The sequence below is a fragment of the Halichoerus grypus genome, chromosome 2 (genome assembly GCF_964656455.1).
Source record: "Halichoerus grypus chromosome 2, mHalGry1.hap1.1, whole genome shotgun sequence".
Lineage (NCBI taxonomy): Eukaryota > Metazoa > Chordata > Mammalia > Carnivora > Phocidae > Halichoerus > Halichoerus grypus.
In genome coordinates, this window is record NC_135713.1 from 47,827,918 (window position 1) to 47,883,608 (window position 55,691).

The 55,691-nt window shown below is 36.7% G+C and overlaps 1 protein-coding gene across 2 annotated transcripts; it reads right to left on the bottom strand.

The window, feature by feature from the left end:
• Nucleotides 1–4,740: 4,740 nt before the first annotated feature.
• Nucleotides 4,741–32,764, bottom strand: SOX30 (SRY-box transcription factor 30). 2 transcript variants are annotated; one of them, XM_036096200.2, is made up of 5 exons: nucleotides 31,753–32,764; nucleotides 29,724–29,963; nucleotides 28,306–28,485; nucleotides 23,294–23,786; nucleotides 4,741–5,218 (listed from the first exon to the last, which is right to left on the bottom strand). In XM_036096200.2, the coding sequence occupies exons 1-5, from the start codon at nucleotides 32,762–32,764 to the stop codon at nucleotides 4,837–4,839; spliced, it is 2,307 nt and encodes a 768-aa protein (XP_035952093.1). In that variant the 3' UTR covers nucleotides 4,741–4,836. The 2 variants fall into 2 exon arrangements, with proteins under 2 accessions (XP_035952093.1, XP_035952094.1); XM_036096201.2 differs by lacking the exon at nucleotides 23,294–23,786 and having other exon boundaries at nucleotides 5,100–5,218.
• Between the last annotated feature and the right edge of the window lie 22,927 nt (nucleotides 32,765–55,691).

Sequence of the window (55,691 nt, forward strand, 5' to 3'; positions counted from 1 at the left end):
TGAAATAAGTCTCACAAACTTTACTTGCTGTCAAAGGTAGGTGTGCTTAAGAATTACCCAAGGAGCTTATTAAAAGTGCAGATTTCTGGGTTCTAGCCAGAGAGACTGTGATTCTATAGGTCTGGGAATGACTGCATTCTTAACAAGCATCCCAGATCATTTTGTGGGAAGTGGTGCACTGTCCACATTTGAAAAACTCTGTCCTAGCTAGTGTTTCAGAGACACCTAAAAAAGTATAGAGTTGAGACATTATCTGTGCCAAAGTAGCTCAGCTTTGTGTTGGGCTAAAGACTATGCCCAATAGGTATGCCTGGGTGACTCAGTCAGTTAAGTGTCTGCCTTCAGCTCAGGTCATGATCCCAGGGTCCTGGGATGAGCCCCGCATCAGGCTCCCTGCTGAGTGGAGCCTGCTTCTCCCTCTCCCTCTGCCTGCTGCTCCCCCTGCTTGTGCTCTGACAAATAAATAAAATCTTAAAAAAAAAAAAAAAAAAGACTATGGCCAATATTCCTCTACCTTTGTTGGGGAAAACAGTGAGAAAATTTAAAACAAAGACTCTGTATTAACAAAAATTCTTTCTCTATCTGGATTATAAAATGAAATATTGCTAAAAGGTACAGCTTTGATTATTTTTCTTTTAGTCTTCCAAGTAAACGTGGAGCTGTCTGATTAAAGCACCACAGGTATTAATAGTTACATATCTCCAGTTCTCTCACAGACCCTACACATCCTGTAACTTACCCCCACCTCACGCCTTTCTATTAAACCTGACACAAGTTCGACTGTACTCTGCTTTTGTGAGAGAAGCGATATGATTTCAAACTCTACATTTGGATAGTACGGTCTGCATAAGCCAGCCCTCTGGATGATTCTATATTCATTTTAGTCAATTGGGTGACTAGCTTATCTCAGTTTGCCAAGGACTTTCCCGGTTTTAGCATCGGAAGTCCCGTGTTCCGGGACTCCCTACCGCACAGTACTGGGCAAACTGGGATTGTTGGCCACTTTACACCTTTCCATTGTCTATGACCTACATACTTAGCAATAGCTGAAAAGACATTTTCCAGGAGGGGTTTGTCAGTCTCCACAGACAGTGTCTCAGGGAACACAGGCAAATGCTTAGCTTTTTGAAAATATTCCCTTGAAAAAGAATACATGTAAGATGCTGTTCATTATTTTTAGAAATCAAACATTTCCCTGGTTTCAGAAAAGGAGCCAGAGATATAAGGGTCTAGCAAGCAGAACCTCCAACTTCTCTACAAGCATTCATCACTTACTGAAAAGATTTGTTTATGTCAAAATCATCAGAAAGGAGACAGGTAAGGTTGCGTCAAGTAGTTAGAATGCAGAATGTAGAGACAAAGGGTACATATCTGTCTAGAGGATGTGGAATTTTTTATCAAGAAGAATTAGAATGTAACTCCTTATACACTTGTTTTTAGAAAGCTGATTTTATTATGAAGCCTTTGGAATTTCTCTAAAATTCAAAAAGTTTAAATGATTCAGAAAGCTAAAAATATGATGTGCTTCAGCAGTCTGTTCCAAAATGTAGGCCAGAAGTTTTTCAGAATTACCCTGCCCACATCAAAATTATACTACTTTAAAATATTGTAAGTAGTTCATAGAATCCCCAGAATTTCAACTTCTAACCTAACTACAACTTTCAAATGTAGCTTAGACTTTTGGCTCAGGAATAATCCTACTGACAGCTGGTTTACACTGTGGAAAATATACTTGTGTGGGAATTTAGCACATTTGCCCACTTGAATTCTTGGACGCAATATCAACTTCCATTAAAGAGCCAGTTTAGTAGAAAAAGGCAACTTACAACTATAAGTTTCAGTTCTTCACCCTTTTAAGATCATCAAATACTTAGCGCAAAAAAAACCAAAACAAAACCCAGTTTATTTAGCCACTGCCTTCTTTCAATAAAGGATTTAAGGTGATCAATGCAGGAAACCATATGTGAAGTCAACAACTGAAAACCAAAGCCACCAGCTATAAATGTATTAACATTTTCCAAAGTGGATTCTCTGAGATGTTAGCAGACATTGTTAAAACAAAAAAGGGAGTCTCAAGCCAGTAAGTTTGGGTAGCATTGAGATAAACTGTTAAACATGATTCTTCACTGCAAGACTTTTGAGAATCTTTACAATGATAATGGGCATTCACACTCCCCAAGGTGGGGAATAGCATGTGTTTCCCAAACTTAAATATTGTCAGAATCTCTAAAAGGCTTGGGTTCCAACTAACATATTTAGAGAAACACTGCTCTAAATTGGGATTATATTTATTTTTGTTTTATTTTCACTGAGAGCAGTTTTCTTAATTTGCAACTAGCCAGAGCAGCTTTGTCCAAAGCATAGAAAAGTTTGACATTTTAAACCTATTGACATTTCAATACACTTTAAAGAAGGCTATTCTTGGGGCACCTGGGTGGCTCAGTTGTTAAGCACCTGCCTTCGGCTCAGGTCATGGTCCCAGGGTCCTGGGATCGAGCCCCTCATCGGATTCCCTGCTCCGCGGGAAGCCTGCTTCTCCCTCTCCCACTCCCCCCTGCTTGTGTTCCCTCTCTTGCTGTGTCTCCCTCTGTCAAATAAATAAATCAAATCTTAAAAAAAAATAAAATAAAATAAAATAAGATAAAGAAGGCTATTCTTATCACAAATATTACCTCTGATTTGTAATAAGGACAAACAAGGCAATGAAACCTATTAGAAAGTGCTTGTGGCTCTAAGCTTAGAGAATTTCACTCTGATGACTTGGAGAGGCAGATGAATTAGTGCCAATAGGGCAGGGCTTTGTTTAGTCTGTAGATCTCTAGTCAGAGCCAACTGTGATTTAAAGAGGTAGAAATGAGCAGATATGGGCATTTGTAGCTAGGCATGCTTATTTGCAATTGGGTTGCTTTTCTACATAAAAGCTACCCATATTTTTCAGCTCAAATTATATTGTGGATCTTTATGGAATCTAAACTCCTGACTTCTGATTCCAGCACTGTTGCCCATCCTCAACAGTCATTAAGGAGAAGAAAGGAAGGAATTGGTGGTGCAGGGCTAGCCCGAGGACAGATAGTTAGGAAACACTAAACTATGCCCTATAACATTCAATTTGTCTATAAGAATAAGGTCTGTCATCAAAACCCAGTTTAGTCACTACGGTGTTATTAAAATGAGATGTGATAAAATGGGTCAAACTGTCACACACATTTTTCCTTCATGTGTATAAACATCAATTGTAAAGACAACCATGTGTTGCTTTAGTTCCAACATGAGGTTACACGTTTGCTCTCTCCATCAAGATATTCAAGTTTTGCTCTTTAACCACATTGAAGTGACATTGCACAGAGTAATAAAGAATATAAAATATGAAAATGAAATTTTTATTGGGAAGAGAAAATCTTACATACAATTAAGTATAGGGCTGATGAAATGTATTAACAACCTTTCCTTAAGGAACAAATACAGACTTAGTACAGGAAGAAGTTGGAAGCTTAGAACAGGTTTCCATACAAAATTTCCAAGTAGTTTTAAGTAACAAAAATCTCAATTTGCATAAATTATACAGATCATTGAGGGAAAAGTGTATTGGTTTGTGGTTATTTCCGATCCTCAGTTCAGGTGCCTTGTAGATTTCTTCTACCATGATCCCAATTCTGTTGGTCCTGATCCTGTTCTAAATAGGTTCTCTCCATCCATAGTGGACACATGGACACATCACAAGGACACATCACAAGAATGATTTTTATTGCTCACTGTGAATTAAACAAATTCCATGTGCTCTTACATGAACTCCATGGTTTTAGAGACAGCTGCTTGCACCAAATCTGGAGGAGCTCTTCCATTTGGGGGGGGGTGCTTAAGTCACATGTACAACATGTGTAAAAAGTTTGAAAATGGCATCAGAGTATGTGCACAACATCTTTGTTGATACAGTTTCAAGTCTCATGTAAGCTAATAGGATCTGTGCAATTCTGGAGACTATTAAGTAAAAATAAATATCTGCACGTGGAATGGAAACCATCCTCATTTGAACAGTACTCGTTTTGCTTATTTCTATCCCCCAAACAGAAAACATCCAACAAGAACAATTTTATCTATGTTTATTTAATTATAACAAAAGTAGAACAATGCATACCAAATGGAAAAAGAAATCCAAAAAAGATGATGAAAATGTTTAGGAACAGAAATGACTAATTTAGCTGAAGGAATTACTCAAGTGCCATGAAAACACATTTGCAACTTATAATTGGTTATTAACATAAATTAAATTTAGTAACTGAGTCTCAATTCACTACTAAAAATTATCAAAATATTTTCAAACTGTTACATAAAAACAGACAATAAACACACTTTAAAGAAGGCTATTCTTGGGGCGCCTGGGTGGCTCAGTTGTTAAGCATCTGTATGCTTATGTATATCCATAAGTATTACATAAACACCAAGCAAAAAAGTCATATGAGAAAAATAAATAAATGTATCCTGAGATAAAATACAAATCACACTTGTCATGCCAGATATATACTCCCTATCCCCTCAATATAATTGTGAGGATTCAGTATTTTGCACATTCCAAGACAAAGTAATGATAATATATGTTGATACAAATTTCAGCCACAAAAATAAACTACTTCATATCTTAAATATTCCTACGATGAAACATCAGGACTCCAGTTTCACTAATCAAAACTTTATGAAGGTATAAATTACGTTTGATCTGACTCCTCAAATCATGGCTGAAAACTCTCGGCAAAGCATTCTAGGCTTTTTTTTCTCATACCAACTGACCCAGAATATATTTTAAGAAATGTTTATTTTCTGTGCATATTTGTTTTAAAATTATAAATTCCTGAGCACTTTTTCTTCTTCCTCCTCATCACTGTCAGTGACATTGACTTGCTGGATGCTAGAGGGAGTTGATGTTGGGGCTGTGAAGACGTTCTCCAAGGCTCCAATGTCCAGCTGAGGCATGGGGTTTAAGTATTCTTCCCCACTGTGGCTATGACTGTTATAGTAAGAGGTCCCATCCATGCTCTCACAACTCCGAGAATCTTCACTGTGCGTACGTTCATCTGGGTAGTCTCTAAAAGGATAGTCTCTATTTAAAGCTGAAAACATAGCCTCATGTTTTTGGTACCTGTCTTCATAATAACCAAGGCATTCTGGCATTGAACTTGGAAAATTTCCATAGCCAAAGGGAGGCCGACTATAAGGGCACGTGCTGTAGCAGAAAGACAAAAATGGAATTAGATCATACCTTGTCCCCATGCTGCCTTGCATACAGACTAATTGAGGAAGTTTAACTGCATCCTCTCTGGGGCCTGGAAAGTTCCCAAGATAACTTTCTGCGACCACTTCATGTATTCATCTGCTCTTTTACTACTACCAAGTCCCAACATAAAATAAATGGCAAAGTAAGCTTGTGACTCACCAGAGCTATTATCTAGTATCAGTGTTGGCTTCTTACCTTTGACAACCTTGATAAAGAAAAATTGCTAATCTGGGCTTTTCTGCATGACACCATTTAAGGTTTTGGAAATGCAGGCGTGTGTTATATTGTGTTAAAAATCAATGCTTAGTAAGGAGTGCAACAATTGTTTTTACTAGTATTTGAAACAAAACTTACCAGGGGAGGGATATATAGTTGGGTTGGAATTAATAGCTACTCATCAACTGTATTTTTCACAAAACTAGAATAAGTAATTCCTAAAATTTGTGTGGAATCATGAAAGACCCTGAAAAGCTAACACAATCTTGAGAAGAAGAAAAAAAAAAAAAAGCTGGAGGTATCACAATTTCATGTTTCAAGATATACTACAAAGCTATAGTAATCAAAACAGTATGGCATTCATGCAAAAATAGACATATAGATCAATAGAACAGAATAGAAAGCCCAGAAATGAATCCATGATTATATGGTCAATTAATTTATGACAAAAGAGGCAAGAATATACAATGGGGAAAAGACTGTCTTCAATAAATGGTGCTAGGAAAACTGAACAGCTACATGTAGAGAATGAAACTGGGCCACCTTTGAACACCCTACAAAAAATAAACTGAAAATGGATTAAAGACCTAAATGTGAGACCTGAAAGCATAAAAATCCTAGAAGAGAACACAATCAGTAATTTCTTTGACATCGGTCATAACAATATTTTTCTAGATATGTCTCCTAAGGCAAGAGAAACAAAAGCAAAAATAAATGATTGATACTATATCAAAATAAAAAGCTTCTGCACAGCAAAGGAAATAATCAACAAAACTAAAAGACAGCCTACTAAATGGGAGAAGATATTTGCAAATGACATATCCAATAGTATCCAAAATATAAAAAGAACTTCTACAACTCAACACCAAAAAACAAACAATCTGATTAAAAAATGGGCAGAGGACCTGAATAGGTATTTTTCCAAAGAAGATATACAGATGGCCAACAGACCATCTACGAAAAGATGCTCAACATCACTCATAATCAGGGAAATGCGAATCAAAACCACAATGAGATATCATCTTACACCTGCGAGAATGGTTAAAGTAAAAAAGACAAAAAAATAACAAGTGTTGACAGGGATGTGGAGAAAAAGGAACCTCATATACTGTTGGTGGGAAGGTAAATTAATACAGCCACCATGGAAAACAGCATGGAGGTGCCTCAAAAAATTAAAAAGAGAAATACCATATGATCCAATAATTCCACTATGGGGTATTTACCCAAAGAAAATGAAGACACCTATTTAAAAAGATATACACACCCCTTTGTTTATTGTAGTGTTATTTATAATAGCTAAGAAATGGAAACAACCTAAGTGTCCATCAATAGATGAATGGATAAAGAAGATGTGTTTTATCATGAATGAAAGAGGAGAGATCACAACCAACACTGGCGAAATACAAACAATTATAAGAACATATTGTAAACAACTATATGCCAACAAATTAGGCAATCTGGAAGAAATGGAAGCATTCCTAGAAACATATAAACTACCAAAACTGAAACAGGAAGAAACAGAAAACCTGAACAGACACATAACAAGCAAGGATACTGAAGCGGTAATCAAAAATCTCCCAACAAACAAGGGCCCAGGGCCAGATGGCTTCTCCGGGGAATTCTACCAAACATTTAAAGAAGAATTAATACCTATTCTTCCGAAGCTGTTTCGAAAAATAGAAATGGAAGGAAAACTTCCAAACTCTTTCTATAAGGCTAGTATTACCTTGCTCCCAAAGCCAGACAAAGACCCCACCAAAAAAAAGAATTAAAGACCAATATCCCTAACAAACATGGAAGCAAAAATTCTCACCAAGATACTAGCCAATAGGATCCAACAGTACATTAAAAGGATTATTCACCATGACCAAATGGGATTTATTCCTGGGCTGCAAGGGTGGTTCAACATCTGTAAATCAAATAATGTGATACACTACATAAATAAAAGAAAGGACCAGAACCATATGATTCTCTCAATAGATGCAGAAAAAGCATTTCACAAAGTACAACAACCTTTCTTGATTAAAACTCTTCACAGTGTAGGGATAGAGGGAACATACCTCAATATCATAAAAGCCACATATGAAAAGCCCACAGCAAATGTCATTCTCAATGGGGAAAAACTGAAAGCTTTTCCCCTAAGGTCAGAAACACAACAGGGATGTCCACAGCAACTTCTTGCTAGACACGTCTCCAAAGGCAAGGGAAACAAAGGCAAAAATGAACTATTGGGATTTCATCAAGATAAAAAACTTTTGCACAGCAAAGGACACAGTCAACAAAACCAAAAGACAACTGACAGAATGGGAAAAGATATACTATTATATATAAATAAAGGGCTATATATAAATAAAGGGCTAGTATCCAAAATCTATAAAGAACTTATCAAACTCAACACCCAAAGAACAAAGAATCCAATCAAGAAACGGGCAGAAGACACGAACAGACATTTCTGCAAAGAAGACATCCAAATGGCCAGCAGACACATGAAAAAATGCTCAACATCACTCAGCACCAGGGACATACAAATCAAAATCACAATGAGATACCACCTCACACCAGTCAGAATGGCTAAAATTAACAAGTCAGGAAATGACAGATGTTGGCAAGGATGCAGAGAAAGAGGAACCCTCCTACACTGTTGGCAGGAATGCAAGCTTGTGCAGCCACTCTGGAAAACAGTATGGAGGTTCCTCAAAAAGTTGAAAATAGAGCTACCCTATGACCCAGCAATTGCACTACTGGGTATTTACCCCAAAGACACAAATGTAGTGATCCAAAGGGGCAACTGCACCCCAATGTTTATAGCAGCAATGTCCACAATAGCCAAACTATGGAAAGAGCCTAGATGTCCATGGATAAATGGATGAATGGATAAAGAAGATGTGGTGTATATATATAATGGAACATTACTCAACCATCAAAAATGAAATCTTGCCATTTGCAATGATCTGAATGGAACTAGAGGGTATTATGCTAAGCAAAATAAGTCAATCAGAGAAAGACAATTATATGATCTCACTGATATGTGGAATTTAAGAAACAAAACAGAGGATCATAGGGGAAGGGAGGGAAAAATAAAATAAGACGAAACCAGAGAGGGAGACAAACTATAAGACACTCTTAATCGTAGCAAACAAACTAAGGGTTGCTGGAGGGGAGGAGGGTGGAGGGATGGGGTAACTGGGTGATGGACATTAAGGAGGGCATGTGTTGTAATGAGCACTGGTTACTATAAAAGACTGATGAATCACAGACCTGTACCTCTGAAACCAATAATACATTATATGTTAATTAAAAAAAGAAGATGTGTTTTATACACACACACACACACACACACACACACACACACACACACAGAGGAAATTTATGCAGTCATAAAAAAGGATGAGATCCTGCCATTTGTGACAACATAAATAGACCTAGAGGGCATCATGCTAAGTGAAATAAGTCAGACTGAGAAAGACAAATACTATATGATTTTACTTGTAAGTGGAATCTAAAAAAATAAAGAAAAAGCAGAATCAGAACTATAAATACAGAGAACAAACTGATGTTTGCCAGAAGAGACAGGGGTGGGAGTTTGGGCAAAATGAGTGAAGGGGAGTGGGAGACACAGTCTTCTAGTTATAAAGTAAATAAGTCACAGGAACAAAAGGTATAGCATAAGGAATATAGTCAATGATATTGTAATAGCAATGTATGGGGACAGATGGTAGCTATACTTACGATGAACATAGCATAATGTATAAACTTATCAAATCACTATGTTGTACATCTGAAACTAATATAACATTGTGTGTCAACTATACTTAAAAAAAAAAAAAAAAAAAGAAGAGTTCCTGGGCAGGGGGGCTGTGGCACTGGAACAGAGGATAACAACTTAACTTTTTAATTGACTCTCCATAATAAGTTAAATTAAAAACTTTCTTCCTTTCAGAAAGATTTAGAATGGATATTAAACTGTGGTTTTAAAGATCTTTTCCAAATAAAGTTTTGGCAATGTGAACAATTGAAAAGATTATTTTGCTGTTTAACAAACTGCTTTTTTAAAGCAAATCTAAAAATTCTGCCATCCAAGCCCATTTGTTAATTTTTTTTTAGAGTATTCTCCCTTTCAAAGGCACAGAATGGGAATCACAGGAAGGGGTACACAAAAGTCCAAGCAAGAGTTCCCTGGGCTCATGGACTCCATCTAGTGACAGATAACATAAATATAATAACCACATTCAGCAAAACCTACAAGTTGAGGGTTTCACTTCATGCTCCCACATTTTTTTTTTAAAAAAAGGTCAACTTTGTTATCTTCCCTTTAAAAACATAAGTACGATTGACATACTAGACTATTATCTCAAACTCTTTTAAAATATGGGGTATCTCAAGTGGTTTGGCATCCCATCCCCAAATCTCCCAAGTGCTGGGGACCTTGCGCATGTTAAATATCACAATAATGAGGCTAAATTTCCAAAATGTCTCAGGTTTCCTTTCCTATTGCCATATCTTCCTTGAGGCATTTTTAATATAACACATACATCCGGAACACATTATCCTTCTAGCTAGTATGACTTTTCTCCTGTGGCTCTTTTACCCTCAGGTCCTCCACCCACTGAGTTACACAGATAGCTCTCCTGCACAAAGTCCTCACTTCAGCTAGAAACACTGGACCCACTATCTGTTTTCAGGACTCAATGTAGGCAAGATACTACACAGACTTGGTGGAGAATTTAATTTTAGAAAAAGATCTAGAATCTAGGTATATACTAGACATGTGCTAAAGTCTATAATGTAAACTGCAAACATTTCATGGCTATATAGGTATGGTAAAAACATGTTATATTCAGAAAACAGATCAGTTAAGATCAGAGTAATCCTAGAGGATTGCATGGATGAAAATGAATACGTTTAGAAGCACTGTGGTGTAATGGCAAAAGCATCAATTAGAATTATTAGAATGATAATATTAGCCAACATGTAATAAGCATTTACTATATTCTCTAGGCATTAGGAGTTTATGTGTTATCTCAATTATTCTTTAGAACAACCATATGAGACAGATACTATATCTCCATTTTACAGATGAGGGAAGAGAATCTTAAAGAGATTGAGTAACTTGCCCAAAGTCATATAATTAGCAAGTAGTGAAATAGAATGAGGCAAGCTAACTCTAGAACTTGTTCTCCTAATTACCATGCCACACTACCTGTGTACTAGTTCTAGCTCTGCCACTTAAAAACCTGGTAACCTTAAATAAACCTAAATTTTTCTGAGCTTTGGGCTCCTTCTATAAAAAAACAGAGATAATATCACCTGTTCTGCCTGTTCTTAAAAGATCTGTCAGGAGGAGCTTGAGAGAGGATATCTGTGAGTACTTTAGAAACTAGAAACACTTTTAATGTATTATTATTTAGTCTTACAAGAAGTTATATGTAATAATATATTCATAAACACACACATAAATATGTTTTACATTGATTTTCAAAAAGAAAGAATGCAAAGATAGAACAAAATCTAACTGAAATGGTGGCATGTAGGAGGCAAGATGGAAGAGGGGAAGAGACAAGCAAAGAAGCTAGACTTCTCAGAATGGACTTTGTATTATGGTTTTGACTTTGAAACCATGTAATTACATGATTTTAAAACAAATGTAGTATTTTAAAAAGTGATCCCTAAAAATTAAAAGCAAATGAAAACAAGTGAACCCCAGTTATATCAAGTTGTAGTTGCCTTAACTACACAGAGAAACATTATTTCAAGGTAATCTAAATCTGATACTTTTATTGTGCCTCCCTGGTAAGATACACCCTAAAGGAAGAATTACAAACAAATCTTAAACTGCATTTGGTAATTTTATTGTTTGTGATATTGTTGCTTTGAAACTATTGATATAATTGTTTTGAAGCTATTCTCTATATATGCACACACACACACATATATCAGGAAAAAAACATGTTTAGTAGTATAAAGCAAATATGTTATTATCATTAGGAAACAAGATTTTTAGGGGGAAAAGATACTAACACATAAAATCAAAGAACTTCATTTGAAACTACAATATTAAATTTATTTTGGAGATATCAATATATATTCATGAATTATTTTTTCTCATTCAAAAAAATACATGCATATTTTCCACTGAAAATCCCTAGATACTTTATTAGTTCAGTAGCAATAAGCATCCCTATTGCTCAAAATGTGATTTCAGTAAAAGGAACCTGGATTTCTGGGTAAAATGGCTGATTCCCGGTCTGGTATGTACAAAATGTACAAGATAAGCCTAGGACATATTGTGCCAGAGAACAAAAAGCTATCAAAGATTAAGGACACAGGACCCAACCTGTAGCCAACTAGACAAATAAAAGACAAATAAAAGGATAATTTGAGCATCAAAAGATATAATAATGACTGCAATGTATCAAAACATAGCAAATACACAAAAATCTACTTGTTCATGATGGTATTCCTAAAACAAAACAAGACTCAGTGATATGAGGGGAAAAATCAAGAATTTATACTACCCTTCTGTATTTCAGAGTAACCAATTGATGAGGGTAAGTTTTTCTTCAAAAAAGCATTCTAGTTAATGAGTGAAGGAATACTGAATCAGAAAATCACCATTTTGCAATCCCATGGTTCTAGGCAACAATCCCCATAGCTACTAAAATCATTACACTGGTATTTCTTAACCTTAGTTGACCATTACAATCACCAGGAGAAACTTTTAAAGAATACTGCTGCCCAGGTCCTACATCCACAACAATTCTAATTTATCTGGTCTGAACTCTTCAAATGATGCTACTGTACAGCCAATAATTGAGAAGTATCACGGTGATAATACGTGAACCTACAGATCATTCTTAACATCACTATTAGAGAAAAACAGACTTTGTGTACTTCTTGATGTAATACAATACAAATTACACAGCACCACCCATGAGGTATCATTGCCGAAAAAAGAGAGAAAAGAAAAAGAAAGAGTGGGGGGGGGGGAAGTAAAAGAAAAAAATTTGAAACTGAATCTAATCAAGTTGCAAGATCTATCATTTTACAGGGAAAAAAAGGGTAATAAGGTAACACGTAAATAAAATCCAAGGATAAAATAAGCAAAATCCAGGATGAGGATAATGTGTTTCTTCAATGAATACATGGCATTAAAAAACAATAAAAGAGGATAGAGTACTATTTTAGCATGAAAGAGGCTTAAACATAATCACATTCAATGTGTATATCTTGCTTAGATCCTGTTTTATGCAAACCGATTGTGAAAAGACAGTTTGAGACAAGGGAGGAAAATTCAACAAGCCAGTTAGTGGTTAGATAATAATAAGGAATTATTAATTTTTCAGGTATGAAAATGGTTGGTCATTTTTTCAAGTCCCTAACTAGTAAATACACATACTGATGTATGTATGAAATTATATGCAATTATATATGCATCTGTGATTCACATTAAAATACTTAAAATACTTCTCCCAAAAAAGTAAAAGAAATAAATGAACTAAGAATAGCTAAACTGCTGATAATTGTTGAGTGATGGGTACATGGAGATTCAATATGCTATTCTGCTTTGCATATAAAAATTTTTGTAACAAGATGGTAGTAACTAAGGCAAAACTATAATGCTATTCATTGCTTCTCTCACTTAGTAGTATGCATGTAAGTCTCCTCCATGTCTTTTCATGGCTTGATAGTTCATTACTTTTCAATATATATTAATTTTAATTATATTATATTAATATAATGATATTCCACTGTTCATACGTACCACAGTTTATCTATTCACCTACTGAAGGACATCTTGATTGCTTCTGTTTTGGCAACTATGAATAAAACTGCTATAAGCATCTGTGTGCAGGTTTTTGTGTAAACACAAGTTTTCTTTTTTTGTGTGTGTGGTAAATACCAAGGTGTATGATTGCTGGATCATATGGTAAGAGTATTTTTAGTTTTATAAGGAATTGCCAAACTGTCTTCCAAAGTGACTGTACCATTATGCATTCCCACTAGGAATGAATTAGAATTTCCTTTGCTCCACATCCTGACTAGTATTTGGTGGTGTCCATATTTTGGATTTTGGCAATTCTGATAGGTTTGTAGTGGTATCCCATTTAAATTTGTAATTCCCTAAAGATATATAATGTGAAGCATCTTTTCACGTGCTTAAATGCCATCTGTATATGTTCTTTGGTGAGGTGTCTGTTCAGGTATTTCGTCCATTTTTAATAGGTTGTTTTCTTATTGTTGAGTTTTAAGAATTCAATATCTTGCACATTTTGTATAATAGTCCTTAATCAGATACATCTTTTGCAAATATTTTCTCCCAGTCTGTGACTTGTCTTTCATTCTCTTGATACCACATTGTTTGATATAGTAGCTTTGTAGTAAGTTTGAAGTCAGGAATTGTGAGTCCTCAAATTTGTTCCCCTTTCTCAAGACTGTTTTAAAACTATTCTGGGTCACTTATAATTCCATATAAACTTTAGGGTCAGCTTTTACATTTCTGTGAAAAAAAGCCATTGGGATTTTTGAGAGGGATTGTATTGATTCTGCAAATCACTTTAGGAAGTATTGTCTTCTTAACAATATTAAGTCTTCTAATGCATGAACATAAATACATTTGCATTTATTTAGGTCTTTAATTTCTTTCAGTAATGATTTGTAGTTTTCAGTTTATAAGTCTTGTACCTCTCCTTGGTTAGATTTATTCCTAGGTATTTTACTCTTTTTTAAAATTTTTTTATTAACATATAATGTATTAATTTGTTTCAGGGGTACAGGTCTGTGATTCATCAGTCTTACACAATTCATAGTGCTTACCATAGCACAATACCCTTCCCAATGTCCATCACCCAGCCACCCCATCCCTCCCATCCCCCTCTACTCCAACAATCCTCAGTTTGGTTCCTGAGATTAAGAGTCTCTTATGGTTTGTCTCCCTCTCTGGTTTTGTCTTGTTTCATTTATTCCTCTCTTCTGCTATGATCCAATAGAACTGTTTTCTTAATTTCCTTTTTGGATTGCTCATTGCTAGTGTATAGAAAATTCAAGTGACTTCTGTATATTTATCTTATACCCTGCAACTTATCATTAGCTCTAATAAACTTCTGCGGATTTTTTAGGATTTTCTATGTATAGGATTTTCCATACATAGGATCATGTACAAAAAGAGATAATTCTATTTCTTTTGTTTCGGACGTCTTTTTTTTCTTGCTTAATTTCTCTGGCTAGAACTTCTAGTACAATGTTGAATAGCAATTGTGAAAGCAGACGTCCTTTTCTGGTTCCCAATCTCAGGGGGAAAGCTTTTTGTCCTTCATCAATGAAGATGATATTAACTGTGGGTTTTGTTCAGAGATGCCCTTTATCATGTTGAGGAAGTTCTCTTCTATTCCTAGTTTGACAATTCAGTTTTGAAATCAGGAATTGTTTTTTATAATAAAAAAGGTGTTGGATTTTATCAAAAGCTTTTTTTTCTGCATCAATTGAGATGATCAGGTGGTTTTGTTCCTTCAGTCTATTTATAAGGTGTATTACACTCATTGATTTTCAGATGTTGAACCACATGTACATTCCTGGGGTAAATCTCACTTGGTCTTGGTATATAATCCTCTTAATATGCTGCTGGATTCAGTTTGCTAGTATTTTATTGAGCATATTTTACAACTATATTCATATGATATATTGGTCTGTAATATTCTTTCTTGTGATATCTTTGTCTGGCTTTGGTAGCAGAGTAATGCTGGTTCTAGAAGTGTTCCTTCATATTTTTTGGAAGAATTTGAGAATTGGTATTAATTCCTCTTTAAATATTTGGTAAAATTCCCAATGAAGCTATCTAGCTCAGGGCTTTTCTTTGTTGGAAGGTTTTTGATTACTGATTCAATCTCTTAATATAGGTCTGTTCAGATTTGCTATTTCTACTTGACTCAGTTTTGGTAATTCACTTATTTGTTCACTTTATTGAGGTATCTAACTGGTTGGTGTACAATTATTCACTATATTCTCCGTAATCATTTTTATTTCTGTAAAGTTGGTAGCAATGTACCCAATTTCACATCTCATTTTAATAATTTATGTCTTCTCTTTTTTTTCTTAGTCTAGCTAAAGTTTCATCAATTCAATTGATCTTTTTAAAAAGCTAACTTTTGTTGATTTTCTTTTATTTCATTAAATGCTCTTTTGTTTTTCTATTCTTTACTTACCTCTAATCATTTCCTTCTGCAGGTTTTAGGCTTTGTTTGCTCTTCTTTTTCTAGTTCCTTAAAGTGTAAAGTTGTTGTCGATTTGAGATCTTCCTTTTTGAATGTAGGTCATTGCAGCTATAATTTTTCTGTTATTCTATCATGGTTGGAGAAGAAATTTTGTATGATTTAAATATTTTTAAGCACTTTTGAGACTTGCTTTGTGATCTAACATATGGTCTCTCCTATGTGCAATTGTGAAGAATCTATATTCCGTCATTGGGTGAAGCATTATATATGCCTGTTATGTAGTTGGTTTACAGTGCTGTACAGTCTTCTATTTCCTTATAATCTTCCTTCATTTTGGAGGAATGATCTATCTATTATTTAAAGTATTCACAGCTAACATCATACTCAATGGTGAAAAGCTGAAAGCTTTTTCTCTAAGATCAAGAGTAAGAGGGGCACCTGGGGGGCTCAGTCAGTTAAGCAACCAACTCTTGATTTCTGCTCAGGTCATGATCTCAGGGTTGTGGGGTTGAGCCCTACATCAGGCTCCATGCTGAGCAAGGAGCCTTCTTAAGATTCTTTCTCTACCTCTCCTTCTGGCCCTCTCCCCCGCACGCTCTCTCTCTGAATGAATAAGATCTTTAAAAAAAAGAAAGAGTAAGACAAGGATGCTCACACTTGCCACTTCTATTCAACATAGTATTGGAACCCCAAGCCAGAGCTATCAGGCAAGAAAAAGAAATAAAAGGCATCCAAACTGGAAAAGAAGAAGTAAAACTATCTCTATTGGACTGACATGATATTATACATAGAAAACCCTAAAGATTCCATTGAAAAAAATGTTGGAACTAATCAACAAATTCAGTAAAGTTCCAGGATACAAAATCATTATACAAAAATCATTTGCATTTCTATACACTAACAATAAATTATTATAAAAAGGAATTAAGAAAACAATTCCATGTACAACTGCTTCAAAAAGAATAAAATACCTAAAAATAAATTTAACCAGAAAGGTGAAAGACTTGTATGCTGAAAAATATAAGATGTTGATAAAAGAAATTGAAGAAAACATAAATAAATGGAAAGATATTCTGTGCTCATGGATCAAAAGAAGTATTGTTAAAATGTTATACTACCCAAAGCAATCTATAGATTCAATGCAACCTCTATGAAAATTCCAATGGCATTTTTCACAGAAATAGAACAAACAATCCTAAAATTTGTACAGAACCACAAAAGACCCCAAATAATTGACAAGGCAAGAAACAACAAATGTTGGAGAGATTGTGGAGAAAGGGGAACCCTCTTACACTGTTGGTGGGAATGCAAGTTGGTACAGCCACTTTGGAAAATAGAGCTACCCTATGACCCAGCAATTGCATTCCTGGGTATTTACCCCAAAGACACAGATGTAGTGAAAAGAAGGGCTATATGCACCCCAATGTTCATAGCAGCAATGTCCACACTAGCCAAACTGTGGAAAGAGCTGAGATAACCTTCAACAGACGAATGGTTAAAGAAGATGTGGTCTATATATACAATGGAATATTACTCAGCCATCAGAAAGGATGACTACCCAACTTTTGCATCAACATGGATGGGACTGGAGGAGATTATGCTAAGTGAAATAAGCAAGCAGAGAAAGTCAATCATCATATGGTTTCACTTATTTGTGGAACATAAGGAATAGCATGGAGGATATTAGGAGAAGGAAGGAAAAAATGAACGGGGAGGAATCGGAAGGGGAGACAAACCATGAGAGACTATGGACTCCAAGAAACAAAGTGAGGGTTTTAGAGGGGTGGGGGGTGGGGGAATGGGTTAGCCCAGTGATGGGTATTAAGGAGGGCACATATTGCATGGAGCACTGGGTATTATAAGCAAACAATGAATCATGGAACATTACATGATGTACTGTATGGTGACTAACATAACATTAAAAAAAAAAAAAAAAAGACCCCATATAGTCAAAGCAATCTTGAGAAAGAACAAAGCTAGGGGCATTACACTCCCTGATTTCAAACTATATTATAAAGCTATAATAAAACAATATGGTATTGGCATAAAAGCAGACATATAGATCAATGGAAAAGAATAGAGACCAGAAATAAACCCACATATACATGGTCAATTAATTTACAAAGGAGTCAAGAATATACAATCAGGAAAGGATAGTCTCTTCAATAAATGGTGTTAAGAAAACTGAACAGCCACATGGAGGGGCGCCTGGGTGGCTCAGTCAGTTAAGCATCTGCCTTCAGCTCAGGTCATGATCCCGGGGTCCTGGGATCGAGTCCCACATCGGGCTCCCTGCTCAGCGGGGAGCCTGCTTCTCCCTCTCCCTCTGCCTGCCGCTCTGCCTACTTGTGCTCTCTCTTTCTCTATCTCTCTGTCTAATAAATAAATAAAATCTTAAAAAAGAAAACTGAACAGCCACATGGAAATAATGAAACCCCTATCTTACACCATACATAAAAATCAACCCAAAATTAAAAAGTAAAGACTTGAACATAAGACCCCAAATCATAAAATTCCTAGAAGAAAATATAGGCAGTAAGCTCCTTGACATTGGTCTTGCTGATGATATTTTGGGCTTGACATCAAAAGGCAATAAAAGTGAAAATAAACAAGTGGGACCACATCAAAATAAAAAGCTTCTGCACAGCAAAGGAAACCAGCAACAAAATGAAACAGCAAGCTACCAAATGGGAGAAAATATTTGCATCTCATATATCTGATAAGGCATTAATATCCAAAATATATAAACAACTCATACAAGTCAATAGCAACAACAACAGTCCAGTTAAAAAATGGGCACAGGATCTGAATAGACATTTTTCCAAAGAAGACATAGAGATGGCCAACAGGTACATGATAAGGTACTCAACATCACTAATTATCAGGGAAATGCACATAAAAAGCACAATGAGACATCACCTCACACCTGTTAAAATGGTTTTATCAGAAAGACAAGAAATAACAAGTGTTGGTGAGGATGTGGAGAAAAGGGAACCCTTGTGTACTGTTGGTGGGAAAGTAAATTGGTGTAGCCACTATGAGAAATAGTATGAACAGTCCTCAAAAAATTGAAAATAGACCTGCCATATGATCCAGCAATTCCACTTCTGGGTATTTATTTGAAGGAAATGAAAACACTAACTTGAAAAAAATAAATAAATAAATAAATAATAAATAAAATAAAATAAATAAATAAATAAATAAAATAAAAATAAATAAATAAAAATAAATAAATAAATATTCCCATGTTCACTGCAGAAGAAGTTCCATACACACAATGGAATATTATTCAGCTGTAGAAAAAGGAAGAAATCCTGTAACAATATGGATGAACCTTGAGGACATTATGCTAAATAAAATAAGTCACAGAAAGACAAATTTGGTATGATCTCACTTACATGTGGAACTTAAAAAAAATGAACTCATAGATATAGAGAACAGATTGGTGGTTGCCAGAAGGGGCGTGGGGTGGGAAATAGGCAAAAATGGGCGAAGGTGGTCAAAAACTACAAACTTCCAGTGATAAGATAAATAAGTCCTGGAGATATAATGTACAACATTGTGACTATAGTTAATACCATGTTGTATATTTGAAAGTTGCTGAGAGAGTAAATCTTAAAAGTTCTCATCACAAGCAAAAAAAAAAATGTATGTTGTACACATGAAACTAATATAATGTTATATGTCGGTTATATCTCAAAAAAATACTTAAGTCTTCAACTATTATTGTAAATTTATCTATTTCTCCATTTAATTCTGCAATTTTGGCTTCATATGTTTTGGGGCCCTTTGTTGCATACATATATGATTATAATCACTTTATCTTCTTAATATATTAACTCTTATCAATATGTAATATCCTTCTTTGTCTACTGTTAACAATTTTTTTTTTTTTTTTTTTTTTTTTAAAGATTTTATTTATTTATTTGACAGAGAGAGACACAACGAGAGAGGGAACACAAGCAGGGGGAGTGGGAGAGGGAGAAGCAGGCTTCCCGCCGAGCAGGGAGCCCGATGCGGGGCTCGATCCCAGGACCCTGGGATCATGACCTGAGCCGAAGGCAGACGCTTAACGACTGAGCCACCCAGGCGCCCCTACTGTTAACAATTTTTGACATAAAGTCTATTTTGCTTATATTATTCTAGGCACCCCATCTCTCTTTGGTTACTATTTGCATGGAATATCTTCTTTTATTTTTTCCTCTTTTTCAACCTATTTGTGTCTTTGGATCTAAAGTGAGTCTTTTGCAGGCAGGATATATTTTGATCCTATTTTTAATACATTCTGCCAATTTCTGCTTTTAATTAGATAGTTTAATCCACTTACATTTAAATTGATTACTGATAAGGAAGGACTTATTTTGCCATTTTGCTATTTGCTTTCTATATGTCATTCTTTTATTGTTCCTTAGTTTTTCCATTAAGGTCTTCTTTTATGTTTAATGGATTTTTCTAGTGTTCTATTTTGTTTCCCTATTTCCTTTTTGCATATTTTTAAAGTTATTTTCTTAAATGGTTACCTTGGGGATTACAGTTAAAATCCTAAATTTATAACAATCTAATTTAAATTGATATTTACCTTCATTGGCATATGAAAACTCTCTATAAAACACCATCCCCACTTTATGTTGTCATAAATTATATACTTATGCATTTTGTATCCATTGACATAGATTTATAATAATTGCTTTATGTATTTTCCTTTTAAATAATACAGGGGAAAAAAAGAGAAGTTACTAACCAAAAAATACAATAATGCTGGGTTTTATATCTGCCTATATAGTAAACTTTACCAGAGTTCTTTATTTCTTTGTTTGGCTTTGAGTTACTGTCTAATGTCTTTTCATTTCAGTCTGAAGTAGTCCCTTTAGCATTTCTTGTAGGACATATCTACTAGTTACGAACTTCCTCAACTTTTGTTATCTGAGAAGGTTTTTATTTCTCATTTTTGAAGGATACTTTGTCAATTATAGAATTCCTGATTGATGGGTTTTTTTTTTTTTCCAGCACTATGTATCCCATTGCCTTCTGTCCTCCATGGTTTCTGATGCAAAATTGGCTGTTAGTCTTACTGAGAATGTCCTGTACAAGATAAGTCACTTTCCTCTTGCTGCACTCAAGATTCTTTCTTCATCTTTGGTATTTAACAGTTTGATTATAATGTATCTTAGTGTGGATCTCTTTGAATTTATCCTAGTTAGTATTCATTGAACTTCTTGGATTCACATCTTCTTTCAAATCTGGATCATTTTTGGCCACTATTTCTTTAAATATTCTTTCTGCCCTTTCCTTTCTCACCTCTTCTCCAGGATCTCTGATGATTATGTTGGTACATCTGATGGTGTCCCACAGGTCCCTTAGATTCTGTTCACTTTTCTTAACTATTTTTCTTCTGCTTCTCAGATTGGATGATTTCAATTGACTTATCTTCATATTCACTAATTCTTCTGCCTGCTCAAATATGCTGCTGGATCTCCATAGTGATTTTTCATTTCAGTTACTGTAATTTTAAGTTCCAGGATTTCTATTTGGTTCCTTTTTATAATTTCTGTATTTTTATTGATGTTCTTCTCTATTTGGTGGTACTCTGTTCTCCTGGTTTCATTTAGTTCTCTGTCCATGGTTTCCTTTATCTCCCTTTAGCTCAAGACAGTTGATTTAAAGTCTTTGTCTAGTAAATCCAATGTCTGGGCTTCCTCAGGGATAGTTTCTGTTAATTTTTTTCTTGTAAATACCATATCTTCTTGTTTCCTTACATGCTTAGTAATTTTTTGTTGAAAACTGGATATTTTGAGTATTATAATGTAGTATTTCTAAAAATCAGATTTCTGCCCCTCCCCAGGGTATGATACGGTTGCTTTTTTTGAGTTGTACTTGTGTGTTTCATTGGTGACTTTTCTAAATTATTTTTGTAAAGACTTCATTCTTTGCCTTTTGTGATTATTTAAGTCTCTGTTCCATTAATTTAGTGATTTGGCAGAGCTTTCCTTAAAACAAAACAAACGAGAGCAAAAAACACCCTCCCAGTCTTTGCAGATTGGTTCTGAGTTGGGGCACTCCTTCAGTGCTTAGCCAGGATGTTTACAGTTCTTTCTTAGACTTGGTTTCCTATTTACACAGAGCCTAAAGATCAGTCAGAGGTGAAAGCTTACAGTCTTCTCAGGTGTTTGCTGAATATGTGTCTAGCCCTGGATATGTGCGTGCCATTCTGGATTTCCCAGTATACATTGGAGCTTTTCAAAGCCTTTATTCCCCCATGTACCTCCTTTCCCAGTCTCTTCTAGGCTTTTCAGTCTGCCTGCTGCTTGCCCCATCTTTTGTCCCTTACACCAGAAAACTGAGGGTAGTATATGCCTTTGAATATTTTTCACAAACACCACTTGAAAGACAACTCAAACCCTGAGAGTGTTTTGAGGTGAGTGAAACAAAGGTAAGCCCTTGAACCAATTCTTCAGGAAGCCACCAAATTCAGTCAAAATGCACAACCATAATGCTTTGAGGAAAAAAAGGTCTATAATGCCTCCTCCAACAGCAAAAAGTCACACCAGAACATGAGCCACCATCCCCTTGACCATCACTAAGCTATAAAATGGGGAATGGTTGTGGCAAACTGGGCTAAGGACTTTAAAACAAGTAATCCTATTATGAACTGAAGTAACATAATATATACCTGAAAAGTTCTTTGAGCTATTGGTATGCCTAAGTGAGAAGTAATTTTACTTTCCTAAATAAGTAACAATAGAAGATTGGTATTAGACATGTAACATTCCAATCTCAGTAGAAACTATCTCTGTTTATACACTTACCAGCAATTGAGAAGTAGAAGTTATACTCTATTAGAATGTTTGCAAGGAAGCTAAATTCTATCACTCCAAAATGAAAAGTTACAAATTTGTTTTCTCTAGATGCTTTCCTATAAAAATCAATTCTTTTACTGATAATTTATATGGGATTTTTTTTGTTGTTGTTAAAAAGACCACTGTGTAACTTTGAACAAGTCATTAAACCTCTCAGACCAAACACTCTCCTCTATACGATTGCTATTCAAAGTTTGGTCTACAAACCAACAGAACTGGCATCACTTGGGAACTTGTTAGAAATGCAGAATATCAGGCCTACTATACCCTGGTATAGGATACTGCTCTACCCCAGACCTACTGACTCAGACCCTGCATTGTAACAAGATCACATATGAATGATATACATATAAAAGTAAGTCTGAGAAACACAACTCTATACAATAAGATATTGATGGGGGGGTAACTAAATAATCTTAAAGACCCTTATAACTGATTTTTCTGAAAAATCAGATCTGATAACATTGGAGCCTGTATTATCTTGTGGCAACAATCAGCTACAGCTCAGTAGCAGCTACCCCATTAGATGGGGCATGAACTCTCTTTGGCCCTCCCAGTCCTCATCTAGCCTCCTTCATGTTTTTATGTTAACTGCTTGGCCCCTAATTCAGCCTCTAATTTAAATCAGATTCTAATCAGAATTGAGGAAGTCCCTTTTAAAATAAAAAAAAATGGGTACCTTCATAGGTAAAAATGCATTAGCTATATGTGTCTTTAGGTGAAAGAAAAAAATGTTCACTTACCTTGATGGGAAGTAGTGAGGTCCAGGTAGGAAGTAAGGGTGATGAAAAGAAAATCGTGGTGGTGTCCCAAACAACGTGGCTGGATGGCCAAGGGGAGGAGCCTGGTAGACATGTGAGTGTGAAATAGGAGGAGCCTGGGGGATTGGAGCACTTCTGGGACAAGTGGAAACGCTGGGATACTCCTTGGGAGGTTGGATGGTTGAGGTCACAAATCTGGCATGGGCAGTACTTGCACTAGTTGGAATCCTGTTGGTGTTCTCCAGAGAGACCGGAGTGGGTCTCTTCACAGAGTGACTGGCTCCGGAATGCAGCCGATGAGTGTCTGTTTGGGAGGGCCCAGCAAAGCGCTGGGGTGGGAGTGCCGGGCAGAGGGGCAGACTTGGAGCCTGGACGGCCACCTGGGCAGTACTGGAGACGCTGGGCTGGAAAAGTGAGATGGGGCTTGGGCGCTGGACTGCAGGTGTGGGCAGCTGGATGGCAGGTGGGGCATCACCTTTAGAAATAAAAATAGCATAGGTCTGACATTAATTGAGTTGCTCCATGTTTTTCTTTTTTCAGAATTTAATAAGCTGTACAACCAGAAGCCTTCACTAACCACCTCACCTACTAACATTACCACATCACACTACTCTATTTCCTTTATAGTATTTGAACAAATCAAAATCATTTTGTTTACCTATTTTACATTTTTTGTCTCTCTTTCCCATCTAGATTCTAAGTGACATGAGAAGAGAGACCTATTCTGTTTTGCTCTCTGCTGTATCTCCAGGGCTCAAAATTCTGTATGGCACAGAATAGGTCCTCAACAAATATTTCTTTTTTTTTTTAAGATTTTATTTATTTATTTGACAGAGACAGAGACAATGAGAGCAGGAACACAAGCAGGGGGAGTGAGAGAGGGAGAAGCAAGCTTCCCATAGAGCAGGGAGCCCAATGTGGAACTCGATCCCAGGACCCCGGGATCATGACCTGAGCCAAAGGCAGATGCTTAACGACTGAGCCACCCAGGCACCCAACAAATATTTCTGAATGGATAAATAAATGAATAAAATTGAGTGATTGAGTGAAAGATGAATACATACAGATGCTAATGCATATATATAAATGTTTCTTTAAAAAAAATAATATGAAACTACAGATAGTGGTTACTTTTAAGGAACAATCATCTGGGAGAAGAGACAGGGCAATGTGGCAAAAAGAAAAGCTAGACTTTTATTATACATCTATTGGTACTGTTAAACTTTCTGTTGTGTAAATATATTAACCTTACTTTGAATATTGAGGTTTCAGGGAAGTGTATGGGTCATTTTACTACTATCCCATATACTTCTCTATATTAATCTGACATTAATATGACATTTAATTTTTTGATTGAAAAAATAAACAATCAGTAAAATTATTTTGCTTTATTGCATTCAATGTCAATGTGATTACAGAAGGAAATTCCCAGGTGAGAAGAGGACTTGTCACAGGTCAACAATTTGTGACAGATAGGAAAGTAGTATTATTGCAGTGAGGCGTAACAAATATGGCAGAATTTTATAGGTAGGTGAAACAATCATGTTCTTGAACAAGAGAGGACTACTAATTGAGTCACCAAGTTATTCAAATGACACATTTAGCCTAAACTTAATTAAACTTTTCCAAAGAAATACAGAGAGAAGCCATGGCAAGAGAGTCATGATCTGGTTTATTCCAGTGCAGTTAGATCTCTGTTAATATAGAAGATGCAGTCCAAGAACAGACTCTATGATTAGAAATATGTCTCTGTGAGAGGCTGAAAGGAATGTGGATCTTCTCTTAGCCTTGCCCAGTGAAGGCCTTTCCTTCCTTCTTTCTCTCCAGATAAGGCATATAATACTCCTCTTAAATCTGCAGGTAGGTACTTATCTGTTACTAATTATCTGTTACTAATTATCTGGTAATTATCTGTTAATCTATCTGTTTCAAAGATGGCCCCTGAGCCAGTGAAGCACAGATAACACAGGGGCAGGGTGTAAGTGAAGCTGTCCTGGTGCTCGTAGTTGATAGGGTTACGTGCCCTCCCATCTGTGAGGCACAGGCCCTAGGCCTTTCCTGATTGATCAGGCATAAAGTAGTTTCCCTCTTCCATGTTCCCTCAGAACATGTAAATCTATAACTTACCATGAAATATTATAAACCTCTGTTACTTGCTTGTCTGCCACCCCTACCACAATCACAAAACCGGAAGCTTGAGAGCAGGAACACTTTCATTCATGTCTGCATCCCAGTTTTTGGCGCAGAACTTGGCTAATAATAGTTAAGAAAGCTATGACTAGATGGAAAAAAAAACCCTAACAAATAAATCTATATCTGATAGTACTTTTACCACTGATCTGGTATAAAGAAAACTCCCTTCTCTAAACAACTATGAAGCCAGGCTGATTTGTAATTGAATTATCACTGCACTCAAGACATCTGCTCCTAAAATCTTCCTCTGACACAGGTTTTGCTTCCCTATAGCTAGTTCCAGAAGCTCTTAGTCCTCAGTAAAGAAGTATGATCTTCCCAGGCAAAGTAAAGGAGCTATACAGACCAACTGACATTATTCCAGTTACTGAAGAAGGAAGGGACTCATCTTTTAGCTGACATGAAATGTTCTTTTTAACCAAAGATACTTCTATAAAAAAAAGCAGTATGAGGCATGAGATGATAAATCATGCATTCCTTTAATTCAGTATTCACCAAGTAACTAACATATGTCAGGCACTGTTTTGGTCTGAGGTTAAAAATAAAATGCATGCATAGAGAGTTATATAGAAGTATAAGGAAGATGTCCTAAATGTCGAAATTCTGGTTGCTAAGCAGGAAGTTAAAGTCTGCAACATCGAGTCATCTCCATAAACTGTCAGTGAAGAGAGAAGACTTGTGGGAAAGGCAGAGCTCTAATGTATCAAACTTTAGATAAGGTATGGAAAAGACTAGCCAGTCACCTGTTTTCTCTTCTTCTAGCACATAGCTAAATTACATTTCCCAGCCTCCCTTGCAGTCAGAGGAGTTGCCATGGGTCCAAGAGCTACCCAATGGAAGCTACAAGAGATGTGCATCACTTTGGCGACTGGCCTCTGAAAACCTTTCATGCATTATCTTCCAAGCTCTTTCCCCTTCTGCAAGTTCATGCACACTAGTCCAGTGGCCTTGGATGCCACATATTAAAGATGGCAGTGCCACAGGGTGGAAGAAGTCTGTGCCCATGAGTCACCCCTTCAAAGAGAGCCATACACTGACTAGAAATACCTATTTTAGACTTTAAATGGATAAAAATAAACCACAATTCTGTTTAAACCATTATGTTTAGGTGCTTGTAAAGCAGCTAGCATAATCTAATCATTACATGAGATAAAGAGCAGAATTCTAGATCTATAGTATAGTATGACAGGAACAAAAAAAGTTATTAATTTTCAATACCCTCCCACCACCTCTCCCAAAGGGAAAGAATTCACTGCCTGTGCTGACTGGACAGAGGGTGCACCGAGGCTTTTGTTGTGTGACTGGGATAAATAGCGAAGGAGTGAAGAATGGCAGAAACTGAGGACAGACCAAATTTCTCTACAAGAAAAAGCTATATGGAGACAGTAAGGAGAGAAGGACCAGCATGTGGCTGAACAAAGAGAAAAAGAGGCAGAGACAGAAGGAGAGGAGGAGAAATAGAGTAACAGGCAGAGACATAGAGACAGAGATGGGAAATGGAGAATTGGGACAAACAGGCAACTGATTAAAAAAAAAAAAAAAGTGGGACTTTGGAGAGAGAAAACCATAATGAGGAGCCCCAAGGTGACTTACTGTATGTTGAACCATGTGATTCTTCCTTCCCTGCCCCCTCAAGAAAACCTACAATAAAGAGCTATATCACTTTTCAAGGAATTTTTGAGCCGGATTTCTGTTTCTCATGGACATGATACTTTGCTGGAATAGATCTTAAGGCAAAGAGAAGACCAGCTTTTTTTGGATTATAATAGTATCAGAAAAATGTAGGTTTTCTGTTTGTTTCAGTTAAACAAGAAGAGGTGGGTAAACCGAAGAGGCACCATATGTCTACTACCAAACAACTGAAATAGTAGTAAACTTTTTTAATTAAAAATTTGGAGAAAATGTATGAATTCAGAAGAATGAAAGATGTCAACTGAGTAACAGTATAATAAGGCAAACCAATTTCGGGCTTTAGAGATAAAATGTAGAGAACAAAATAATTCACCAGAAAATTCATATATGTATAAAGTGACATTTAAAAGCCAGACTAAAATAAATATAGCTTCCACCAGAGTTCTGGGAGACTTTAAAATAAACAAATTTGATATTTAATATAAAATGAAAATGCTGGCATAACCAGCATCAAAGACATTTGATAAAAGAAAGATATCTAAAAAGAATTCTGGACTATCATGCTGTAATCACTTTTGGAAACAAGAAATAGGAGAAGAGCTTGGGATGTGGCATTAAATGTGAAAGACAAAATGAGCATAATGCATTGGTTGTAGAAATAATAACAGACAAGGTACTATAGATTTTATCAAAGAAATAGTAAATTATTTGTATTGGTATCTATCCTTTCTAAACTACCATATAAGCTCTTTGATAGGAGACTGTAAAGATACCTTTGTATTCTGTCTCAAACACAGAGTTTGCCCTATATTTGGTACTTAATAAACATTAGGTAATGGGGGTAGGTAGGTAGGGATGCAAATATGGCAGTGGAATATACTATAGACTGAGAAAACATCTGAGATGGAAATATTCACCAAAACAAGGGAGAATACCAAACTACATTGCTAGATTGACTTAATGAGATAAAAATGTGCTAGGATGATACAGTACATAGCAAGCTCTGAAATTTTTCCTTCTCCAATTTCATGTTTTTACTTTCTTCTTGATTTTTTTCCTTAATATTGTTGTTCTAAAAATTCTTAAGCTAACAGAAACAAAATTTCAACTTAAGGTAAAATTTTCATACACCTATTAAAAATTCATAATCTACAATAAAACAAACTCACCAACTGGATGAGTGATGGTGTTCTGTAGGCTGGGAATTACCACAGAGTAGGTAGGTGAGCGATAAGGATATATTGTTGTAGGATTTGTAGAGATGATATTCTGTGTGGTGCCAGAAAATACATTGGAAACACTTAGAGGGAAGCGTTTTCGCTTCCCTGGACGAGGTTGATAAACCCAACCTATAGAAGAAGATAAGCAATTTTTAATTTGAACATAAAGACCCTATTTAGCCTTTAAATAGTTCTTTTTCACAATAAAGAATCCAAAATACTTCTAAATTAAAAAAAATAAGTTATTGTCTAAAGTGTCTTTTCTAACTTAATTATGTGATTTCTGTGCATTTTAATACCCATATAGCTCCCAACTAGTGGTCAATATTGTAACCCATGATTCAAAGGAAGAGTTAGGGCAAATGTCTTATAACCAAAGACACATATTGAACCCATTGTAAAATCAACATTAAAGACATTGAGTTTGAATCCCAAAGCTTTTCCTTTACTTATAAAATAATGCCCCTGTAAGATATTATTCATCTCCTGTTCCCTCACTTTCTATGAGATATAACTGTCTCTATCTTACAATGGAATGGTCACTAATGACCAGTCACTATTTTTATACCTGGCTTAGAAAGAATCACTCTCCTAAACTTGGCAATCCCAAGTCCACAAACAACCCAATTTCCTTCCAAAGTCAGAAGAGTGGAGTTTAACAGTTTGCAGCCACTGTATAACCAGGGGAATCACTGGTTCTCTGTAACTGTTGCCTCTGACACCCAAAACATTTCTGCTCATATTTTAGAAAAAAATAACTCTTTTCCCATCATGCATGATCATATTGGCCATACACTTTGCTTTTACCCAAGCTTAATCTAAATGTCCTCATGGCTGGGGAGTAAATCAGAAATTGTTTCAAACTACATCATGACGAGGATAAATTTGGCAGTTAGAAGACACAATTATGTTCTCATAACCATATAACATTAAAATGGAGCATGGTGTCAATCCCTGCATTCTCATTGTCTTTAAGTGTATGATGCATATTTGTTTCTGTTGCTATGATTTTAACTCTTCATTTTCTAGTGTATTTGCAAAATTGTAGCCTGAAACTCTGGAGTTTCACCTTTATTAAGTTCATATCTGTATATTTAATCGAAACCACACTAAAATTATGTCCCCTGGTTTGTTATTAGTTGGCAAATATAAGACCAGATATTCCTCTACTTGGTTCTATTTAAGAAAACGTATGCCATGTATCAACTCAATCATTATTATAATATTAGCCATTATTCTCTTTATTGTACATATCAGATTAGAAAAAAAATATGCATTTTTGTCTTTCATTCTCAACCTAACCTAATCTTTACCTAAATAAATTTAAAAGAAATTAGAAAGAAGTTTTGTTTATTTCATTTGATTACCAGGAAATTCCTCTCTGTGCTTTTCTTTAATCTTTTGTGCTTCATCATAATAGGGTTTCTTTTGTTCTTCACTAAGTTTGTTCCACTCTAACCCGAGCTGGACACTGATTTCTGCATTGTTGGCTGCTGGGTTAGCTTTGGCTAGTGCTGGCCGGTGAATCCTTGCCCAAACCATAAATGCATTCATGGGTCGCTTCACATGACCATTTCTGTCCTTACTGAAGGGAGTATCTGGTATTCCTACATGACAAAAATTAAGAGACTGAATTAATGTGCCATACACGCACACACACACACACATAATGTTAAAGTGAAGTGCACCTTCATCTATATTTATTTTTTAACTGGAGAAAATACAGTCAAAGAACTGTCAGTATTCCAGAACGCCTCATAAACCCTGAACTCAGCATTCTAAACTATAGCTTAGAATGACTCTTCTTTTCCTCAAAAAGAATAATATTGTTGAAGATATTGTAGGAGTAATAATGTTGAAGACACCGTAAACTGTTGGCTTATTACTTCTTTGGGCTTTGGTAATACCTCTACCAATAATTAATTTAGTTTCTTTCCCATTAAAAATATTCTATCACTGGGGGACAGGAACTACGACTTATTCATGACTATAATCCTAGCACTAGCTAGGTGTTCCCTAAACGTTTAAAGGAACTCATTTACATGCCCCTGTAGTGTCTGTTCAAGTAAAAATATTTATAATATAATACTATATTCTATTTCATTATGAAGGTGAAGCTCTTGCCAAGGTGGGTCATTGACACTAACCCTATGTCCTGGGAGAAAAAATAAAAGAAAAATAATAAAAGTGACTTTTTGAGAGTCCCAGAACAAGTTGAAATTACAATAAAGGTAGCTAAATTCACATCTCTTACCTAATTCATCAAAAACAACTGTCTGTAAACTTCTACTGTTTCTCTTTATTTTAGTTACTTGATATATGAAAGTTTTGAAAATGCACAAAGGATTAAATAAGTATTATATAGAAAGCTTTCCCTTTCCTTTAGAAAATGAAGTTTATAAAAGCAAGAGGGTGAGATGGAGAGAAAGGGTCAGTAAGGAAAATAAGAAAACAGTAAATATAAAAGTTAATGAAAATATGAACTGATGATATGATTTTCCATGACATTCATTGGCATAAAATTATCTGAATTAAATCTTAAAATAAGAATTTTCTAACTATATATTCATAAATAATGGATAGCAATAAAATATTTGTAGTTGTTACTGCTAACTACATTTTTTTAAAACAATTTCTAGCTTATTCCACAGTATTTTCATTTTCTGTATTTCTATAAATCTTTAGCTTTTAGAATACTAAAGTGTTACATTTAATCATGTACTGTTTTCTCTTAGAAAAATGTTTACTATTCATTTTTAAAGACGACAAATTACCTCCAAATTCAGTATAAACTTTCCTGTTTGATGATAAACCTTTTTTCATTAAACAAGACTTAAAATTTTCTTCTTGGGGCGCCTGGGTGGCTTAGACATTTAAGCGTCTGCCTTTGGCTCAGGTCTGGATCTCAGGTCTGGCTCCCAGCTCAGAGGGGAGTCTGCTTCTCCCTCTCCCTCTGCCCCTCCCTCCGTTTGTGCTTTCTCTCTTTCTCATTCTCTCTCTCAAATAAAATCTTTAAAAATTTATTTTTCTTCTTGATACACGTAAAAATATTGAACTACTATAATAAAGTGTAGCATAGAAACTGAGGGTTGAAATAACTGTTTATAGTGAGAATATTTCTATTTTGTGTATAAACATTAGTCGCCTCTAAATCTCATCATTCACTGGGCCTTAAAATAGATTTTTTAAAAAACGTTTGGGAATCTTGGAACATGTTAGTGTATTTTACTGGTATATGTACAAGTCGATTGGAAGTGATACCTGTGCAGACTCTGCCCTGTAATGAATCAGTTCCATGATTTTATTTTTCTAGTTTAGGCTTCTGAACTGCTGACATGTCAGCTATGGGGCAACATAGACGAAGTTTGAAAACCAGATTCCCCTGCCGTCTAATACCTGCATCTGAGGGAAGCACGGTGAGCGGGACATCTTTGGTTTCAATTTTTACAGAAGGCTCCAGTAAAGATTGCATTTTAATAGGCACTGGTGTCAAGGGGACCTTGGTCAACCGTATCAGCTCTGAAGGTGGAGGTCCCTGAAACTGGATCCGGGCCCCAGGCGGGACCGTGTGGAGAGTCAAAGGGATCCTGAGGTCTTGCTGGTGTGGCCCAAAGGCACTGGATGGCTGGGCTAGGATGACTTCCTTGCTGCCATGGACCAGGCCATTGGACGCGGGCTCCGTGCCCAGCCTGCAGTCCTCGCGGAGTCTCTCGGGCTCCTCCGTTTTGATGACTCCTTCTCTGATGGTCGCCAGGTTTTTGCCTTCCCCGCCTTTCGCCACGTCCCTCATGACCTCCTCCGCCTCCAACTTGCCCTTCTTCTCGTCCCCTCGGCGGCAGTCGAGAGCTGGCCCCGGGCCTTCCACCTTGACCGCCTTGGAGGCTCTAGGGCCCGCCTCCACAGGCCTTGGCGTCCCCGCCGACGGATCCAAGCCGGGCCCCTGTTCCTGCCCCTCGGCCTTGACGTGCAGCGCCCGGGGCTGCACTGAGTGCAACTCGGGTCTGCAGGGGGCGCCGTCGGACGCGGGCGGCGGCGGTGGCAGCAGCAGCAGCTCGGGCCTCAGCTGCAGCAGCCGTGCTTGCGCGGGAGAGGCGACGACGCCTTCGTCCTGGGCCTGAGCCAGTGGTGGCCCAGGCGGCAGCAGCAACACCTGCTCCGGCTTCACCTGCAGCAGCCGCCGTGCCGCGGGTTGTACACCCGACGCCTGGGCCTCCCTGCACGACGAGGCCACGGTCGCAATGGCGGCCGCGCACGGGGTGGGCGGCGACGGCGGGAGCTCCGCGGCCTCAGCCCTAAAGGAGGCGCCCTCGACCGGCAGCTGGGGAGGAGCAGGGCGGAGCGGGCGCGGCGGGGTTGCCCGTGGCAGTTGGCGCGGCTGAGGCTGCGGCTCTGGCCTGGCTCTCTCCATGGGGGGAGGGGGACGCCCCGGCCTGGTCCCAGCCCGGATTGTGAGCTCAGCCGTTTGTTGGCGACCTTCCCCCTACCCCTTTCGGTTAAGACCCTTCCAAGGCCCTTGCTACCCAGAACCCTACGCGGTTCAAAAAGCGGCCCTCCGTCTTGGCCTCGCCCAATCACAAGCGTCCCGATACCCCCGGCCCTCCAATCACAGGCGCATTCTCCGGCCCTTCCCGCCCTCCGCTCTCTCCTCGTGCTGAGCCCTCGAATCACCCGCGATGGCCTGGGCTGTGACACGTGCTGCCCATTTTCCCTCTCTGACTTTGCCTCTCTTCCGGAGTTCTCATCCGGCCGTTGTCCTTAGTTACCCCTCCCCCGCCCGGAGAGCCCGACAATGGTGTTGCCCAGGAAACGGTGTGGTTCCACGTCACTGATCTCCAGAGGATAAAGTCGAGTGAGTCCCCAGGCTTTGTATGCGGGATTTGCCCTGGCTAATACAAGAAAGGCCCCGGGCATCACTTTGGGCCTTTGGATCTGTGTCAAGGGAAAAGGGGGGAGACTTTGCAACTACCCCTTTTATACAATAACTGTACTAGTTAAACTTCCAATTAATAACCAGGTTCTTTGGGCCTTACTTGCAAAAATACATCCCAAATTCATCCACTTCTTTGGGCTTCCACCGCCATTACTCTGTTCCAAGCTTCCATCATCTTTCACCTGGATACTGCCGTCGTTGTGTGAATAGTCTCCATTTTTCTCCCTTGTTCCACTATGTTCCAGCTGCCAGAGATCTTTTAAAAAGTGCAAATCTAGTTCTGTCACACCCCACTCTCCTAAATATTCCCATGGCTCCCCACTGACCACATGATAAAGGTCTAATATACTTGCAAAGCATATAAAGCCCCAATGTGGCTTGGGCTCTGTGGACTCCAGCCGCACTGGCCTCTCATCATTCTACCTTAAGGGGCTTTGAATGCTGTTTCTCTCTTGTGTCTCCTTACCTCCTCCTGCTCATTTTTTAAATTGCAGTTCAACTGTCACTTTCTCAGAGAAGTCTTATTATCTGATTCTGAAAATCAGGTCAAATCTCCTTTATGCACTCATATGTCCATCACTTCTTTTAAAACTTTTACCACAATTCGTAATTATATATTTCTTTATGTCATTATTCTACTGAATCCACTACTTGACTATAAACTCCTTGAGGACAGGCAGTGTTTTGCTCATTATTTTTTTTTTTTTAAAGATTTTATTTATTTATTTGAGAGAGAGAATGAGAGACAGAGAGCACATGAGAGGGGGGAGGATCAGAGGGAGAAGCAGACTCCCTGCTGAGCAGGGAGTCCGATGCGGGACTCGATCCCGGGACTCCAGGATCATGCCCTGAGCCGAAGGCAGTCACTTAACCAACTGAGCCACCCAGGCGCCCTGTTTTGCTCATTATTGAATCCTCAATGCTGACGCATAGAGCCTGGCTTTAGTAGGCATTCAATAAATACTTGTTAGATAAATAAGGACTGCCATAGTCTAATAATAACATAGTAATTACTACCTATTTTAAGGGCTTACTTTTATACTAGGCACTACTCCAAGTCATTTCCATGACTATGCTTCTCCTTTTCTAGGACTGTGCTATTTTCATCAAGAAAAAGAAATCTTGTATTAACATTTGCTCCATTTCTAAATGATGTCCTGACTAAAAGCTATAGATTTATCTTGAAGCAAATGATTTTTGCAACCAAGACAAGTTATCTTTCAAAGAAGATCTGCCCAATTCTCTAATCCCCTGTTGTCAAATGTGGCAAACAGGAGTTCTTATACCTGGCAGGGAGACAAGGGCATTGGTGGTTCTCAAACTTTATTATCTTGGAACCCTTTACACCCACCAAAATGATTGAAGATTCCAAAGAGCTTTTATTTATCAATATTTGTAATTTTATCTATCAATATGGTTTTATGTATAAATATTTGCCATATTATAAATAAAAACTAAGGACTTTAAAAAAGAGTTATCAATTCACTTAAAATATCAATAAGAAACCCATTACATATTAACATAACACATTTTTATGCCAAAACTGTGTTTTCCCCAAAATTAGAAGAGTGGCAATGTAAATCTAGTCTGGATTAATTAAAAAAAAAAGAAAAAAGAAAGAAGGAAAAAGAAAACAGTTGGATTCTCATGTCTGCTTCATGCAGTCTGTTGTGATTCACATGTCATATGGAAAGCTTCATGGTGCATTCATGAGAGAATGAAGTGAAAAAGGCAAATATTGTCTTAGAATTATTATGAAAATAGTATTAACCTAGCAGACTTTCAGAAAGAATTGGTCCCTGAACCACATTTTGAGAACTGCTGAGCTAGGTTTTAAATAGAAGCGCCAAGTATGTGCACAAAGAATGATAAAAGAGGCAGAGAAATAAATTAAGTTAGTGTTGATTTTGTGCAGGAATGGTTCATATTCCAATCTGAATTAGTAATTTTAAAAGGTGATATGACAGTCCTGTGTAACAGCAATGGAAATAGTATACGGGGAGTATATTTTAAGCAGAAAGCAATTTTTTTAACAAAAAATAGCTTCTTTGAGGTTTGATTTCTGTAAGTTTACAATTAAATGTACAATTTAATGAGTTTTAATGAATTTATAAAGTTGTGTAACCATCACTACAATCTTATTTGAGAACATTTCCATCAACTCAAAAAAGGTCAAAAATGAAACCCAAAGAACTCTCTTGTTTCCATTTGCAGTAAAACTCTGCCCCCACCTCCAACCCCAGGTGCTTTCTGTCTCTGTAATTTTCTCTTTTCTAGAAATTTCATTCAAAGAGAATCATGTAAGCTTAACTGTTGGCTTCTTTAACTTAGCATAATGTTTTTGAAGTTCACCCAAGTTGAATGTATTAGTAATTCATTCTTTTTTTATTACAGAGTAGTATTCCATTGTATGGAAATACCAAATTGTACATAGATATTTTGTTGTAAGATGTCTCTCACTCATCTTGTTTATCCACTCACTAGCTGATGGGTATTTGGATTATTTCTAGGTTTTGGCTGCTGTGAACATAATGTCCATTCATATACAAATATTGGTGGTACCTAGGAACAGAATTGCTAGATTATATGGTAAATATATGTATAACATTTTACAAAACTGTCAAACTGTTTTGCAAAATGTATGTACCATTTTACATTTCCACTCACAATATATGAGGGTCCCAGTTTCTCTGCTTCTTCTCCAACATTTAGTATCATAAGTCATTTAAATTTTAGCCATTCTAGTGGGTATGTAGTATATGTAGTAGTAAATAATTGTGATTTAAAATTATATTTTCACAGGGTGCTCGGTGGCTCAGTCAGTTAAGCACCTGCCTTTGGCTCAAGTCGTGACCCCTGGGTCCTGGGATTGAGCCCCATGTCAGACTCCCTGCTTAGCGGGGAGTCTGCTTCTCCTTCTGCCCCTCCCCCAGCTCATGCTTGCTCTCTGCTCTCTCTCTCAAATAAATAAATAATTTAAAAAACAAGGTTTCACAATGAATAATGACACTGTCTTTTCATCTGCTTAGTTGCTATTCATATATTTTCATTGCCTACTGTCTATTAAAGTCTTTTTGCCCATTTTTTTAGATAGGGTTGTTGGTTTTCTTAATTTTGATTTTTAGGGATTATTTTTTTTAGGGTTTCTTAATATGTTCTGGATACAGGTTCTTTATTAGATATATGTTTGCAAATATTTTCTTCCAGGCTTTTGCTTCTTTTCATTCTTTTTATTTTTCATTCTTAATGGTGTCTTTGAAGAGCAAAAGTTTTTAACTTTAATGGAGTCTAGTTTATCAATATGCCTGTCATCATATCTAGGAAATCTTTGCCTAACCTAAGGTTAAAAAGGTTTTTCTCTCAGGTTTTTCTCTGGAAGTGTTATGTCGCACTGTCTTGATTACTACAGCTTTATGGTAAATTTTGAAATTAGGTCAAGTAAGTCCTCAAATTTAGTTCTTTTTCAAAACCATATTAGCTATTTTTGGTCTTTTGGATTTCCATATAAATTTTAGCATTAGAGGGCGCCTGGGTGGCTCAGTCGTTAAGCGTCTGCCTTCGGCTCAGGTCATGATCCCAGGGTCCTGGGATCGAGTCCCACATCGGGCTCCCTGCTCGGCGGGAAGCCTGCTTCTCCCTCTCCCATTCCCCCTGCTTGTGTTCCTGCTCTCGCTGTCTCTCTCTCTCTGTCAAATAAATAAATAAAATCTTTAAAAATAAATAAATAAATAAATAAATTTTAGCATTAGATTATCAGTTTTCACCAAAAAAAAAAATCTATCAGTATTTACATAAGAACTGCATTAAATCTGTGGATCAATTTGGGGAAAAGAGATATCTTAACAATATTGAGTCTTCTGATTTGCAGACTTGGGGCATATCGGCATTTATTCTGGTCTTTAATTTTTCTTGATAATGTCCTGTAATTTTCAGTGTACAGTCTGTACTTCTTAAATTTATTCCTGAATATTTTTATACTGTTGTAAATGTAATATTTCTTAATTTCATTTCTAGTTGGTTGAATATTGATATTATATTTTCTTGCCTATTGCACTGGCTAGAAGTTCCAGTCCAATGTTGAAGATAAGTGGCAAGAGTGGATATCCTTGTTTTGTACTAATATTGAGGGAAAACATTGTCTTTCATCTTTAAGCATGATGTTAGTTATAGTTTTTATATAGCTGCCTTTTATCAAATTGAAGTTTTATTCTATTCCTAGTTTGTCGAGAGCTTTATTATATTTGTTGGATTTTATCAAATGAATTTTCTACATCTATTGAAATGATCATATGACTTTATCCTTTACTCCAGGGGTCAGCAACATCTTTCAGAAAGGACCATATAGTAAATATTTTTGGTTTTGTGAGCTATATGATCTCTGTTGCAATCAATCAACTTTGCTCTTGTAGCATGAAAGCAATTATAGACAACATATGAATGAATGGGCATAATTGTATTCCAATAAAACTTTATTTACAGAAACAAAAGACATACCAAATTTGGTCTGTGGATGGTAGTTTGCTGACTCCTGCTTTATTCTATTAATATATGCATTGCATTAAGTAATATTTAGATGTTAAGCTAATCTGGGTAAACCTTGGGTAAATACTTGGTCAAAATATGTAATCCTTTTTATACATTACTGGATCCAAATACTATTCTTTTAAGAATTTTAACATTTATGTACATGAAGGGTATTGGTCTGTACTTTTCTTATGATATCTTTGCAGCTTTGATGTCAGGGTAAAATGAGCTGAAAAGTGTCCTCTTCTCTTTTTTAAAGGGTTTGTATTTAATTGCTATTATTAATTCCTTAAATGTTGATAGAATTCACCAGGAAAGGGGCATCTGTGTGGCTCAGTCAGTTGGGTGTCCAACTCTTGATTTCGACTCAGGTCATGGTCTCAGGCTTCTGGGATTGGGCCCCGCATCAGGCTCAGTGCTCAGTGGGGAGTCTGCCTGAGGATTTCTCTCCCTCTCCCTCTGCTCCTCCCCCTACACACTCCCTCTCTCTCTCTTTCACTCTCTCTCTCTCTCTCAAACAAATAAATGGATCTTTAAAAAAAAAAAAAAGAATTAACTAGTAAAGAAAGCCATCTGGGCCTCAACTTGCCTTTATTTTTCAATAACTCAATTAAATAATTTAATGTCTTTACTTGATATTGGCCCGTTCAGATTTTGTATTTCATCTTGAGTCAATTTGGTCATTTCTGTCTGCAAATTTGCCCATTTCAACTAAGTTGTTAAATTATTGGTGTAAGGCTGTTTATGGTATTCATTTATCATTTTTAAATTTCTGTTCAGAATGTTTCCTCTTTCATTTCTAATTTTGGTAATTCGTACCTTTTCTCTTTTTTTCTTGCTATTTTACTAAAATTTGATCAATTCCATAGGTTTTTTCAAAGAACTATCACTTTCATTGATTTTGTCTATTGTTTTGCTGTTTTTTAAAAAATTGATTTCTGCTATGATCTTTATTATTTCCTTCATTCTACTTACTTTGGGTTTGATTTGCTCTTCTTTTCTAATTTCTTAAGTTGAGAACTTAGTTAATTGGATTTTTTTTAGATTATTGATTTTAAATCTTGTTTCCTTCCTAATACAAGCATTTAAGGCTATAGATTTCCCGCTATGTGCTGCTTTACCCATATACCATTAGTTTTGATATGTCATGATTTTATGTTCATACAGTAGATATTTTTTTCTTGTTTATTTAATTAAATTTTTATTTAAATTCAGTTAATTAACATATAGTGTATTATTAGTTTCGGAGATAGAGTTCAGTGATTCTTTTTTTGTTTCTTTTGTTTATTTTAATTTAATTCAATTAATTAACATATAATGTATTGTTGGTTTCACAGGGAGAGGTCAGTGATTCATCAATCTTATATAATACCCAGTGCTCATTACAACACGTGCCCTCCTTAATGTCCATCACCCAGTTACCCCATCCTTCCACCCCCCTCCCCTCCAGCAACCCTCAGTTTGTTTCCTATGATTAAGAGTCTCATGGTTTTTCTCCCTCTCTGGTTTCATCCTCTTTTATTTTTCCCTCCCTTCCCCTATGATCCTCTGTTTTGTTTCTTAAATTCCACATATCAGTGAGATCATATAATTGTCTTTCTCTGATTGACTTATTTTGCTTAGCGTAATACCCTCTAGTTCCATCCATGTCATTGAAAATGGCAAGATTTCACTTTTTGATGGCTGAGTAATATTCCATTGTATATATATATATACACCACATCTTCTTTATCCATTCATCTGTTGATGGACATCTAGGCTCTTTCCATAGTCTGACTATTGTAGACATTGCTGCTATAAACATTGGGGTGCAGGTGCCCCTTCGATCACTACATTTGTGTCTTTGGGGTAAATACCCAGTAGTGCAATTGCTGGGTCATAGGGTAGCTCTATTTTCAACTTTTTGAGGAACCTCCATACTGTTTTCCAGAGTGGCTGCACAAGCTTGCATTCCTACCAACAGTGTAGGAGGGTTCCCCTTTTTCCACATCCTCACCAACATCTGTCGTTTTCTGACTTCTTAATTTTAGCCATTCTGACTGGTGTGAGGTGGTATCTCATTGTGGTTTTGATTTATATTTCCCTGGTGCTGAGTGATGTTGAGCATTTTTTCATGTGTCTGTTGGCCATTTGGAAGTCTTCTTTGCAGAAATGTCTGCTCATGTCTTCTGCCCATTTCTTGATTGGATTATTTGTTCTTTGGATATTGAGTTTGATAAGTTCTTTAAGGATTTTGGATACTAGCCCTTTATTTGATAAGACATTTGCAAATATCTTTTCCTATTCTGTCAGTTGTCTTTTGGTTTTGTCGACTGTTTCCCTTGCTGTGCAGAAGCTTTTTATCTTGATGAAGTCCCAATAGTTCGTTTTTGCCTTTGTTTCCCTTGCCTTTGGAGATGTGTCTAGCAAGAAGTTGCTGTGGCCAAGGTCACAGAGGTTGCTGCCTGTGTTCTCCTCTAGGATTTTGATGGATTCCTGTCTGACATTTAGGTCTTTCATCTATTTTGAGTCTATTTTTGTGTATGGTGTAAGGAAATGGTCCAGTTTCATTCTTCTGCATGTGGCTGTCCAGTTATCGCAACACCGTTTGTTGAAGAGACTGTCCTTTTTCCATTGGACATTCTTTCCTGCTTTGTCAAAGATTAGTTGACCACAGAGTTGGGGGTCCATTTCTGGGCTCTCTATTCTGTTCCATTGATCTATGTGTCTGTTTTTGTGACAGTACCAAAGTGTCTTGATGATTATAGCTTTTGTGATATAGCTTGAAGTCCAGAATTATGATGCCCCCAGCTTTGGTTTTCTTTTTCAACATTCATTTGGCTATTCAGGGTCATTTCTTGTTCCATACAAATTTTAGGACTATTTGTTCCAGCTCTATGAAAAAAGTTGATGGTTTTGGTAGAATCAATGTATAGATTGCTCTAGGTAGCATAGACATTTTCACAATATTTGTTCTTCCAATCCATGAGCATGGAACGTTTTTCCATTTCTTTGTGTCTTCCTCAATTCCTTTCATGAATGTTCTATAGTTTCTGAGTACAGATCCTTTGCTTCTTTGGTTGGGTTTATTCCTAGGTATCTTATGGTTTTGGATGCAATTATAGGTGGGATTGACTCCTTAATTTTTCTTTCTTCTGTATCATTGTTAGTGTATAGAAGTACAACTGATTTCTGTGCATTGATTTTATATCCTGCTACTTTGCTGAATTCCTGTATGAATTCTAGCCCAAAGACTGTAATAAGAGATGAGGAAGGACACTATATAATAATTAAAGGGTCTATCCAACAAGAATACCTAACAATTGTAAACATTTATGCCCCTAACAGAGGAGGAGCCAATTATATAAACCAATTAATAACAAAATTAAAGAAACACATTGATAATAATATAATAATAGTAGGGCATTTAACACCCCACTCACTGCAATGGACAGATCATCTAAGCAGAAGATCAACAAGGAAACAAGGACTTTGAATGACATACTGGACCGGATGGACTTCACAGATATATTCAGAACATTCCTTCCTAAAGCAACAGAAGACACATTCTTCTTGAGCGCACATGGAACAGTCTCCAGAATAGATCACATACTGGGTCACAAATCAGGTTTCAACTGGTACCAAAAGATTGGGATCATTCCCTGCATATTTTCAGACCACAGTGCTTTGAAACTTGAACTCAATCATAAGAGGAAATTTGGAAAGAACTCAAACACATGGAGGCTAAAGAGCATCCTACTAAAGAATGAATGGGTCAACCAAGAAATTAAAGAAGAATTAAAAAATTCATGGAAACAAAGGAAAATGAAAACACAACTGTTCAAAACCTTTGAGATGCAGTAAAGGCAGTCCTAAGAGGGAAGTATATAGCAATACAAGCCTTTTTTCAAGAAACAAGAAAGGTCTCAAATACACAACCTAACCTAACATCTAAAGGAGCTGGAGAAAGAACAGCAAAAAAGCCTAAACCCAGCAGGAGGAGAGATTTAATAAAGATTAGAGCAGAAATCAGTGAAATAGAAACCAAAAGAACAGTAGAACAGATCAATGAAACTAGGAGCTGCTTCTTTGAAAGAAGTAGTAAGATCGATAAACCCCTGGCCAGAATTATCAAAAAGAAAAGAGAAAGGAAGGCCCCAAATAAATAAAATCATGAATGAAAGAGGAGAGATCACAACTAACACTGGCGAAATACAAACAATTATAAGAACATATTATAAACAACTATATGCCAACAAATTAGGCAATCTGGAAGAAATGGAAGCATTCCTAGATACCTATAAACTACCAAACCTGAAACAGGAAGAAATAGAAAACCTGAACAGACCCATAATCAGCAAGGATACTGAAGTGGTAATCAAAAATCTCCCAACAAACAAGAGCCCAGGGCCAGATGGCTTCCCAGGGGAATTCTACCAAACATTTAAAGAAGAATTAATACCTATTTTTCCGAAGCTGTTTTGAAAAATAGAAATGGAAGGAAAACTTCCAAACTCTTTCTATGAGGCTAGCATTACCTTGCTCCCAAGGCCAGACAGAGACCCCACTAAGAAGGAGAATTACAGACCAATATCCCTGACGAACATGGAGGCAAAAATTCTCACCAAGATACTAGCCAATAGGATCCAACAATACATTAAAAGGATTATTCACCACGACCAAATGGGATTTATTCCTGGGCTGCAAGGGTGGTTCAACATCCACAAATCAATTAATGTGATAACACTACATAAATAAATGACAAGAACCATACGATTCTCTCAATAGATGCAGAGAAAGCATTTGACAAAGTACAACATCCTTTCTTGATTAAAACTCTTCATAGTGTAGGGATAGAGGGAACATACCTCAATATCATAAAAGCCATATATGAAAACCCATAGCAAATGTCATTGTCAATGGAGAAAAACTGAAAGCTTTTCCCCTAAGGTCAGGAACACAACAGGGATGTCCACTATCACCACTGTTGTTCAACATAGTACTAGAAGTCCTAGCCTCAGCAGTCAGACAACAAAAAGAAATAAAAGGTATCCAAATCGGCAAAGAAGTCAAACTCTCACTCTTTGCAGATGACATGATATTCTATGTGGAAAACCCAAAAGACTCCACCCCAAAATTGCAGTAGAGATATTTTTAAATTTCCCTTGTGATTTCTTCTTTGATCCATGAATTACTTAGAAGCATATTGTTTAATTTCCACTATATAGAGATTTTCCAGATTTTCTTCTATTATTGGTTTCTAATTTAATTCCACTATGATGAGAGAACATACTTTGTATGATTTCAATCTGTATAAATGTATTGTGACTTGTTCTATCACCTAGCGTACGGTATATTCTAGAGAATCTTTCATGTGTACTAGAAAGAATGTATATTCTACTGCTGTTGGGTGGAGTGTTCTAGCTGTTTAATAGTATTGCTCAGGTATTCTATATCCTTTCTGATTTGCTGTCTAGTTTATTACCAATTACTATTATCAATTAGTGAGAGAGAAATATTGAAATATCCAACTGCAATTACTGAATAGTCTGTTTCTCCTTTCAAAGGTATCAATTTTTGCTTCACATATTTTGGGGTTCTCTTGTTATGCGCAAGTATATTTGGAATTGCTCTATCTTTTTGATGAATTGACCCTGTTATCATTATGAAATGTTCCTCTGTCTCTAGTGATTTTCTTTTTTTAAAAAATTTTTTTAAAGATTTTATTTATTTGACAGAGACAGAGAACACAAGCAGGGGGAGCGGCAGGCAGAGGGAGAAGCGGACTCTCGCTGAGCAGGGAGCCCGACGTGGGGCTCAATCCCAGGACCCTGGGATCATGACCTGAGCCAAAGGCAGCCGCTTAACTGACTGAGCCACCCAAGTGCCCCTCTAGTGATTTTCTTAAAGTCTATTTTAATATAGCCTCTCCAGCTTTCTTGTGGTTAGTGTTTTCTTGGTATACCTTTTCCCATCCTATTACTTTCAATCTATTGTATTTTTTAATGGCTCCATCCTATTGTTTAATAATTTTCAGAGTACAGGTCTTTCACCTCTTTGGTTAGGTTTAAGTATCTTACTATTTTTGGTGCAGTTGCAAATGGGCTTGTTTTTGAATTTCTCTTTCTGCTACTTCATAGTGTATAGAAATGCAACAGATTTCTGCACATTGATTTTTGTATCTTGCAACTTTGCTGAATTCATTTATCAGTTCTAGTAGTTTTTTGGTGGAGTCCTTTGTGTTTTCTATATATAGTATCATGTCATCTGCAAATAGTGAAAGTTTTACTTCTTCCTTCCTGATTCGGATGCCTTTTATTTCTTTTTGTTGTCTGATTGCTGTGGCTCGGACTTCCAGTACTATGTTGAATAAAAGTGGTGAGAGTGGATATCCTTTGCCTTGTTCCTGTCCTTAGGGGAAAAGTTCTCAGTTTTCCCCCATTGAGTATGATGTTCACTGTGGGTTTTTCATATGTGGCCTTTATTTTGTTGAAGTATGTTACCTCTAAACCTACTTTGTGGAGGGCTTTTATCATGAACAGATGTTATACTTTGTCAAGTGCCTTTTCTGCATCTATTGAAATGATCATATGATTTTTATCCTTTTATTGATGTGATGTATCATGTTGATTGATTTGTAAACCAGCCTTGCATCCTGGGAATGAATCCCACTTGATTGTGGTGAATTATTTTTTTAATGTATTATTGGATTTGGTTTTATTTTGTTGAGGATTTTTGCATCTGTGTTCATTACAGATATTGGCCTTTTGTTCTCTTTTTTTGTGGTGTCTTTATCTGGCTTTGGTATCAGGGTAATTCTGGCTTCATAGAATGAATTTGGAAGTTTTCCCTCCGCTTGTATTTTTTGGAACAGTTTGAGAAGAATAAGTATTAACTCTTCTTTAAGTATTCGGTAGAATTCACCTGTGAAGCCATCTAGTCCTGGACTTTTGTTTGTTGGGAGTTCTTTGATTACCAATTCAATCTCCCTGCTGGTAATTAGTCTGTTCAAATTTTCTATTTCTTCCTGCTTCAGTTTGGTAGGTTATATGTTTCTAAGAATTTATACAATTTTTCTAGGTTGTCCAATTTTTTGGCATATAGTTTTTAATAATATTTTCTTACAACTGTCTGCCTTTATGTGGTGTTGGTTGTTATTTCTCCTCTTTCATTTGTGATTTTGAGTTCTCTCTCTCTCTCTCTCTTTGAGTCTGGCTAGAGGTTTATCATTTTGTTGATCTTGTCAAAGAACCAGCTCCTGGTTTCATTGATCTGTTCTATTTGTTTAGTTTCTGTGTCATTTATTTCTGCTCTAATCTTTATTATTTCCTTCCTTCTGTTGGTTTTAGGTTTTGTTCGTTTTTCTTGTTCTAGTTCCTTTAGGTGTAACATGGTTAATAGGTTTCCTAAAGATAGGTTAATACTGCCTTAATTCTGATAAAATATATTTCACCAGGAGAACTCCATTTCCTCCTCTTTGCTTTATAGCTATTATTATCATATATATTATACCTATATATGTTATAAAAGGAATAATACAATAATATATTTATTGCATTGAACAAACATGTTTTTCTAAGAAAAGAGAGAAAAATTACATGGTCTTTTATGCTTACCCACATATTTACTATTTCCCATGCCCTTCTTTCCTTCCTGTAGATCAAGTTATTGTCAAGCATGATTTCCTTTAGTATGTCTTGGAAGACAGGTCTGCTAGCAACAACTTGTCTCAGTTTTTGTTTCTCTGTAAATATCTTTATCTTCATCTTTGAAGACTAGTTTTTTTGGATATAGAATTCATAGTTGATCTCTTTTGTTTTTTTTCTTTCAGCACCTTGAATCTGTCATTCCACTACCCTCTTTTGTTTCTGAGATTCTGAGATCTGAGATCTACAGCCAGTAGTTATATTTTTATTTCCCCCATACATAATGAGTCATTTTTCTTTTGAAGCTTTCATAATTTTTTCCTTGTTTTTGGCTTTCGGGAGTTTGGCTATCATGAGTTTAGGTGTGGTTCTCTTTATGTTTATCTTATTTGGGGTTTGTTGAGATTCTCTCTAAGTTTTGTTTTGTTTCTCAAATCAAATTTAGGAAGGTTTCAGCCGTTATTTCTTCAAATATTTTTCCTACTCTTTTTCTTTCTCTTTTCCTTCAGGGACTCCCATTAACACATGTTGGGATCCTTACTATTACCCTGCAAGTCTCTGATGCTCTGTTCATTTTCCTTCATCCTTTTTATCTATATCTAGTCTTTAGATTCAATCATTTCTATTGATCTGTCATCAAGCTTTCTGATTATTCTACCATCTCAATTCTAATGTTGATCTTATCTAGTGAAATTTTCATTTCAATTGTACTTTTCAACTCTAATATTTTAATTTTTAATAATTTTTACTTATTAATATTTCCAATTTGTTTGTTATTATCATATATTTAATTCTTTGAACATATTTATAATACTTTCTTTTAAGTTTTTGTCTGTGAAATCCAACATTTGGACCCCCTTCACAGTAAATTTCTATTCACAAAAAAGCTATCTTTTGATTTGCTAGTGGACCTGATAGATTTTTGCTCTCATTTCTCATCTTTCATGAAAGGGTATCAGTAATTGTCAAATAATATATGGACTTCCAGGGCACCTGGGTGGCTCAGTTGGTTAAGCGGCTGCCTTTGGCTCAGGTCATGATCCTGGAGTCCCTGGATCGAGTCCCGCATCAGGCTCCCTGCTCGGCAGGGAGTCTGCTTCTCCCTCTGGCCCTCCCCCCTCTCATGTGTTCTCTCTCATTCTCTCTCTCTCAAATAAATAAATAAAATCTTTAAAAATATATATATATATGGACTTCCATAGTTGTTTTTTGACAATTTATGTAAGGTATAGCAGGAGGTGTTATTTATTTACTTAATGATAGAAATCTATTTGCAGTGACTGTTTCAATCAGATCCTTGTTGTGGGTTAAGTAGTATATCCAAAAATTCATGTCCAGAACCTCAGAATGTGACCTTATTTGGAAATAAGTTCTTTGAAGATGTAATTTCTTAAGGATTGAGATTAAATCATACTGTATTTGGGTGAACCTTAAATCCAGTGACTGGTGTCCTTATAAGAAGAGGAGAGGACACAGAGACAGATGGAGATTATGTAAAGTTGGAGGCAGAGATGGACGAGAGATGCCTCTTATAAGCCAAGGGATGCCAAGGATTCCTGGGAACCACCAGAAGCTGGGAAGAGGCATTGGACTGATTTTTCCTCAAAGCCTCCAGAAGGAATCAATCTGCCTCCATCTTGATTTCAAAGTACTAGTTTCCAGAATCATGAGAGAACAAATTTCTTTGTTTTAAGTCACCCAGGTTGTGGTACTTTGTTACAGCAGCCTTGAAAACTAATGTATTCCCTTTTCTTCTCTCTCTTTTCTTAGTAGAGAATATGCAACAGAAAATTCTGGGATTGGTTATTTTCTGTGACTGCTACCATCCATTGACTGAAAGCCTAGAGGAGAGTTTCCATTCACTGATTAATTAATTTATTCATTCAGCAAATATTTAATGAACCCCTAAAATGTGTTAAGCTCTGTGCTAGGTACTAGGAATATAACAGGGGATAAAACAATTTCTCTTCCCTTATACAGCTTACCTTTTAAACAGAAATTTTAAATTAATAACAAAACTGTCTAAGGTCACAAATGTCCCTTAAGAAGTTTACTTAAAATGAATCCACTAAAACAGTATTATAGACTATATGTTTGTGACCTCCTCCCCCCCAAATTCATATACTGAAGCCCTAACTCCCAGTATAGCTATATTTGGAGATAGAATCTCTACAGAAGTAAATAAACTTAAATGAGGCCATAAGGGTGGGGCCTTGATCCAGTAGGATTAGTGTCTTTTTGAGAAGAGACACCAGAGAGCTTTCTCCTCTTCCCTACCCTCTTTGAGAACACACCTAGAAAAGGCCATATGAGAACATAGCAAGAAGGTAATCATCTACAAGCCAGGAAGGGAGCTCTCACCAAGAATAAACCCTGTCAGATCTTGATCAGGACCTCTAGCCTCCAGAACTGTAAGAAAATAAATGTGTTTTTTAAGCCACCCAGCCTGTGGTATTTTGTAAGGCAGCCCAAGGAGTTAATACAAACAAGAACCAAATATCTATGGTAATTGGTGAGAAAGGGGTACTTTTTATCCTTATAAAATTGTGAAATGGATTTGATTAAACTTACATTTTAGAAAGTTTAGGTGTAATTGCCACCACATGCTAATTCTTAGAACAAACACAGAATGAACCAAGTACTAATTGTTTATGGGAGAAGATGGACATATTTTTTCTTTTTGGACTTTTAGTACAGATAATTGAGTTCATTATTCTCTACAGTTCCAGCAGAATATTAGCTTTGCTCTGGGCAAGTCCCTGTATAAATTTTCTATTGCTGTTGTAGCCATAAATTTAATGACTTAAAAAAACACAAATTTATTACTTTATAATTCTGGAAGTCAGAAGTCTGAAATAGGTCACATGGAACTAAACCGAAGATGTCGGTAAGGCTGCTTTCCTTCTGGAGACTCTAGGGAAGAATCTGTTTCTTGATTTTCCCACTGTTGAGAGGCTGCCCACATTTCTTGGCTCATGGACCTCTTCCATTTTCAAAGCCAACAAATGCATCACTCTGACCTTCTAGGCCCCCCTGCTTCCATCGTTACATTATCTTCTCTGGCTCATTTATTTCCCTTTTCCATCTTTTAAATATCCTTATGATTGCATTGGGCTTACCCAGATAATCTACGATAATATCCCTATTTTTAAATCTTTAACTTAACCATATCCACAAAGTCCCTTTTGCCATGTAAGGTAACATATTCACATGTTGCTAGGATTAGTACATGGATATCTTTGAAGGGGCATTAGTCTGTCTACTTCAGTCCATATTCCTGTTTTATTATTTTATGACACTTCTTTATTCACCATTTTCTATTCCCATTCCAATTCTACTTTCCCTCACCCCCATTCCCAGGCACCCACTTAATCTATTTAGTGTGTCTTTGGTGATACAAGTATCATTGAGTGATATATACAGTGTTTGGTGAATACATGTATTTGTTTTTTTGTGTTTTTTGGTAAAGATTTTTTTAATTAATTAATTAATTAATTAATTTATTTATTTATTTATTTGAGAGAGAGAGAGAGAATGCAAGCCAGGGGAGGAGCAGAGGAAGAGGGACAAGCAGACTCTGCGCTGAGCATGGAGCCCAACACAGGGCTGGATCACATGATCCTGAGATCATGATCTGAGATCATGATCTTGGTTGGTCCGGAACCAAGAGTTGGACACTCAACCAACTGAGCCTTCAGGTGCCCCACATGTATTTGTTTTTTAGTTTACACATTTCATCTTAGATACAGACTCAATTTGTTTCTTTTTTTTTTTTTTAGCATAATTTTTAAAATTTCTTTTTCGTTATCTGTTTCTCCAGTGGATGTGTTTACTGATTTTTTTTAGCTTATTTTTTAAGTGTATACTTTAGTGGTTTTTAGTATGGTCACAACATTGCACAACAATCACCACTATTTGATTCCAGAATATTTTCATTATCCCAAAAGGAAACCTCAAACCCATTAGTAGTTACTCCCCATTTTCCTTTTCCCCAGCCCCTGTAAACTACTGATCTACTTTCTGCCCTTATGAAGCAGAAAAATCTGTAGAAAGATCTGTCCATGTCATACAGGTACATCTGGTTCTGCGCTCCTGAATTCTGTATTCTGTCAAGCACTTTTTACTTCTCCATTGCTCTAATTATGGACTCCTAGGATGCCTCCAGCAAGTTCCTACCACAAGCAGTGTTATCATGGACATGTCCCCCATAAACCTGTATAGCAGTTTCTCTGCAGTTATGCCCAAGAGTGGGATTGCTAGGTTCTAGGTGTGCACATGCACACTTCACTAACAGATTGCTCTCTCAGGTGGCTATTCCACTTCAAACTCATAATGGCAGCACACAAGGATTTCCTGTTTTCCACTTTTTTACCAACACTCAGTTTTATTCAACACATTTTGCCAATCTTATTGGAGTCTAGAAGTATCTGATTGTTGTTTTAATTTTCACTTCTCTGATCATTAGAGAGATTGACCATCTCATCATAAGCTTACTAGTCTTTCAGCCTTCCCAGTTGGTAATTATGCATATTCAAATCATTCATAATTTTATCATTGTTTCCTGCTTTTTTCCATGTTGAGCCACAGGAGTCCCTTGTTTATTATAGATATTCAAACATTGCAAACATCTTCTTTTCTGTGAGCCATCTGTTCATTGATATCCTCTGTTGAACAGAATCCTTAATTTAATGCAGTTGCATCCATCATTTTTGTACCTTATAATTTGTACTTTTAGAGTCTTGTTTAAGAAATATTTTCCCACCCCAAGTATCTCCAAAAAATTTTTATATTTTCTTCCATTAGTTTTATAGTTTTACCTTTTATGTTTAAGTCTTTATTCTATGTGAGATTTTCCTTTATATGTGACATAAAATAAGGATCCAAGTTCACTTCGTATCTAGTTATCCTAACAAACAATCTGTGTTTTCTCTGCTACTGAATCCTCTGCCTCCATATACCAAGTAGCCCTATGAAGAGGTCACAGGGAGAGGACTGCAGCTTCCTGCCAAAAGCCATGTAAGTGAATTATGTTGGAAGCAAATCCTCTAGCCCCATTCAAGCCTTCTGATGACTACAGACCCATCTGACATCTTAATTACAACCTCATAAAAGACCCTGAGCCCAAACCAGCCTGCTAGGCTACTCCTGAATTCCAGACTTACAGAAACTATGTAAGACAATACATACTTATTGTTGTTTTAAGCTACTAAGCTTTGGGATAATTTGTTACACAGCAAAGGATGACTAATATAGTTTTAATCCTGAATAAAGAGCAAATGGAGCTCTTTGGTCTCTATTACATGGTATCCTACAGTTTCTGTTCCATTACTGTCAGAAGAATCAAAGTTCTAGATTTTCAATTTGAGCGTTCCCTAAAATAAGAGTGTAAGATAATAAATGAAGGGGGAAGATGGAAAGAGAGAGAAAGGGAGCTGGGAAAGGAACAAATATTTGAGGTCCCTTACAGTGTGCATACCATGTCTTTTATTATCTTATTTGGTCAAAAGGGCATTTGGTCAGCTGGTAAAAATGTGGTTCTTGCATTTATATTATCTTGGACCTCCTATCACATAAAATCACTATTGACTGAAGCAAAGAGGCCCAAACACTATTGGCTTTGACTTGGTGAGAGATGGAGGTCATAAAAAAGAATGAGGCAAATTTGGAAAATACTGTGAAGGAGACCTACATACATGTTGAATGTAATTTTTTCTAATATTCTTTAAGGTCTTTTATCTCTGATATTCTGAGATATTGGTCCTTTGTCTGGTATACATACTTCTATCTACCCTTCAATAGTCAGCTTAAATGTACCACTCTTTTTTTTTTTTTTAAAGATTTTATTTATTTATTTGACGGAGAGAGACACAGCGAGAGAGGGAACAAAGTGGGGGCAGCGGGAGAGGGAGAAGCAGGCTCCCCGCGGAGCAGGGAGCCTGATGCGGGGCTCGATCCCAGGACCCTGGGATCATGACCTGAGCCGAAGGCAGATGCTTAACGACTGAGCCACCCAAGTGCCCCTAAATGTACCATTCTTTAAAAAGCCATCTCTAGTTCTCATAGGCAGAGTGAAACATTTTTTTTAATCTATTTTTTTCCCAGCACTTTCTATATACCTCTATTTTGGAAGAGGGGTGTGGTAATCAATATTGGTTGCCTACCTTTTCACCATTCTCTTTTTTTCCTTACTAACAAAATCCTGCTTTTGTTTAGAAGACACTGTGCCAAGTACTCTTCCCTTAGTCTGAGATAAGTCTAGAGGTGAGCATGTGACCCAGGTTCTATCCACTGAGCCATAAGGAGCAGTCTATTGGATGCTTCTGAAGGAACCATTTTCCCTAATAGAAGAGAGAGCAGATAAACAAAGAAAGTTCTTTTCTGTTCATTTCCTTTCTGCTTTAGATGTTATAGTATGAGGACATGATGTCTGTTACTATAGCAGCCATTCTGTGAACATAAGGAGAGATCTCTTTGATATGGTATGAACTGTGAAGCAGAAGTATTAAGTGTTCGAATCCTTAATTGCATCATTGAGCTACTGCATGGGCCCTGGAACTTCCAAACTCAACTTCCCTATGTGATACTAGTAAATTTTCATATTGTTGAAGCTTCTCTTAGGCTCCTAGTTATTTACAGCCAGAGCATCCAAATTATTAAAAAAGGAATGAAAGTAACATTTGTTGAACATTTGTAATATAATTTTTTGTTAAGATGTTTTTCTCCCTAAGTTGTTGGTATAGGGACCTTGTCTTTATTCCTAGCACCTTATATAGTTTCTGATTTAGAATGGCTGCTTAAGAAGTATTTGTGCAGCGGCGCCTGGGTGGCTCAGTCAGTCCTCTGACTTTTGATTTCGGCTTAGGTCATGATCTCAGGGTCATGAGATTGAGCTCTGGGTCAGGCTTTACACTGAGTGTGAAGCCTGCTTAAGATTCTCTCTCTCCCTCTCCACTCTGCCCCTCCACCCCCCTGCTTGCTCTCATAAATAAATAAGTAAATAGAAGAAGTGTTTGTGCCATGAATAAATAAATTAACAACTAATTGAATGGATAAATCCATAAACCAATGTTATGGTGTTATTAGGAGGCAGTATAAAAAATTGGTTAAGAGCATAAGCTCTGGCATTACATTTCTGGCTTCCCATCCTGGCTATACCATTTACTAGCTATGTGACCTTGGACAAATAATTTAATCTCTATGTGCTATGAAATGCGGGTAACAACAGTATATACCTAAAAGAACTGTTGGGAGTATATTAAGTGTTCTATGTAAAGGGCTCAATAAAGTATTTGGCACCTAACAAGCATGTTAGCCATTATTAGAGGAAAATAGAGAAGAGCCAATAGTGATTCCAAACTTTCAAGCCTGTTGACTAGGAAAATGAAGATAAATCTGGCCAAAATTCAGTGTGGAAATGGAAAAGATGATGTTCATCTTCAAACATGTATAAAACAAAGCCTAAATATAGTTCAAGAGTGAAGATACTTTGGTTGTATTTATATAGTTAGTCGATTCTGATCTATACGCAGTGACTCATCATGAAATTCTATAATTACAGAATTGTACTTTTAAATGTAATTTAAAGAGGTGATAACTCCCAGACTACATCTATGATGAGTCAGAAGGGGGTAGTAATTTGTGAGGTTTTGCCTTAAGAACATGTTCTTTTTTTTTTTTTTACTTTTACCCACATTTTATTGAGATATTTGTATTTTTTTATTTTATTTTTTTAGTACATTATTAGTTTTTAATGCAGTGTTCAACAGTTCATTAGTTGTGTATAACAGCCAGTGCTCATCACAACATGTGCCCTCCTTAATACCCATCACCTGGCTACCCCGTCCCCCCACCCCCCTCCCTTCTATAACCCTTAGTTTGTTTCCCGGACTCCAGAGTCTCTCATGGTTTGTCTCCCTCTCTGAGTAGTAATCTTCATAAACAAAATGTCACAGAGAGAAAAAATTTCCTTAAATGGCATGAATCATGCAGTGTCGGTGATGCAGTACGGTTCAGTCTCTGAAATCCTTTGAATTCTCTTCCTAATTTTATGTTTCTTCACATAAGAAGGCACATGGGAATCAATAAGTGTTGAAAGATTAAGATAAACAGAAGCTACATCAGAAATATTTAGGGGTAAAATTCTGGGTATTAGTGCTCAAGAAACCACTTCTGTTCCCCAGTTAGCCAGAACCAGTAATAAAAATCAAGCATGGGTAGTTTGTTATGTAGAGTTTTGCTTTTTTTTTTTTTTTTTTCCATTGTTAAAATGAAAAAGAAGATCTCACTGAACTCAGATTAGGAAATAATTCTTCCCAAGCAAATTACTCAAAAATTACTTACTGGATTTTCTTTTATCTTTAATTTCCATCACTTAGGAATGAGTAACAGTGTAAGCTAAAAAGAAAGTCAGTTCACATTCCAGATTCCACTTTTAGATTGGCATGAAGATTTCAAATTCTTTTCTTCAATAAAGCAGCCCAGCCACTGGAAAAAGTTAAATTGAAATATATCTGTCTGTATCAACTCACTACCAACTTATGGCCCATTCAGGTCCAACTCATTATGGGGCACTCAATATGCAGCCTTATAAATAACTCCTAGTTATATGGTAGAATTTATAGTTCAGTGAACACGACTCTGTCTCTGTATCAATAATAATATCTATAATTATTTCAAGATATCTTAATGTCTTGGCTTTTCTAAAAAGGATTAAAGATCTTTATGATTTAGGACCTCAAAACATTTAATGGATGCCAAATTCTTTTCTTTTTTTTTTAATCCATCTCTTCCTTTTAGTCAGCACTGTATATCTAAAATATTAAAATAGATTCTCAGTTGGCTTAGCTGCCTCCAGGCTTTTTCACTCTCATTTATCCTTCACGCCATAGCCAGATTAATTTTCCTAAAACACCATTAGATAGATCAAGGCCAAAGTCCTTACCTTGTACTTAATATCCTCAAGTTTGATTTTGTCTCTTGTAAGATTTTTTTTCCCCACTCTCTACTTTCCATCTCTCTCTTTTTTAAAAGGATTTTATTTATTTGAGAGAGAGAGAGTGTGAGCTGGGGGAGGAGCAGAGGGAGAGGGACAAGCACACTCTGCACTGAGCACAGAGCCCAACATGGGGTTTGATCCCAGGACCCTGAGATCATGATCTGAGCTGAAATCAAGAGTCGGATGCCCAACTGACTGAGCCACCCAGGTGCTCCCCTTCTTTCCATTTCTTTCTAGGTCTCCTCATGTACCTCAATCTACTTTGCATATATTACTCATACTCCTGAATTTACCCAAAGTGTGATCCTATTCTTTCAAGTTCATCTCTTCTATGTGAATTGCTTTTGATCTAACTCAAACCGATAAACAAGATACTGAGTGGGATTTTCCTGCTGTTCTTAAATTATACCAAAGGCCTAAAGCCTAGAACATAAAGTGTGAAGTAACCCACTTCAAAGTTCCAGGAGCCCCTACTAAGCCAGGTACCTCCCTGAAGGGCTTGCTGAAAAAAGCCAGAACCAGACCTGCTATGTCAACTACCTCTCCACCCTGAGTTGATAGAAGAATAGGACTGGGAGGGAGAGAGTTGCCTGTATTTGGAGGAGCTCAGTGCTCTTGACCAACATTTGAATACCAACACTAACATGTTTCACCTACTGGGAAGTTTATTTGAGACAGAGAGAGAGGACACAAGCAGGGGGAGCAGCAGGCAGAGGGAGAGGGAGAAGCAGTCTCCCCGCTGAGCAGGGAGCCTGAGGCAGGGCTTGATCCCAGGACCCTGGGATCATGACCTGAGCCGAAGGCAGACGCTTAACCAACTAAGCCACCCAGGCGCCCCTGGCCAAGATTCTTTAAGGGAGTTGCTAACCATCAGTAAAAGAGAACATGAGAGAGCAGTTATTGGGGAAAATGAAGTTATTTATTTACACCCCAATGAATTGAGACTTCTAAAAACCCAATTCCATATACAAAAAAGGAACTTATTGGCTTAATATTTCAACACTTATTTATTGATTGCTTCCCAAGTGCCAGGCACCATTCTAGGCACAGAGGATAGAGCTTTGAAAAATATTAAGCAAGGCCCCTGCCCTCCTGGAACTTGTAAGAGTCTAGGAGCAGCACTGGCTCCAGACTCAATGCTCAACTCAATGTCATCAGAAATCATTTTCTCTATCTCTTAGATTTTTTCTTTTTGTATAGGCCTAATTCATGGGCAGGCTCTTCCCTCTTGAAGGCAGTGTGGTCATTTCTAATAGGAAGT

Coding starts and splice junctions, on each gene's coding strand:
- SOX30 (XM_036096200.2), bottom strand. CDS start 32,764: ATGGAGAGAGCCAGGCCAGAGCCGCAGCCTCAGCCGCGCCAACTGCCA. Junction 29,964..31,752: donor CGTGCTTCCCTCAGATGCAG/GTATTAGACGGC, acceptor TTTGTCATGTAG/GAATACCAGATACTCCCTTC. Junction 28,486..29,723: donor GCACAGAGAGGAATTTCCTG/GTAATCAAATGA, acceptor CTTCTTCTATAG/GTTGGGTTTATCAACCTCGT.